This window comes from Nomascus leucogenys, chromosome 21, assembly GCF_006542625.1.
Source record: "Nomascus leucogenys isolate Asia chromosome 21, Asia_NLE_v1, whole genome shotgun sequence".
Classification (NCBI taxonomy): Eukaryota; Metazoa; Chordata; class Mammalia; order Primates; family Hylobatidae; genus Nomascus; species Nomascus leucogenys.
The window spans coordinates 82,253,269-82,311,735 of NC_044401.1; the positions used below are offsets into that span (position 1 = coordinate 82,253,269).

The window sequence follows — 58,467 nt, forward strand, 5'->3', positions numbered from 1 at the left end:
CTCATCCACCTGCGCTCTGCCACCTGCCCGCGCCCCGCGGGTCGTTGTGCCTGCAGGGGCCTGAGGCCCGGAAACCAAGAAAGGACCTTGGGGATGCGCGGCCCGGCCTCTGTGCGCAGAACTGCCACCCTGCCCGGGGGAACCCGCGGCCAGGGGGCGGGTGGGCGCGTGGCTGTGGCCTGGCTGGGCGCAGTAGCCTCGGCGGCCGGGAGGGGGAGCCGAAGCCCGGAGGAGGCCGAGGGCGGAGCGCGCGCTGCGCCGAGCGGACGCGCCTCCCCGCCTAGGTGCTGGCCGAGCGCGGGGCGGGGAGGCGAGCGAGGCGGCGGCGGCGAGCGCGGTGAGTGTCTGCCCGGCGGCTCCCTTCTGCTGCGCTCATCCGAGCGCGGCCGGGCTGCGGGGGCGAGAGGTGCCGCGGCGGCCGAGGGAGGTGACAGCTGCCCGAACAACGTGGCCTGGCGGGCGAGAGGGGTGATCCTGGACCAGCGGATGCTCCGATCCGCGGCTGCCCTGGCGTGAGAGGCCGTGCTCGGCCCCGATGGTGCCGGGCGCGCTCCCCGCACACACGTGTCCCCGAGGGTGGGTGTCTGGGGCCCGAGCCCAAGGAAGAGAGGCCGACCCGTGTGGGATGCACACGTGGGAGTTCACCGGACATCTGTGGACACGTGCGTGGCCGGAGTCGCGGTGGCCAGGCGGAGGACGGAGCGGTCGGCTGAGCCCCAGCAGTAGGGCAGGGACCTGAGCCGGCCTCCGAGCGCAGAGAGCGGCCCCCAACCCGCTTCTCCTTTGTCCTCTGGCCGAGGCATCGCGCAGTGGGAGACCCCTTCCGGGACCCTCCAGCCAGCAGGATAGAAAGCACCGCCCCAAGAGGACGAGAACAGCGGGAGATTGAATGGGGAGCCGCCGGTCAGACTCGGAGCCTCACCCCCATTGCCTTTCTTGGGGGTAGGAGGAGCCTGGCGGCTTCTTGGTGGAGGATTTTACCTCTGCAGATTCGGAAGCAGCGGTATCTTCCTGTGGGGTGGTCTCTGCTCTCCTGCTGTCTCCCTGGCTTTCCTGTGGCCTCAGTTTACCTGACTATGAAGGGGGGACAGTAACGGCTCACAGCCCGGGGCCCGGCTGGGGCTACGGGGTTGCTATAGCAACATCAGTGCAGGGGGAGGGCCCTGGCCAGCTGTCTCATAAGCCAGGGGTGGGAACTGCCGAGTGAGGACAGAGAAAGGCGGGGTTGGCGTTCAGAGGGAACCCCTGCCGGTTCTTCCCCAGGCAGAGCCCCTCACTGTCATCATTCTCCACCCAGAAGCTCCTCTCCGCTGCACTGGGTGACGTGCGGGCCCAGGCCTGCCTCTCTGCCCTGGGATCTCTGGGCCTGCTTCTCTTCCTGGGAGGAATGGCCGCTCCCCACCTTTGTCGGCCTGACTTCCAGGATTGCCCCCATCATGCAGGTGTCCTCATCCCAGACTGGAGATAGGCTCCCAGGAGGAAGGGGGTTGCTCAGTCCCTGGAGGGCCAGGGTACACCCCTGGGAGGGACTAGAGCGGAGATGAAGGGCCCAGGGCAGCGCGGAGAGCTGTGGCCAGTCTGCAACTGAAGAGTGGGGCGAGGGGGCGGGGGCTGGGAGGGATCAGGTCGAAGTTCAGAGGTCAGCTCCCCACCACTGGCTGAGGCAGGGAAAGGCAGGTCTGGCGGTGAAGCCCTGAGTGGGACGGGCAGTGGGGCAGAGGGCTGTGGGCATGCCAGCTCAAATGCCCTCTGGACCTGCCAGGTGAGCAGGGCCTGTGGGTTGCACCAGTGGCCTCTGAGACCCAGCCAGCTCTTCCCTGTGAACAGCAGGCCTTTTTTTGTGGCCCAGCATGAGGCTTCCCTGACATGCATCTGCCCCTAACAGACACAGATCTCACAGACATGAGTGGGTGTTAGCCCATCTCTGCTCCACAGCACCGGATTCCCTGTCTGGGTACATACAGGATCCCCTGGCCCGGAGAAAGCCTCATCCTCAGAGTACCTGCCGTGGACAGATCCACGCCAGGAAATGCTGTAGGATTCAACCCACAGGCAGCAGACAGGAACACATGTGTGCTGGGAATGTGGTGGCCACGCGCTGAGGTCCCTGTGGGTGGGTGGCCTGGCTGTGCCAGGTCAGCCTGAGTCAGACCCACCCCTGCTCATCCCTCCTCTCAAGGCTGCCGGAAGCCTCTGCTAGCCCAAAGTGAAAGAGAAAGTGCCCCCCACAGCCCGCCCCAGCCCGCCCCACCCCGCCCCACGGCCAATCCCTGCGGCCCCCCGCCTCCTCCCCCTGCAGCTTCCCCTTCTGTGTGAGTGCCGGGCTGGAGTGTGGAAGAGCCATCCAGAGTGAGTGCCTGGGGCAGAGTGAGAGCAGGACCAGCAGGCAGGTGGCGGAGCGGGGGTCGGTGGTGGATGGCCCAGCCCTGGAAAGCCGAGGTGAAGGTTATGAGTCCCTGAGGATCTGTGGGTGTGAGCCAGCCGCGTGGCCCTGGGCAACGGCGCTGCCGGTGCCCGAAACAGCTGGCCTCTGGGGGGCCCAGGGAAGGGGAGAAGGCTCCCGAAGCTGGGATTTTATGGCCATGACCCTATGGAGGCCCCTGAAGCTGGCTGTGGCTCCCCAGCCTTGCCGCTTAGTGGGAGAGGCCCATCCTCCCCTCCTCTGTAGTGGATGGGGGTGCCAGCCACAGGGGGCCTCAGAAGGCCAGCCATCCCCCGCCCCCAAGGCTCCAGGGGTCCCATCACTGGCTTCTGTGTGTCCACGAGTGAAACTCCTGGGAGAGGTGGAGGAGAGGAAGGTGGGCAAGGGGCTGGCTGTGGGGGGTGTGGGCATCGTGGGGAGGAGCTCTGCAGGCCCTGGGTGGAGCTGCCATGGGAGGAGAGCTATACCTGGGATAGCTGAGCCCAGGTCGGGGGGTCTTAGGGCGCCCGGGACCCCAGCCCCTAGCTCGAAGGGGGCAGGTGCCGGCTGCTTCTCTCTGTGCTGAAGGATGTGGGGGATGGTCACCACAGCTGTCCAGGTCGAGGTGCTCCAGTAGGCACCCTGGCCCCGGCCCCTGCCACTGCCCCCAGAGGTGCCTGGCCCTTTAAAAGCCGGAGCTGGCCGGGGTGCACGTGAGCCCGAGCGTGAGCGCGCGTGTGAGGCTGGCTGGGAAGACGCTGGCGGTGGGGAGGGGGGGATTGAAAGGAAGCCAGGTGGTCCCAGGGGTGAGCATGGGACTGGGTGGCAGGTGCCTCCCACTGCTGCACCCTCAGGACGCAGTGACGGCTCCAGTCTGGGGTGGTGGATGAGGGGCTGCGTGTGAGAGGGAGGCTGGGGGAGGATTACTCTTCGGGTGGCCCCACCCTCACTCATTCCCATCCCCGCATCCTTCCAGGACTGAAGTGGTGGTTGCTGACACCTGGAAATTCCCCTGAAGGTGGAGCACCACCCAACCCCCCTGGGTCCCACCCTCCCTCAAGGCCTCCTCCACCTCCACCTCCACCCCGCCTGGCCTGGCGTCCACCTCTTCGGCTCCTGCCTGGGTGCGATCGAGTTAAATGGCTGATAAGCAGATCAGGTCAGACTCCAGTCCTGGCTGCATGCCTTGCCCCTACCCTGACCCATGGTCAAGGAAGCCGGTCCTGACACCCCTGTCCACACAGCCTGCCAGCCAAGCTCATCAATGGCGGCATCGCCGGGCTGATCGGGGTCACCTGCGTGTTTCCCATCGACCTGGCCAAGACCAGGCTGCAGAACCAGCAGAACGGCCAGCGCATGTACACGAGCATGTGAGTGTGCCGGGCAGTCGTGGGGAGTGGGCCCAGCATGTGGCAGCACGAGAGGCGGGGGCTCTGCTCCTGTGCCCCCCACCCTGTTTGACAGAAGGGAAACGGGAGGCAAGCGGGCCTAGGGGAGATCCTACGTGGGTCAGGACTGGGGTCGGGGCTGGGCTGACTTGGCCTCTTCCATCAGCCCTAGACAGTCCAGGGACCCCGGCCTCCTGCTGGCCCTGGCTCACCCTGTCCCCTTGGCCACAGGTCCGACTGCCTCATCAAGACCATCCGCTCTGAGGGCTACTTCGGCATGTACCGGGGTGAGGTTTGGCTCGGCTCGAGATGGGCAGGCCTGGGTAGCGCCCGCGAGTCATGGCAGGGAGTGGTGGGGGAGGCAGGGCAGGGCGGCCAGCCTGGGCCTGGTGTGTGAGTGTGGACGTGTCTGTGGGGGCTGTGCCTGTGCAGGGGGGACTGGATCTCTGGTGAGTGGCAGTTCTCAGCCCCTCCCGTGGCAGCTCCCCACCCCCACTTAGTGCCTGGTGCGTGGGATGCCACGGTACATCTGTCTCCTCTCTGGTGGCCGAAGCTGCCTCTGCCTTCTGGGACAGGCTGGACCCCGTCTATGGCTGGGGTTGGGAGGGAGTAGGGGGCATTACGGCAAAGCAGCTTAGGACACAATCCACAATCCAGAGCCTAGATTTGGCAGTAGCTCTGCAGCCCTGAGCCCTCGGCACTGAGATGGGGGCTCACCACAGCCTCCCCCGAGCTCTGGCCCACTCCAGACCACACACTCCTGTGACCTCTGGCCCCAGCCCCCTGCCAGCACAAGCACCATCTGTCCTCCAGGGAGGGAGGGGTATCCTAGGGAGGCCTCAGGGCCTCTGGGGCGATCCTCATGCCCTAAGCGGCAAAATGCTGCCCAGAATCAGAGACAGATGGAGTTGCAGTGGGCATGGGAGAGCCTGAACCTGAGGTGCTGCCCCATCCCTGCCTGGCCCCGCCCCACCTGGCACACACCAGGCCCAAATGTGGGTGAGAGGACAGGAGATGGTGGCTAGGAGTGACTGGGACAGGGCTTTGCCAGCCAGGAGGCAAGTCCTGGCCAAGTGCCTCCCCACTCAGGCCACCGAGCATGTCCCCCCAGCTGACCCCCTGCCCCACAGGAGCTGCTGTGAACTTGACCCTCGTCACCCCCGAGAAGGCCATCAAGCTGGCAGCCAACGACTTCTTCCGACATCAGCTCTCGAAGGACGGGTGAGGGTCATGCCTGGCAGACACTCGAGGGGTCTTTGGCTTCAGATAAAGGATGGGTCCACCCTGCCAGCTGGGTCCCACCTGGGGGCTCTGCCTGTCTTCAGCCCCTTGCTTGGGGCTCCTTTGACCTTGTGGGGCGCCCTCCTTCCTTTCCCCTGACCAGGGGAGCAAAGCAGATGTCAAATCAGTGGGGCTCTGGCTCGGCAGCCCTTGGCCCCCAGCTGCTGCCTGCTGCCCTCAAGCCAGGGCTTGAGGGCACTGACCAGCTCCCCATCACTGGAGGGGGACTGCAAGGGCAGCCCCTTTTTGGGGCACTTGACCCCCAATTTCCCATTTTCTTTTGTCGGAGACAGCCCCACTGCCCTCCCCAGGCCCCTGCCTGTGGGGCCGTCTGTCCATCGGGCTCCTCCCTGCCTGCTGCTGCAGGGCCACAGAGGCTGGGGGCTGTACCCCCACAGGCCTGCATCTGCCTCCATGGCTCCCACCATCCTCTGTGCCCAGGCACGGTGGGCAGCCCCGAGGGTGGCAGGTAGACCTGTCTCTTCCCACTCATTGCGGCCCCACCCCTACCGCAGGCAGAAGCTGACCCTGCTTAAAGAGATGCTGGCGGGCTGTGGGGCTGGCACCTGCCAGGTGATCGTGACCACACCTATGGAGATGCTGAAGATCCAGCTGCAGGATGCAGGGCGCATTGGTGAGGGCGGGGGAAGGGAGGGGAAAGGGCAGAGGTGCGGGAAGGGGTAGGGTGAGGGGAGGGTGGGGACACAGGGAGGGCCAGAGCGTGTCCCCTGCTCAGTTCGCACAGAAGAAGAGACAGCAATTCCTTTGTCCCCAGCCGCCCAGAGGAAGATCCTGACTGCCCAGGGCCAGCTCTCAGCCCAGGGGGGTGCCCAGCCCTCAGTGGAGGCTCCAGCTGCCCCTCGGCCCACGGCCACCCAGCTGACCCGTGACCTGCTTCAGAGCCGCGGCATTGCCGGTCTCTACAAGGGACTTGGGGCCACGCTGCTCAGGTAGGAGGCACAGGGCGGGTGGGGGGAGGGAGGGGGAAGGCCGGCCTGCCCATCCCACCACCTCCTGTCCCCATGGCCACCTCCCTCCCCACAGGGACGTCCCCTTCTCTGTGGTGTACTTCCCGCTCTTTGCCAACCTGAACCAGCTGGGCCGCCCGGCGTCCGAGGAGAAGTCGCCTTTCTACGTGTCCTTCCTGGCCGGCTGTGTGGCTGGGAGTGCCGCCGCTGTGGCCGTCAACCCCTGTGACGGTCAGTGCATGGGATGGTGCCCGGCTGGGGACGGGGCGGGACTGAGCCCTTGGCCAGGCTCACACTGACCTGAGCACCCCTTGCAGTGGTGAAGACGCGGCTCCAGTCACTTCAGCGAGGCGTCAACGAGGACACCTACTCTGGGATCCTGGACTGTGCCAGGTGGGGAGGTCCCACAGCGGGTGGGGCCTGGGGGCCTGCGTACCGGGCTGACCCTCTCGTCCTTCCTCCACAGGAAGATCCTGCGGCACGAGGGCCCCTCGGCCTTCCTGAAGGGCGCCTACTGCCGCGCGCTGGTCATTGCACCCCTTTTCGGCATCGCACAGGTGGTCTACTTTCTGGGCATCGCGGAGTCCCTGCTGGGGCTGCTGCAGGACCCCCAGGCCTGAGCCCAGCGCCCGCTCCACCCCAGCCAGCCGGGCAGGGCCGGTGGGGCTGGAGCCAGGCAGCTAGCCCAGGACGGAGCAAGGGAAGACCCCTCCCCAGCCCTCCCGTCGGCAGGGGCAGCAGGGGGCGGGGTGCAGGGTCCACATAGGTGGTGCACACGCGAGCCCCCCGGGGTGCTGCCTGCACTGTTGGGATCAATGTCTTATTTATGTAGAAAATGCAGAAATCTTTACATTCCTCAAGCTAGCCCCTGCCCCAATCCTGCCCTGGCCTGAACACCCCCAGGGACAGAGCTGGTCTCTGGGCTGGGGGCCCCCGGTCCTGGGCCGGGCAGGCTGGACCATACCCCCAGCCCACCGGCTCCAGTCTCCACAGCCGTCCTGGTCCACACAGGGACCCTGCACAAACCTATTTATTGAATCTGCTGGGCCCAAGCGGCTCTCCAGCCCTTCCGTCCTTCCCCAGCCGCTCTTGTCGCCTTGGCAGGACTTGACTCTGCCTCCCTGGCCAGCCTTGCAAGAGGACTGGGGTCCCCTGCCCTCTCTGTTGAGCCAGGAATCCCAAGTGAGGGGTTGCCCTGGGGTCTGACTCTCAGGGCAAGCCCGCCACCCACTGTGGGACTTTCTGGTGGGCTCCTCAGCTCCCACCCCAGGCTGGGGCCCAGATTGTGAAGTCTGTGTGCGTGTGTGTGTGTGCATGTGTGTGTGTGTTGTGGGGATCTGGCCTGGCCCCTGGGGATGGGGCTGCCGGGGACTGCCCCCCTTCCCGCCATGGCCAGGCGCTCTGTGTGCTGTGTGTGCCCCAGGCTCTGTTGACCCCGTCCAGGAACTTACTTACCCAGCCTGGCCTCTCCTGAGTCCTCCACCCTGGCTTGAGATTGGCCAGGGAGCAGGGCAGGCATTGGGACCAGTGTGGAGCCTGAGGGTGCCTGCCCTGCTCTGGAGGGAGGGCCAGGAGCTGCCACCCCCCAAAAGTCCTCTCAGGGCCCACCCTCCTTTTTCGGCCTCTGCTCTGCATGAGGCCCCCGGATACACTGCAGAAGCCCCGTCCTTCCCATCTCCGGGCATAAGGCCCCTGACCACACTTCAGAAGCCCCATCCCCCCTGCCTCCAGGCCCATCCCTGCTGTGAGTGGAAGCTCTCCCTGCCCCGCCCTGGCCATGTGATCGTGTTGGTGACAGACCCTGATGTGCTGGTGCTGTGTCCCCAAAACCGGGGCCCTCCACAGAGGCCCCTTCCCAGCGACACTACCTGGGGCTCAGGCCTGGACCCCCCCAGTTCACGGTTGCTCCTGGGAGCTGCCCCTCCCATCACATCAGAACCTTGGAAGCTGCTGCTGCTGCTTACAGAATTATATTTTTTTGTTTTGAAGAGTTTTAAGAAGTTGTAACTTTTTGTGTCTTGTCATGTCAGAGGATAAATAAATATTCTAAGTAGATGCCGCTGTCTGGGGGTCTGTTTGGGGGCGAGGGAGGGCAGTTCCTTCTTCCCATAACTGGCTCCCTTCAGACTGCAGGGCCAGGCCTGCGCACCCACCCACCGACCCCTCACCCACCGACCAAGGGGCACCCTGGCCTAGAGGGGATGCTGAGCGGGACCCGCCTCCTGCCTCTGGCAGTCCCAGATGGGACTTGGACCTCGCAGTTGCTCTCCCGGACCCTAAGCTTCTACCCCTGGATCTAGGGCGGAGCTGGGTTTGCGGACCCCACGGTTCCCGGCGGGGCGGGGCCCCGTCGCCCCTCCCCCTCCCCGCCCTCCTGCGCCGGGAGCAGTGCATTGTGGGAAACTCCCGAGCTCTCCTCCGCGTTCGCAGCCGCCGTCGTCCCGCGGAGGAGCGCGCAGCCCGGGGGAGGCCGGAGGACGCGTAAGGCGGGGGGCTCCCGGCGGGCGGGGCGGGCGCGGGGTCCTGCGGGGCAAGGAGGCGGCTCCGGGCCTTGAAGGTCACTGGGGTTGCGCCCGGGCCCCCCAGTTCTCCAGGGCGCAGCTGATACCGGGAGAGGGAGGCGGCGGCCAGGACGTAAGTGCCACAAATAGCGAGGTTGGGGGGGCAGGCCACCTGCTCTTTGCAAACTTGATGCCCAGCAGCTGAGCCCCTCCAGAACTGCAGGGGTGAAGGGGCGGCTGGGCTTCCCTGGGAGGTCGGCAGCAGCTGGGCCTCTCCTGGTGATGCCCTCATCACGCTGTGACCTTCGGGTGACCTTCAGTGTGGTCAGTGCACCTGGCGGGGGGTGGAGAACGCGCCTCTCTTTCTCTGCAGGTCAGGGGGGCATTTCTCATCCTTCCCTGGGAGAGGCAGACAAGCAGCCTCTGAGGCTTTGGGGCAAGACCCACTCAGGTTCAGGGCGGCTGGGCCCCCAGGGCCCTTCCCACCTCTGCCTGGGTCATTGAGAATCTGGGCACCGCCTTTCCCACAGCCCAGAACCCTGTCCTCCCCGCTGACCCGCGGGCCAACTGCAGCATGTGCCCACCCTGTTTAATGCCAGGAACCCTCTGCCCACAGAGACAGCACAGCCTTGGGTTCGGCAAGGACTCCCTGCCCCAGGGCTCGAGGCAGGCACGGCCCATGCTGGGGAGGGGGCCCCAGAGGCTGGGGAGGGGCAGACGGCCCTTGGAAGCACAGCCCCACGCTGCCTTCCTGGAGAGACACCCCAGTTTTCTCAAGTCTGGGTTCTTGTGGGCCCATCCACCCTGATGGCTGCCTGAGATCCCAGCTCCTGCCCCTCCCCGCCCTCCTCCACCGGGACCCTGGCCAGGTCGCAGCCTCTGTGCCTTAGCGTCCATCTCTGCAAAGCAAGAATGCTCTCCTGAGGAGGGGATGCAGTCAGCTCTCCCACTGGGGCTCCCCTCCTTGGAGGGGAGAATGCTCTTCCTTCCACTTCTCTGGGCCTGATCCTTATTTCCCCACCAAGAGCCTCCTGCCCCCGGCTGGTGGGAGGCTGTGGCATTTGCACGGGCCATTTTATGGAGCACGGTGGGGGCCCCTAGCTCCTCCCACCTGTGTGTGGCCCTTGCCTCTGCGGCTGGAGGGGCCCCTGGAGGAGTGGTCATGGGCAGACGGAGTCCAGGCCGTGAAAGAGAAGTGTCAGAGGCCCACGGGAGGCCCCTGAGCTGGGGCTCCAGGGAGTCCAGAGAACTGGGCAGGGGCTGCCTGGGGACCAGGTGGTCGGGGCAGCACGGGGGGACTGGACCCGCACACAGCCTCCCTTGTGTCTCCCTCCAGGCCCATAGAATGCCCAAGGGCGACGAGCTGTCCTGAGCCCCTCTGGTGCAGCCACCTGCCTGTCCCATACGCCCCGCCCACCATGGAGTCCAGAGGGAAGTCAGCCAGCAGCCCCAAGCCCGACATCAAGGTGCCCCAGGCCACCACTGAGGCCAAGGTACCCCCAGCAGCCGATGGGAAAGCCCCCTTGACCAAGCCCTCGAAGAAGGAGGCCCCGGCCGAGAAGCAGCAGCCGCCGGCAGCTCCCACCACGGCACCTGCCAAGAAGACCCCGGCCAAGGCCGACCCTGCCCTTCTCAACAACCACAGCAACCTGAAGCCGACCCCCACGGTCCCCAGCAGTCCCGATGCAACCCCGGAGCCCAAGGGTCCTGGGGACGGGGCGGAGGAGGACGAGGCTGCCAGTGGGAGGCCTGGGGGCCGAGGTCCCTGGTCCTGTGAGAACTTGAACCCCCTGCTGGTGGCTGGGGGTGTGGCTGTGGCAGCCATAGCCCTGATTCTTGGTGTGGCCTTCCTGGCCCGGAAGAAATAATACCTGGGGGCCAGGTGGGGGGCACGGAGCCACTTCCTGTACAGACCTGAGGAAGCCAGTGCATGCAGAGTTCACCCTTACCTATGCGTACACACGCACATTCATTACACACCCACATATGCCCCCAACACACACGCACAGTGGAGAGGACGCCCGATCCCACCCCTGCTGACCCAGGACTTCCCCAACCTCCAGGGCAGAAAGAGCCCAGGCTCCAGGGTCCACAGCACAGGATGTGGGGAGAGGGCACAGCTGGGGAACTTCGAGAAAGGAATGGACCCTGTGTGTGGCCCCTCCACCCCCTGGCGGCTGGGTGATCCTGGGCCCCAAGGGCTGGTCTCTGAGTGCAGGTGGGGGTGCCAGGATGGGTTCGGCCTGGGCCCGGCCCTCATGGGGACATTAAAGGGCGCGGTGGCTCCACTCACCCCATTTCTGCTCTTTGCGTACCCCCGGGGGTCTGCCTGGGCCGATGCAGTGGGACGGACCTGGGGTGGGGAGTCACCTCAGCAGAGCCTCAGTGCCACCTCCGCACACCACCCAAGCCTAGCTGGGTGGGAAGACGGACCCCTGAAGCCTGCGTGTGGCGGGGGGCTGCCCAAGGGTCGCCTTCCCCAGCTTGTGCTCCAGGGGAGCCCCGACGCCGGCGGGGAGGCAGGGATGCCGAGGGCCCCTCACAGCTGTGCCCGCCCTGCCCCACTAGACTGCCCCTCCAGCTTGCACCCGGCACCACCTGAGTCTAACCAGCGTATAATGCAATAACAGGTAGAGTAGAACTGCTTTTGGCGGCGACCGTCACACACTGTCCTCAGCCCACCGCACCTGGGGAGGCCTCTTGTGCAGCCCCTCCTTAGCACATCCAGTCCCAGCGTGGCCCTTGGCGCGCGGCAGCAGGCGAACTCCCAGAAGGTGGTGGCGGGCACTGTGAGAACGTGGCCTGCCCTCACTGGCCAGCAGCCACAGGAACCCCGGGCCTGAGTGGAGGCTGAGTCTGAAATAAACTCTGTCGTCTAAAGGCTGCGCTTGCATCCTCATCTGCATGTGGCTGGGAGACGCAGGGGCGCATGTGTCACGCCCACACCCCAGGCTTTCCAGGGAGGGATGCTGCATCCAGGACCCTCTGTCGGGACCCCCTGTCACTCCTACGCCCTTATCCTGGAGGCCTTGGCCCGGAGCCCCACCCAGGCCCTGCCCCATCCTCCTCCCTGGCCTTCCTGTGGGTCCTGACCCAAGATGGACACCCAGGGGCTACAGGACCAGGGAGCAGCGAGGATGGGGTGTGGAGGGCAGGCCCTGCTTCTCAGGCTGAGCTCTCCAGCCAGGCAGGGGCCCTTCCGCAGCCCCCACTGCAGTGAGCCCCACATCCTGAGTGCAGAAGAGGCTGCCCTCAACACCTCTCGTCCATGGACCCCAGCCCACTCTGACCAGGTGTCCAACCGGTGGGCCTGCTGGTGGGCCTGGCCACAGGTGAGGCTGCAGCATGCGGGCCAACAGGGAGCAAGGCCTGCGGTGCCTGGGAAGGGCTCCTTTGAGCTCTGTCGTCCTGGCCCCCTGGGTCTCACCCGACGGGTGGCTGAGGCCAGCAGACAAGAGCTCCCTGACCACCTCCTCCCCCAGGCCTTCTTCCACCTGGTGTGGGGGGACAGCCGTGTCTTCCTCCTGCCCTTCTGGCACCTGGCACACTCCCTCCCCAGAGCAGCAGTCCTCATCCATGCACCCACACCCAGGCCCAGATATGGAGGGCCCACGGGGTAGAACCAGCTAAAACCGACCTTGTTGCTCCCACCCAGGCCGCCCTGTGACAGCCTCCCTTGACTCCCACTCATGCCGCTGCCTCCTAGAAGTCAATGAGGCAGCCGACCCCTTGAGCCCACTGACCTGAGCCCAGCGTACAGAGAAGGCTCTGTGCAGACGCTGCTCACACCTCCAGCTCCCAGCTCACCTGCCCCATGGGTGCCAGGCTACCTCTCTGATTGGCCAGCAGGGCCCCTCACCACTCTCAGCCTGCCTTCCAGCCGCCCATTCTCTCCATTCTGTGGCTCATGCTTTAAAAGCAAGCAGCCAACCCTTTCTGATATAGTAGGGGACTTGAAAGGGGCTGAGAAGACTGAAGATGGTCTGCCATCTTTAACCACAGGCTTGGCGCTTTGGTGCTGATATTCCACCCACGATGCTGCCTCATTTTACTTAGCGATTCCCTATTAAACGATGCTTAGATTTTCCAAAACTTTTTCAACTTTAGACAAAGCAGAATGAAAATCCTTGTAGGCTGGGCATGGTGGCTCACACTTGTAATCCCAGCACTTTGGGAGGCTGAGGTGGATCGATGGCTTGAGCTCAGGAGTTTGAGACCAGCCTGGCCAACACAGTGAGACCCCCGTCTCTACAATAAAAATATAGCTAGGTGCAGTGGCTCATGCCTGTAATCCCAGCACTTTGGGAGGCCAAGGCGGGCAGATCACAAGGTCAAGAGTTCGAGACCAGCCTGACCAACATGGTGAAACCCTGTCTCTACTAAAAATACAAAAATTAGCTGGGCCTGGTGGCAGGCACCTGTAATCCCAGCTACTCAGGAAGCTGAGGGAGGAGAATCGCTTGAACCCGGGAGGAGGAGGTTGCAGTGAGCCGAGATCACACCACTGCACTCCAGCCTGGGTGACAGACTGAGACTCCATCTTGATAAATAAATAAATAAAAATTAGCCAGGCATGGTGGTGTGCACCTGTGGTCCCAGCTATTCGGGAGGCTGAGGCAGGAGGATTTCCTGAGCCAGGGAGGTTGAGGCTGCAGTGAGCCATGACTGTGCCACTGCCCTCCAGCCTGGACAACACAGCAAGACCCTGTCTCAACAACAAAAACACCAAGAAAATCTCTGCAAAACCTATTCTGGGTTTGTGGTACAGCATGACGTCTTTTCTGGGTTTACTGTATAAACACAAAATCTACTGTCTTTTTTTTTTTTTGAGACGGAGTCTCGCTCTGTCGCCCAGGCTGGAGTGCGGTGGCGCAATCTCGGCTCACTGCAAGCTCCGCCTCCCGGGTTCACGCCATTCTCCTGCCTCAGCCTCTCCGAGTAGCTGGGACTACAGGCGCCCGCCACCACGCCCGGCTAATTTTTTGTATTTTTTAGTAGAGACGGGGTTTCATCATGGTCTCAATCTCCTGACCTCGTGATCCGCCAGCCTCGGCCTCCCAGAGTGCTGGGATTACAAGCGTGAGCCACCGCGCCCGGCCCATTTGTTGGATTTCTTGCAGTGTTTTGCGTTCCCAGCCCTTTGCCGCTTGCAGCATCCAATTACCAATTATCTCCTCCAGTCAGCCGCCACTTGCCTTCCAGTGTTTCTGGAGCACAGACGTTCTAGAAACCCGAGTTTATCACATTGGAACCATGCTCCCATTACCGAGTAAGCTTTTAGACTCGTGGGCAGAAGGATATCCTGCCACGTTCCAGTCTCATGTTCCTGGCATTTACTCACGCGTAGGCGGTTCATCCATCTGGCACTTAGGTCGTGTGTGGAGCGAGCCAGGGGTCTCACGTTTCTTTCCCATGAGATGGGACGGCCCCGACGCCAGGGAGTGCATGGTCCTCCGCCAGCCCGCAAGGCGGCGCCAGCTCCTGCTCCCGCTTCTCAGCACAGCCTGTTCTGAGCCAGGCCCCACTGCCTGCGACTGTGGCTCTTTGCATGAGCTCACCTCCTTACTCCTCTCTTTAATCTCCCGCAGGTGCTCAGCTACTGGCTTCCCTCCCGGGAGGAGGTCGCAGTCTCCGCCTGGGGTTCTGAGGCGTGGCTTTTGCTTCACAGTGCTCCTAAACCTCATAGTGTGGGAACCTTTCTGAAAGGAAAACAAATTCTCAGGGGTGCCCAGAGCTTATCAGTTCACTTTTATGACAGAACACTTTTTTTTTTTTTTTTTTTTTTTTTTTTGAGACGGAGTCTCGCTCTGTCGCCCAGGCTGGAGTGCAGTGGCGCGATCTCGGCTCACTGCAAGCTCCGCCTCCCGGGTTCACGCCATTCTCCTGCCTCAGCCTCTCCGAGTAGCTGGGACTACAGGCGCCCGCCACCACGCCCGGCTAATTGTTTTATTTTTAGTAGAGACGGGGTTTCACCATGTTGGCCAGGATGGTCTCAAACTCCTGACCTCAGGTGATCCGTCCACCTCAGCCACCCAAAGTGCTGGGATCACAGGCATGAGCCACCGCGTCCGGCCTCAGAACACTTCTAAGGTCTAAACAAATACCAGATACAAAATGTGTATAAAAAGTCACGCTGTGAAGTCAAATCGCTTATAAGGAAATCTGAAAAACGTGAAAAAACAGGAAAGCTCCGATACGCAGCATCATCTCTAGGGACAGAGGCGTCCACAGGTCCGGGGTCCAGGGACTGTCTGAGGCAGGCTGTGCCCCCCAGGCTCTGCGGGAACTCCCTGGAGACCTGCAGCTCTGAGCCTCGCTGGGAACCTGCACCAGCATCTCAAGTCCCCCATCCTCGTGTTAGGAGCCAGCGACACACGTGGCTTCCTAGGGCACATGTGGTATTTATCACCCGGTGCAGAACAGGGTGGGCTGGGGGGAGGTTTCTCTTCGCTTTCCTCTCCAGCATCCCCTCCCCACTGCTGAGAGGGTGCAACTCCTCTTCGGGGACTCCCACCCTAGCGCGTTCTTGGTGAGGCTGCTGATCACCTCCGGGCCCTCCCCTAGACACGGGCAGGGGCCCAGGCGGAATCCTCCAGAAGCAGGGCACAGTGAGCAAGGCCCATGGAGGCACTTTCTGCTCTAGACTTCCACCCCGGGCCACTGCAGGTCCCGGCCTGACTCTCGGTTCTTCGGTGTCTCCCTGGTCCCAGGGAGGGCTCCCTGCCTTTCCGTGACCAGTCCCTGAGCACCTGGACACACTCCAATCCGCTGTCTCCAGGACCAGGCTGAGTTTGCACCTACCCTAGAGGCTCGATGGGCAGAGCAGGGCCTATGTTGCCTAACTGCGTGCCCCAGGTGGGAGCCAATCAGGGCAGGAGAGATGTGTGTGGTGCAGCCAGTGCTGAGGCCACCCCCTGGGACTCACCCCGGCACATGGAAAGGAAGGCACAAGGTAGGTTAGGGTCCCCCCAACTGCAGCAGCTCCAGAAGTGTGTTTGGGAGGGAACTGTCCCGCCCCTCCCCGGGGCTGCTGCACCCTGTCCTCCATGTCCTGGGCACTAGGCTAGGTCAGCTTGGGACAGGGCCTGCCTCCTTGTTGCAAGCCCCTCCAGGCCACAGAGGCAGGCATGTGCCACGTGTGACATCTCTGGCCATTTCATGCCAGCCTGGGGGGGCAGACATCAGAGCCAGCAGCTCCTGTCTTCTCAAGTGCTTCTGATGCCCAGGTGAAGGTACCCTCGTGCCCCAGCCCACAGCCCTGGCCCAGGCTCCCTGAGTCTCAGCGGCTGTCACTTACTGTCTGCTTCCTGCCTTCGGGTCTGCGTGACTCACAGGTGCTGGGGTCTAACTATCCGGACTCCACCCAGCCCAGCCTTGGTGAAAGGGGAACCCGGCTGAGCCCCCGCTGGGAAAGGGCCCTGTTTGGGGCATGTCGAGGACTCCCCAACACGCCCCTTCCCAAGAAAGAAGCCCATGTCTCCTGGTCCCAGCCCCCAACCTGGGGTCCACCTGGTAGTCGGGCTGAGCTAACAGAGGGCACCCAGGGCAGCCATCTGTTGGGGATGTTCTCAGGAAGGGGGTAGAGTCGGCCCTCAGGATCTGTGGGTTCCGCATTTGTGGATTCAACCAAGCAAGGATGTTAAATATTTGAAAAAACAAACATGGGTGCTTGTGTTTTTTGTTGTTGTTATTTCCTAAACAACACAATACAGCAACTCTTCGCACAGCAGTTACATTGTATTAGGTATTATAAGTAATCTAGAAATGAGTTAAAGTACACAGGAGGACACGTGTAGGTTATATGCAAACACTACACCATTTTTTCTTTTCTTTTGAGATGGAGTCTTGCTCTGTCGCCCAGGCTAGAGTGCAATGACGTGATCTCTGCTGACTGCAACCTCCGCCTCCTGGGTTCAAGCGATTCTCCTGCCTTAGCCTCCCAAGTAGCTGGGACTACAGGCGCACGACCATGCCTGGCTAATTTTTTGTATTTTTAGTAGAGACAGGGTTTCACCATGTTGGCCAGGCTGGTTTCAAACTCCTGACCTCGTGATCCCCCCGCCTCGGCCTCCCAAACTGTTGGGATTACAGGTGTGAGCCACTGCGCCCGGCCCCCCGCCTTTTTTTTTTTTTTTTTTGAGACCGAGTCTTGCTCTGTCGCCCAGGCTGGAGTACGGTGGTGCAATCTTGGCTTACTGCAACCTCTGCTTCCTGGGTTCAAGTAATTCACCTCCCTCAGCCTACTGAGTAGCTGGGATTACAGGTTCCCACCACCACGCCCAGTTAATTTTTGTATTTTTAGTAGAGATGGGGTTTCACCATGTTGGCCAGGCTGGTCTCAAACTCCTGACCTCAGGTGATCCACCCGCCTTGGCCTCCCAAAGTGCTGGGATTACAGGTGTGAGCCACCATACCTGGCCAAACACTACACTATTTTATAGCAGGGACTTGAGCATCTGTAGGGGTCCTGGAATCAATCCCGCATGGATACTGAGGGACACCTGTACATCTGAGTCTGTGAGTCTCTGAGGCGGTGCTTCTGGTGCCCATGGACTTCGAGGGATGGTTAGGAGTTTGATAAGCGGAGGGAAGAGTACCAAGTGCAAAGGTCGCAGGGGAAAGGCTCAGCATGCCCCGAATTCACCAACCAAGGCAGCAGGGGTGACGGGAGGTCCTGCAGCATGGGCCAGTCCCGGAGGGCAGACATCTCCAGGAACGGCCCCTCTCCCACCCATCCTTGGATTCCAGCACGTGCAAGTTCTGGAGGCAGGAAACGGAACAAAACCTTTTCACTGCCGATGACATGTCCTGTGACCCTCCCACACTGTGAGTCTCTCGGTCTCCAAACAAAGGCAAGACCCTAGGTTCCATGGAATTGCCACCTGCTCTGGCAGAGCCCCTGATGCTCAGCCCCCAAACCTGCCCCGCTGGGGCACTCACTGTGAGATGCATCTGAACTCCACGGTCAAGGGGCAGGCGGTGAGCCCCACGCCAGGACTTCAGACACGAAGCTGGACAATGGCTGAGGGAGGAGGCTCAGTAGGGTGGGATGGTGACGTGGGCGGTCCAATAGGCACAACCCTGGACACCCCACAGTGGGGCCAGGGACCCACATCAGTGACGCCATTACCCCCAAGCCTGGGCCCCTTCCCAGGAGGCAGCACCCGGACTGGGCTACTGACTGCAGACCTCAGGTGCTCTGCCCATGGCTCCCCCATAGCTGCCCAATCATGCCCAGGTGTCCTGTCACCTGGCCCAATGTCAGCCCTAAACAGGGCATGAGGAGCACCCTTTCCCACTGGCCAGGGGTGAGGGGGGAGCAGAGGCTGGCCTCTTGGAAGGGAGGAGATGGCAGCACCCTGGGTGGGCACACAGGGTTGGGGGCTGCTGCAGAGTAGCGGAGCAGCAACAGACCACCTGGGGGCACCCACACTCCAGGGCTCAGCAGTGAGGGCACAAGGGTGATCTTGCCCACAGGAGACTCGGGAAGCCCGGGAACCTCGGGTGTGGTTCCTGCCTCCTGGCTGGCTGCTGCCCTTGGGCTGATGCTATGGCTTGCTGGTGGGGCCCTGGCTGGCCACCCTGGGACTCCAAATGCCATGAGGGATGTGCACTTCCCAGGATTGGCTGTGCCGGGAACCAGCGATGCCCACACAAAAACATGACACCCCGGACTCCGGTGGGGACCCAAGGGTACACTAGGGGACACACCACCTGTGGATACAGGCGCACACACACGCATTAGACTTGCCGCCAGTGTGAGGGCCAAGCCTGGCTTCCGGCTTCCTCCTCCATACTGCTGTTCTAACTTGGGGGGAGGGGAAGAGGAATGCGGAGGGGGCTGCTGCAGACTCGGCCCTGCACCTGTGGCTGGTCCAGCTCAGCTCCATCAGGAACACCCTGGGGCCAGTGCAGGTGGGGCTAGGCGAGCAGGTAGACCTGCTCCAACCTGCCCCTCCTGCTCCCGGGTTTGAGGCCCACGGTGTGTGCCTGTGGGGGATAAGATCCTGTGCAGATCCAGAAAGCTCTCCAAGCGGCTAGGCCCAGCCTGTGGTGTGACCGCAGGCCTGCCAGGCTTCGGACACCTCCACCCACTAACACCCCCACCCACCTAACACTGGACACGCACTCAGCTCCGTCTTTGCTCCCCAACCCAACTCTTGGCCTTGCCTGTGCCAGGAGCTCCCAGCTCCCATTTCCCCTGTAGTGGGAGGGCTCTGCGTCAGGTGGGGCAGGCTGTACTGCCTGTCTGACAGGGGTCAGGGACCTTTCTCCAGCCTGGGCCAGGGGGAAACAGAGGCCAGTGGCTTTTTTTTTTTTTTTTTTTTTTGAGAAGGAGTCTCACTCTGTTGCCCAGGCTGGAGTGCAGTGGTGCGATCTTGGCTCATTGCAACCTCTGCCTCCTCGGGGTTCACGTAATTCTCCTGCCTCGGCCTCCCAAGTAGCTTGGATTACAGGTGCCTGCCACCGCTAATTTTTATATTTTTCTTAGTAGAGACGGGGTTTCACCATCTTCGCCAAGCTAGTCTTGTACTCCTGACCTCGTGATCCACCCGCCTGGGCCTCCCAAAGTGTTGGGATTACAGGCATGAGCCACTGCACCCGGCAGAGACCAATGGTTTTGAGGGGGTGGGACCCACAGAATTCCTCACCTTGGCTGTTCCCAACCATGACGGTTCCCCTGGTTGGAGCAGAGGCTTGGTGGGACCTTCATACTTGCAGCAGGGGGCCAGGGACCTGGGCGGCCCGCTCGCCTGCTGGCTCTGTCTCAAGCGCCCTTTTGGCCTCAAAGGCTGCCTGCTTGTCTGCCAACCACCCCACGTGGTCTCACCCCCTCCAACTACAGTCTAAGGAAAAACTGCTTCAGGCTGGGCGCGGTGGCTCACGCCTGTAGTCCTCGCACTTTGGGAGGCCAAGGCAGGCAGATCGCTTTAGATCAGGAGTTCGAGACCAGCTTGGACAACACAGACCCCGTCTCTACTCAAAACACAAAAAAATTAGCTAGGCGTGATGGAGTGTGCACCTGGGGTCCCGGTTGCTCAAGAGGCTGAGGTGGGAGGATCGCTTGAACACGGTAGGCAGACGCTGTAGGGAGCCGAGATCACGCCACTGCACTCCAGAGGCCCTGTCTCAAAAAAAAAAAAAAAAAAAAAAAGAAAAACTGCTTCAATTCTCCTCACCAAAGCCAGCACGCCCGAGGTGTCCCCATCTCAGGAAGTGACACTCCGTCCTCCCAGGAGCTCAGCCCGACGCCCCACAACCCTGCAGGCCTCCCCGCGACGACCCCGTCCTGGACCGGCGGAGCCCACCCCGCCTCCTGGACCCCGCCGTCACCCTCCCTAGTCTCCGGGGACACCCGGAGCTTCTGATCCCGCAGCCTCCCGGCCTCCCCTGCTCCTGGGGTGTGGCCACCGGAACACCACGGGCACCTTCGCGCCCCGACACCGCCGCCTGGCTCTGCTGATGCCCGCGCCTCCACCCCAGGCCAGGAGCCCTACCCCGCGCGCGCTCAGACTGCGCATCCGGCGGGGAGGACCCTCGCGACCCTACCTATTGCCCCTGCCAGGCTCGGATGCCGAACCCGCCGGGGCCAAAGCAAGAGCGACCAGGAACCGCCCGGAAGCGCGGAGGGGCGGGAAGAGGACCGGGTACAAACGCGCAGGCGCCCAGCCCCGCCCCGCTCCGCCCCCGGCCTCCAGGGCACGTGACCCGCGACCTCCCGGGCGCGCCCAGGCGCCGCGCACGCGCAGACCCAGCGCCGAGCCCGCGCCATGGCGTCCGAGCGGCTTCCTAGCAGGCCCGCCTGTCTGCTCGTGGCCAGCGGCGCCGCCGAAGGTGAGGCCCGGCGGCCGGGGCCGGTGCCCGAAGAGCGCCCGCGAGGGAGCTGCCCGGGGCGGGAGGTTCGGGACACCGTGGGCGCGCGTCACGTGGCGCCGAAAGTGGAGGCCGCTGGGGGCTCCCGGCAGGGGCCGGGGGCGGGCGGAGCGGGGTCGGTGTCGGGATGGAGCTCCGGGCGGGGGCGGGGACGGGGTCGCGGGTTCGGATGGAGCTCGGGGCGGGGTCGGGGGGTCGTGATGGATCCTGGCGCCGCGTCGCTCCTCCGAGTCTCGTCTGCGCGGCGAGGCGGCCCGGGCCCGACGTTTCTAGCGGAGGGAGCCGCGTGCCTGGGCCTGGTCCCCGAGGCCGCTGCGCTGCGAGAGGGGAGTCCGGGTGTGGGGAGGGGCCATTCCGGGAGTTGACCCTGCTCTGAGGTCGGGCGGCCGCGGGGACCCTGACCTTCCGAGGAGACCCGGAGCCCCCTCCTGGGGAAGGCGCCCCTCGGCCCCCGTCCTGGGGCAAGGGTACCAGGGCAATACTGGCCTGGGGCTCACGCGGGTCGGAGCGCAGCGGGGGGCGTCCCCTGGCGCTGAGCCTGCAGGGTCTCAGGGCAGCAGGGGAGGGATGAGCAGCGGAGCCCGAGGGTGCCTGGCCTTGTTCTGAGCCTTTTGGAGAGGGAAGTGACCAGCCCAAGGTCACCGCACCACGGAGAGGTGGGGGCCGGGGTTGCGACCTAGAGGTCTGCCTCTCGAAGTCTGTAGCTCAAGTGTGGACCGGGAGATGGGGCTGTAGGGTTGTGGCGTCACGATGTGCTGAGCTCCAGGGGTCCTGAGTGATGCCCCCAGACTGCGGGTGGGAGGAGCCTCGAGTGGGGTTCAGTCCTGGGGGTGTGGGTTGGGGCTTGTTTCCAGAGCAGGTAGGGGTGAGGAGGTCCGGCATGTTGAGGACATGGGGTCTTAGCGCCAGCAGACCCGGGCAGCACTTCAAGAGGCTGGAAGGGCAGGCAGCTGGGGGAACAGAGCCTGCTGCAGTCTACTGGACGCTTTGTTTTTCGTCAATATGTGGACATTTTACAGTGAATATGTATTAACTTATATAAGAATGAAGAGGCCGGGCGCAGTGGCTCACAACCTGTAATCCCAACACTTTGGGAGGCCGAGGCGGGCGGATCACGAGGTCAAGAGATCGAGACCATTCTGGCTAACACGGTGAAACCCCGTCTCTACTAAAAGCACAAAAATTAGCTGGGCGTTGTGGCACCCTCCTGTAGTCCCAGCTACTCGGAAGGCTGAGGCAGGAGAATTGCTTGAACCCGGGAGGTGGAGGTTGCAGTGAGCCGAGATGGCACCACTGCACTCCAGCCTGGCAACAGTGCAAGACTCCGTCTCAAAAAAAAAAAACAAAACTCAAGATAAAAATGAAGCTGAGGGATTGGGCCCCAGAGTTAAAATAAATGTAGAGAGATACAGCTCACGCTACTTTGGAATAAACTTGTACGTGCCCTTCGGTAGGCAGGGTGGGCTGAGCTGTGTCCTTCCCCTGGTAGGACAGTGGTCCCCAGAGCCTTCTGGATTGTGCGTGGTGTGTTGGGTTTTTTTTTTTTTTTTCTTAATTTTTTTGCACACAAAACAAGAAACATTTTCTAAAAATACATACGAACAAAAAGATGCGTATCAAACATATTAGGAAGGTTGCACATGGGAAGACGGGGAATAGAAATGGGGAGTGGGGATTAAAGAAAATAAATGAGAGAGGGACTTTATATGGATCAATGATAATAACTCAGTCCTCTATTTGACGAAGGAGAAGGAAGAGGAAGAAAAAGAAAGTGGGATAAAGGATCAGAAAGGGAGGAAAATAGAAAAAATTAGAGTATGACTCCAGGGTAGACCTGCTTTGTTGTCACTGGGTTGGTTGGTTGGTTGGTTTGTCTGTTGTATTTTTCATATGTTTCGCCATGTTGGCCAGGCTGGTCTCGAACTCCTAGTCTCAAGTGATCAACCCGCCTCGGCCTCCCAGAGTGCTGGGACTACAGGCATGAGCCACCACGTCCAGCGCCCACATTGCTTCTGGCCTCCGTGGTAGACCTCCCAGACGGGGCGGCCGGGCAGAGGCGCTCCCACATCCCAGACGGGGCGGCCGGGCAGAGGCGCTCCCACATCCCAGACGGGGCGGCCGGGCAGAGGCGCTCCTCACTTCCCAGACGGGGCGGCCGGGCAGAGGCGCTCCTCACTTCCCAGACGATGGGTGGCCGGGCAGAGGCGCTCCTCACTTCCCAGACGATGGGTGGCCGGGCAGAGGCGCTCCTCACTTCCCAGACGATGGGTGGCCGGGCAGAGGCGCTCCTCACTTCCCAGAGGGTGGGTGGCCGGGCAGGGGCTGCAGTCCCAGCACCCTGGGAGGCCAAGGCAGGCAGCTGGGAGGCGGAGGCTGCAGGGAGCCAAGACCACGCCACCGCACTGCAGCCCGGGCAACACCGAGCACCGAGTGAGCGAGACTCCGTCTGCAGTCCCAGCACCTCGGGAGGCCGAGGCGGGCAGAGCACTCGGGGTCAGGAGCTGGAGACCAGCCTGGCCAAGATGGCGAAAGCGCGCCTCCAGCCAAAGGAGAAAAAGCAGGCAGCGGTGGTGGCGCGCGCCGGCAATCCCAGGCAGCCCGCGGGCCGGGGCAGGAGAAGCACGGGAGCCGGACGCAGGGAGTGTGCAGCGTGCTGACTAGATTCCAGCATGGGCCACAGAGGGAAGAAAAGAAAAGAAAAAAAGAAGGAAGAAAGGAAGGCGGGTTTCTTTTTTGAAAGTTTTTTGAGGGGCCGAAGGAGGCTGGGAAAAGCTGAGGGGAAGGGTTAGAATCCCAGAACCCTTGTGAGGAAAGGGTCCCTGAGCGGCTTCCCTGGAAGGGGTGAGGAGGGGTCAGGACACTTGTGCATTCTCCATGGCGCCTGAGGGCCTCAGTCCCTGGTGGTTCAGTGAGAGGATGAGCTGAACTCTGTGACCCTCACACCCGGGTTTGCCTTTCGGAAAGGTCTCTCGTGGTTCTGTTAGCACTAGGATGAGGCTGGGGTGTGGGAGTGGCATGGACAGTTGAAGTGGGCTGCATCCTGTCCCCGCTTCTGGCTGAGGCTGGAAGTAACAGTACCAGGCTGGGGAAAGAGCCTGCCATGGGGGATGCAGGCCCGGGGATGGCCTACCGTTCTGGCAGACCTGGCTGTGCCCCTCTGACTCACGCCTTCCCAGCTTCCTTCTCCTGGATGTGAATGGGTGGCTGGCCCTGCCCCAGGGCTTCAAGTAGTGGTCCCTGGGTGTAGGGGAGAGGGCTGCTCCTCAGCGTGTTCTGGGGTCCGTTGAGGCCATGGGGGTGTCTGGGTGGCCCCCTGAGGTGGGGCAGGCTAGTCCTGTCGAGCCCACACTCACTGGGACCTTCTGCAGGTGTGTCGGCCCAGTCCTTCCTCCACTGTTTCACGATGGCCAGCACCGCCTTCAACCTGCAGGTGGCCACCCCTGGGGTAAGTCCAGCCTCTCCTTCCCCACTGGACACTTGGGGTCTGTCTCCACCTCTCTGGGGGCGACTGCCGCCGCTGCCTGGGAGGAGTGGGGAGCCCCTGCAGTCGGTGGAGGATGAAGAGTCTGTAACCAAACCCTGGTGGCGTCCTCCTGTCCCAGTCCCCATTTCCTGGGCTCTGACCCCACCTGTGATGAGGGAGACCTTTTCTTTTCCTTTTTGAGATGGAGTTTCGCTCTTGTTGCCCAGGCCGGAGTGCAGTGGTGCGATCTCGGCTCTCCCCAACCTCCGCCTCCCTGGTTCAAGCAGTCCTCCTGCCTCAGCCTCCCGAGTAGCCGGGATTACAGGCATGCGCCACCACGCCCGGCTAATTTTGTATTTTTAGTAGAGACAGGTTTTCACTGTGTTGGCCAGGATGGTCTCGAACTCCCAGCCTCAGGTGATCCACCCGCCTCGGCCTCCCAAAGTGCTGGGATTATAGGCGTGAGCCTCCGTGCTCGGCCCAAGGGAGACCTTTTTGCTGTGGGTCTGTGCTTCTGCACGTGTGTGAGCAGGAGACCAAGGCGCAGCCCTGCTGTGAGGGGCACACGTTTCCACTGGGAGGAATTCTCCACCCTCTGATCGTGGGGGACCCAGGAATATCAGATGTAGATAAGTCGAAGTAAGGATGCATTATGTATTTGTCACTGCAGGTTTTTATTGATTATGTATAAAAATCTTTGGTTGGTGGGTTGGCTAGGAAACCACTGAGGCTGCTGCTGGGATAGGCTCCCCCAACCTGAGAGACCCAGTGAAGGAGGCTGGGTGGTCGGGGGCCTTTGTGCCTCAGGGGGATGCTGTTGGGTCCCTTGTCAGCTGTTTCAGGCTCCCTCTGAGCCAACAGGGATATCCCTGGTGCTGACCCTCGGCCCCTGGGCTCTGCTTCTCCAGGGGAAAGCCATGGAATTTGTGGATGTGACCGAGGGCAATGCACGCTGGGTGCAAGACTTCCGCCTCAAGGCTTACGCCAGCCCCGCCAAGCTCGAGTCCATCGATGGTAGGCCCGGGACCCACTCCTTGGGGTGGGGTGCCTGGGACCTTGAAGGGTCAAGGGTTTCAGATAGGTATGGGGTCTTAGTGAGCTCCCTAGGTCTGTCCCTGAAGCCCTGTGACCATCTGGGGCAGCCTCCAGCCCTACATCATGGGCCCCAGAGTTTCTGAGCCCCTTTGGGGAGGAAAGGTGGTGAGTGTGTGGAGACAGGAAAGTCAGGGGGGCCCTTGGGAGCTGTAGCCCATGGAGGAAAAGGGACAGATGACATCACCAGGCTGGCTGTGGAGGGTCTGTCCTGGCCACACACTCAGGCCTGGTCCTGCAGGTAGTCTCACTTTGATTGACATGTGGCTGCTACCTGGTCTGTGTTCTCCCCGCAGGTGCCCGGTACCATGCCCTCCTGATCCCCAGCTGTCCTGGGGCCCTGACCGACCTGGCCAGCAGTGGCTCCCTGGCCCGTATCCTGCAGCACTTCCACTCTGAGAGCAGTAGGTGACCCCTGGGACCCAGGGGAGGGGTTGGATGTGCAGCGTCACAAGAAATGGGTCTCCCACCAGCAGAAGAGAGGTGGGAAGACCCCAGGTAGGCGTTTCTGGGTCTCTGGTCAGTGGCCACTGCAGTGATTGTGGGCAGGAGGCAGGGACCGCCCCCTCCCCCGACACACACAGACTTTGTCCTCTTCTAGTGACCATCTTGCAGGCCTCTGGGCGGGCTCCCGAGGGTGGGTGGCCATGCCCTCCTTAGCAAGGCAGGACACTGACCTGGTTCCTTCTGGGGAAGCCTGGCATCCAGGGCTGGGCTTGGGGCTCAAGGCCAGCGGGGGTGCAGGGAGGAAGGCTGTTTGAGGAGACCTGGCAGCTGCCCCGGCTCAGGGTTGGGCTGTGACGAGTGTGTCCACTGGCCGGAGTGGACAAGCCAGCGCTCTACACAGCACCCTTTGTGTGTGGGAGTGGGGCTGCCATCCCCAACATGGCCTGGACAGGCAGCAATTGTTTGTGGCCGCCTCAGCCATGGGAACACACTCAGCCTTTCGGGTGGAGCCAGGGTGGCCCCACCGCAAGGCACAGGCGCTGCCTCAGGCTCTCCTCCTACCCGCCCAGGGGCGTCCTATCTAGCCGGGGACGGGCCTTTCCCACAGCGCCTGCCAGGCTATGCAGTGGGGTTGCCGGGCAGTGTCCTAGGATTTGGTAAACAGACCTGGAACCTCAGGACCTCCTCTCCGTGTGTGTCTCAGCCGCCAAAACCTGTAAAGCAGAGCCTAGTCCTGAAGCACCAGCTCCCCCGAGCAGATTCCTGATGCCAACTGTGCAGGCTGAGCCAGGACACCTCGGGTGCTGAGCCCAGTCTCCAGGGAAACCTGGGAGGAGGGGCCAGGCAGGCAGCACAGGCCTGGGGGAGCCACAAGCAGGGGCGTCTGGGAGGGGCTTCAGGGTCCAGGGCCTCAACGCCATGTGCCGCTTTCAGAGCCCATCTGCGCCGTCGGCCACGGTGTCGCCGCCCTGTGCTGTGCCACCAACGAGGACAGATCCTGGGTGTTCCACGGCTACAGCCTGACAGGGGTGAGTGCCTGGAGGACAAAGGCACCCTGTGCTCCCTGCTCTGTCCTCCCCTATGACAGCCCTCTGGCCCCTAGTCTCCCGGAAGCCCAGGCCCACTCACCAGGGGACATGGGGAGGGAGGGGCATCAGACCTGCGTGTGCAGTCAGGAGGGGCTGAGAGCCCAGCCAGGGTGTCCTCCGAGACACAGCCTGTGTCGGTCTGAGGCCCAAAGGCTGTGAGGTGGGCTCTGTGGACACTGGGGGCGGCCGTGGGAGCAGCTGATCCACAGGCCCTGAGGCAGGGAGAGGTGGCTTCTGTGCAGAGGCTGGTTTCACTGAAAGTTAAACAGGCCTGGCCCCCAGCTCAGATGTCACTTTCCCTGCTGAGGGGACCCTTCCTCAGTGGGTACTCAGTGGTGCCCTCCCAGGGGTGACACCAACCCAGTCTCAGGTTACAAGTGGGCATGACCCCTCCAGCGTGTGGTCAGATTCACTCCTGCCCAGAGGGTGCCCCGCCCCAGCCCTCTGCTCAAGGGGCTCACCCCACCAAGCCCTTCTCATTCTAGTCATCTGTGTGCGCCGGTGCTGAGGGAGCTGGCCCCTCCTCCCGCTCCCAGGGACACCCCACGGGAAGATGGTTAGACTTTGTCATCTCTCCGGCCTCCAGCCTTAGCAGCTGTCTCTGTTATGAGCAGTGACACCCCCGGTCCCACTTGGTTGGGTGAGGCTCCCTGTCCTGATTTGACCTTCCTGACCCCTGGGGTGGGTCACAGGGCCTGGGCCTGGCTCAGGAGCCCCCACCCTGCTCCTGCAGCCCTCTGTGTGTGAGCTCGTCAGGGCCCCCGGCTTCGCCCGCCTGCCGCTCGTGGTGGAGGACTTTGTGAAAGATTCGGGCGCCTGCTTCAGTGGTGAGCCTTGAGGGTGCCCCCTGCACTTACAGAAGATGGGGTGGGGGGGCTTGCCTGCCGCAGCTTGGGAGAGAAGCCTCCTGGGCCCCGGGTTCTCTAGACCCCCACGGCACTGACTCAGACCCAGACAGGCTGACGTACTGCTGACCCTGGGAGCCCGCCTGGAGCTCGGGGCTCTCAGTGGGTGGGGTGGACATTGCCTGAGGCCGGTGCCCTTGGTCCTCCCCAGCAAGTGAGCCTGACGCTGTGCACGTCGTGCTGGACCGTCACCTGGTCACGGGCCAGAATGCCAGCTCCACTGTGCCGGCCGTGCAGAACCTGGTCTTCCTCTGTGGCAGCCGGTGAGGGCACCAGGGTGGGCACATTCCTGCCACATCAGCAGAGCTGCACCGGGTGCTTTTGCCCAAGCCTTGACCGCACGTCTGTCCTGCAGGAAATGAACCTGCTGGGTAGATGCACCCCCGAGACAGCCCAGGTGTCTCCAGAGGCAGCCCCGTCTCAGGCTTCAGGGACCCCGCCTCTTCCCTCCTGACAAGGGCCCTGGATGGCAGCCCGGTCTGGCCCTGATGGGATTGTTGGAGGCCTCCTGGAATCAGCTCTGAGGGGGTGTCGGCTCTCCTGGAGGGTCCAAACCCCCATCCCCTGCATGTTCTCTGGTAGGAGGCAGAGAAAAGACCCCACGTGCCCGGAGAGCTGTGCTAGCTGCTAGATGGTCCTCGGGAATTCCAGGCTGGGTTTTCCGGGGAGGACTGGTTGCCATGTGTGGCCACTGTTGACTAGACAGAGTCGGCTCAGGGGTCCTCTGTGGGGGTTTGCCCTGTTGTGGCCTGTCTGCCACCCACCATCCCTTTCACTGTTGGTGGGGGCCTTGAGGGGAGGGCCCAGCCGGCGGGAGCTGGCTCAGAACTTTGGCCAAAGGTGAACGGAATGTTTTGGGAGCAGCAGCCTCCTGCCCTGAGGCTGACCGGCACTGGCAGCACTTTCCTGTTGAAGAGATCTTCCTGGCATGTGGTTTCAAAGTGTAAGCACCTTGGCGATGCACCCTGTCCTGTCTAAGCACTAAGAGGCGTGTTTAGTTGTGAATACGAGACCATGAGATTCTCAATGAGAGGAAAGTGCTGTCCCCCACAGCCTTGCAGAGTGGCCTCAGGTACAGCGGCTGTCAAGAGCAGACAGTGGTCCAGCCTGCTGGGCACCTGGCCTGGGCCGTGGCCCTCCAGCGGGCTGCCCACTGGCCCCGGTGTAGGGCCTCTGCTTCTTCACAATTCCCCAGTTTGAGCCATCGAAGGCCTTCCTCCTGCCCACCTGCCCATCTCAGCCACAGCCGTTCCCAAGCACCAGGGTGGCTCCTGGTGCCTGTGACCTGCCAAGAGGCCCCTTGTGATTATAAAACCGTTCAGGTGGGCCAGGCGCGGTGGCTCATCCCTGTAATTCCAGCACTTTGGGAGGGCAAGGCGGGCGGATCACGAGGTCAGGAGATCAAAACCATCTTGGTTAACATGGTGAAACCCCGTCTCTACTAAAAATACAACAAAAAGTTAGCCGGGCGTGGTGGCGGGCGCCTGTAGTCCCAGCTACTTGGGAGGCTGAGGCAGGAGAATGGCGTGAACCCAGGAGGCAGAGCTTGCAGTGAGCTGAGATCGCGCCACTGCACTCCAGCCTGGGCGACAGAGCGAGACTCCGTCTCAAAACAAAACAAAAAAACAGTTGGCTGGGCGTGGTGGCTCACGCCTGTAATCCCAGCACTTTGGGAGGCCAAAGTGGTCGGATCATCTGAGGTCGGGAGTTTGAGACCAGCCTGGCCTACACAGTGAAACTAAAATACAAAAATTAGCTGGGCGTGGTGTCAGGCGGCTGTATTCCCAGCTACTCTGGAGGCTGAGACATGAGAATTGCTTGAACCTGGGAGGCGGAGGTTGCAGTGAGCCAAGATTGCGCCGTTGCACTCCAACCTGGGCAACGAGTGAAACTCTGTCTCAAAAATAAAAAATAATAAAGTAAAGTAAAGCTGTTCAATAAGGAGAATTCAGAAAAAAGTGGAAGAAGGAAGCGCTGCAGCCACATCCCTGCCCTGAAGGCTGCTTCCCTCCAGTGCCTCGCAGATTAATCAGGATGGCCACTTAACACTGACCGCGGGGCCTTGCTCTGTCCCGGGTCCACTCTCACCCCTGTGTGGTGATGGACATCTCTGGACAAGTGCTTTTTGTTTATTTGTTTTTTGAGATGTAGTTTCTCTCTCATCGCCTAGGCTGGAGTGCAGTGGCACAATCTTGGCTCACTGCAACTCCTGCCTCCCGGGTTCAAGTGATTCTCCTGCCTCAGCTACCTGGAGTAGCTGAGATTACAGGTGTGTGCCACCATGCCCAGCTAATTTTTATATTTTTAGTAGAGACCAGGTTTCACCATGTTGGCCAGGCTGGTCTCGAACTCCAGACCTCAAGTGATCCTCCTGTCTTGGCCTCCCAAAGTGTTAGGATTACAGGCGTGAGCCACTGCGCCTGGCCTAATTTTTGTATTTTTAGTAGAGATGGGGTTTCATCATGTTGGCCAGGCTGGTCTTGAACTCCTGACCTCAGGTGATCCACCTCCCTCAGCCTCCCAAAGTGCTGGGATTACAGGAGTGAACCACCATGCCCGGCTAACAAGTACTATTTTATTTTTATTTTATTTTTTGGATGGAGTCTCATTCTGTCGCCAGGCTGGAACACAGTGGCACAATCTTGGCTCACTGCAACCTCCGCCTCCCGGGTTCAAGTGATTCTCCTGCCTCAGCCACCCGAGTAGCTAGGACTACAGGTGCACACCATCACACCCAGCTCATTTTTGTATTTTTCCTTTTCTTTTTTTTTTTTTTTTTTTGAGATGGAGTCTTGCTCTGTTGGCAGGTTGGAGTGCAGTGGCTTGATATCGGCTCACTGCAACCTCTGCCTCTGCCTCCCAGATTCAAGCAATTCTCCTGCCTCAGCCTCCCGAGTAGCTGTGACTACAGGCGCGTGCCACTACGCCCAGCTAATTTTTGTATTTTCAGTAGAGATGGGGTTTCACTATGTTGGCCAGGATGGTCTCGATCTCTAGACCTCGTGATCTGCCCGCTCGGCCTCCCAAAGTGCTGGGATTGCAGGCGAACTCATGTCTTAATGTCCTAGTCCATTTGGGCTCCTATGAGAAAATACCGTAAACTGGCTGGGCGCGGTGGCTCACGCCTGTAATCCCAGCACTTTGGGAGGCTGAGGCAGGTGGATCACCTGAGGTCAGGAGTTCGAGACCAACCTGGCCAAGACAGTGAAACCCCGTCTCTACTAAAAATACAAAAATTAGCCGGGCACGATGGTGGGCACCTGTAATCCCATCTACTTGGGAGGCTGAGGCAGGAGAATCGCTTGAACCCGAGAGGCGGAGGTTGCAGTGAGCTGACATCACGCCACTGCACTCTAGCCTGGGTGACAGAGCAAGACTCCATCTCAAAAAAAGAAGAAAAAATACTGTAAACCTCGTGGCTTATAAACAACAGAAATCAGTTTCAGTTTTGGAGGCTGGAAGCCCAAGATGAAAGCACCAGCAGATGCAGCCTCTTTTTTAAGGGTGATGGTCCCATCATGAGGCTGTGCCCCTTCCCTGTGACTGGATGACCTCCCAAATGCCCCACCTAATACCATCCCCTTGCAGGTGAGGACTTAAGCAGGTGGGTTCTGGGGGGACATGCTCAGGCCACAGCAGGGTGGATGAAGAGCCAGTGAGCCTCACTGAGCCCCTCTGGTCAGCCAGATCTGACATTGAGCCCAGCACTGAAGATCAAAGCAGGTGGGGCTTTGGGATGTGAAGTGGGTTCTGACATGGGGCCCCACAGACTTGTCTCTGAGTGAGCTGCCTGCAGGCCCCCGCGTCATTCCTCAGCTGCGTGCATGGCATCTGGCTTGGAGGGCCTCCCTGCTGTGCCCAGTTCTCTCTCTGCCAGGGCAGGGCTTGGGGCAGCACCAGGCTGGGGCAGAGGAGGAAAGCAAGAGGACAGGACCTCTAGAAGAGCAGCAGAGGGCGGGTGAGGATTTCCCCATATACCAGTGTGTGTTCATCTACCCACGAGGAATAAAACCATGCAGCTGCATACAAACGGTGTCCTGGTGTTCACAGCAGAACTGCTCATGATAATGGATAAGTTGTTTTCATACAAACAATGGGTTGTCAATATGTTTAATAATCATTGGTATCAATAAGAGCAGTGTATTCATGTGGTGGATTATTTGGCTATTAAAACGGAATGAATTTATTTTTAATAGGATCTTGCTATATTGCCCTGGCTGGAGTGCGACTGTTCACAGGCACAGTTACTGCTCGCTGCAGCCGTGAGCTGGCCTCAAGTGATCCTTCCACCTCAGCCTCCCCAGTAGACGAGACTGCAGGGACACACCACCATGCCTGGCTAGGAGTGAAGTTCTTTTACGTTCCGTGATGTGGGCGGACCTGGACAGAATGCTGAGTGAGTGAAAGAAGCCTGTCTCAAAAGGCCTTTGCCCTGTGATTCCATTTTTGTGAAATACCCAGAAAATGTAAGTCAGACAGAAAGTAGATTGTTTGAGGCTGGGAATGGGGACAAATAGGTATGAGATTTCACTTTGGGGTGATGGTTTCACAGTTCTCAGATGACTGAATCATAGGGGCAAGTGGGTGAACTCGATGTTTGCAAACAACACTCACAAACTTAGTCACATCCCCAGAGCCCCATTCTGCTGGGTCTCCTTGGAGATAATGGTGCTGTTAATAATTGGGAGCCACAAGACCTTTGATGTCCTCTTAGGACTTAGCCTGTTGACCGGCTCAGAGGCAGAGGCCTGGCCTACGGTGGGAGGCCTTGAAGGGTGGGAGGGACTCTTCAGCAGTGGGGGGTTGGTGTAGGGAGGGCTCTGCCCACTCAGCTCTCCACCCCAGGAGGAGCCCTACACTGATCTTGATCAAGGGCACTGGCAGCTCAAGCTGCCTCCCTGGCCTGCTGCTCTGCCCCAGGGTTGTCCCCTCTGCACCCTGTATGGGTGAGGCATGCCCAACCCAGGCTGGAACTGAGGAGCGGCGGCCAGATGCCTGGTGTAAGGTAGGGTAGCGTGCTTTAGGTTGAGGGCAAGAAGCTGCAGCTCCATCCTATAGTCCAGTGCTGTCCCTGCCCTTGGAGGAGTGGGGGCAGGTCCAGAAGCTGCTCCAGACCCTAGCAAATGGGGGCTCAAATGACCCTCCTTTTGCAGTGCCTGGCATCCCTGGAGCCAGAAGGACTAACCTGCAACCTGCAAAATGGCATGGGGCACAGGGGCCTAGACCTGACAGAGGCTTCCAGGGAGGGGAGGAGGAAGGGGCTGCCCTAGAGCCATGAGGAGGTCCCCTGCTGATTTCTGGGTGGGGCCCAGGACAGTCCTTGGATCACTGGCAAGGTGGGCCTTTCATGTCCACAACTGGGAGGCTGGGTCCAGGAGCCCCCTTGCCTTGTTCTCCCTGCAGCCTGACCAGGACTCGCTGTGGCACTCGCCCTGTAATGTTTCTAGGAACAGAGGGACCACCACATAGACCACCCATCACTGCCCCCACCAAGCCCTTCGTAGTGCAACCCATTGCATTCAAACTCCAGTTGACGAACTATTTGCAGGGCTGGGGCTGCTGCACTGGGTTTCAGGTTTGGTTTAGGATCCATAAAGGTGGCTGGGTGCAGTGGCTCAGGCCTGTAATCCCTGCACTTTAGGAGGCCGCAGCAGGAGGATCGCATGAGCCTAGGAGTTCGAGACCAGCCTAGGCAGTGTGGTGAGACCCCATCTCTACAAAAAACAGAAAATCAGCCATGCATGGTGGTGCATGCCTGTAGCCTCAAATACAGGCGGGAGGATCACTTGAGCCTGGGAGGTGGAGGCTACAGTGAGCCAAGATTGCACCACTACACTCCAGCCTGGGCAACAGAGTGAGGCCCTGTATTGAAAAACAGGGAGAGGCCGGGCCAGTGGCTCACGCCTGTAATCCCAACACTTTGGGAGGCCAGGGTGGGTGGATCACAAGGTCAGGAGTTCAAGACCAGCTTGGCCAAAATGGTGAAACCCCGTCTCTACTAAATATACAAAAATTAGCTAGGCGTGGTGGCGGGCGCCTGTAATCCCAGCTACTCGGGAGGCTGAGGCGGGAGAATCGCTTGAACCTGGGAGGCGGAGGTTGCGGTGAGCTGATATCGCACCAATGCACTCCAGCCTGGGTGACAGAGTGAGACTCTCTCTCAAAAAAAAAAAAAAAAAAAAAATCAAAAACAGGGTGAGCCAGATGCAGTGGTCCCAGCACTTTGGGAACCCGAAGCAGGCACATCACTTGAGGTCAGGAGTTTGAGACCAGCCTGGCCAACATGGTGAAACCCCGTTTCTCCTAAAAATACAAAAATTAGCTGGGCATGGTGGCAGGCAACTGTAATCCCAGCTACTCAGGAGGCTGAGGCAGGAGAATCTCTTGAACCCAGGAGGCGGAGGTTGCAAGGAACCGAGATCGCACCACTGCCTGGGCGCACTTCAGCCTGGGCGACAGAGTGAGATTCCGTCTCAAACAACAAAAAAAATGGTGGTGACTTCAAGGCCAGTGGCTGGTGCATGTCGTGCTGCCCCCACAAGGTGGCGCCATGACCCCATGCAGGAACGTGGCATGCCATGCAAGGTCTCAGCCACAACAGGACAGGAGCGGGGCAGGGGGCATGGGCAGGGCAGCCTTGACGAACAGGAGGCCCAGGCCCTCAAAAGCAAGAGGGAGGGTCCGGCTGGGACTGCTCCTCTGGGATGCATCCACATCTGCCCATGCTTGGAGGCTTGAGACTGTTTCAGTGTTCATCTGTGACCCACCTGGGACAGCATCTTGGGAGCCCCTGGCATCAGAAGCCTGTCCTTTGCCTAACTCCACCAATGCCCTCCCAGCACCAACCCTGAGCTGGGTTCCCAGGTGGTGGCCCAGGCGGTGGGTTGTGTCTGGGGTACCCTGACCCTGACCCTATCTCTGAGTCCTAACCTAGGTTACAGCCCATCACAGCTGGGGCAGGTAATGCTTAGGGGACAAAGGGGACGGAGACAGTGAATGAAACAGCACAGGAAAAGTGACTGCTTTAATGTATTAGGCAAAATTTTACATAAAATCAGAAATCTATGATCTGTCCATGCTCCAATTTGTAAAAAACGCAAGATTCATCAGAAGCTATGTGCAGTCAGACCCCAGCTGGCCGGCGGTGCAGATCGGGAGTCCAGCCTCAGGGATGCACTACTTTCCATTCTCTGCATTGAACATTCGTTCCTAGAAACAAATACAGCATGAGCTGTGTCTCCCCACCCTGCCTTCTGCACCATGAAGCCTCACAAGGCACCATGTGGAAGGAGGGAGGCCTTTGTGGGGTCTGCACTCTGTGGGGGCCAGGGCCATAGGGTGGCCAACACCACAGTCACCACACAGGCCAGAGAGGAGCCAAGACCCACCAAGCATCCCGGGGGCACCCCTGGGTGCCACGCACCCTCTACCCTGGGATGGCCTCAACAGGCCCCACTTGCTGGACAGCACGTGAATTGAGACCTGGGGTCTCACTGAAGTTTTAACTCTGCCCAGCTTCAACCCTGACGCCCAGGCCCGGGCTCTCATGGGGCTTGGCATTATGTGGCCGCCCACACACGACACTCACTGTCAGCATCCGCTCCAGCTTCACTGCATCAGCGGCAAACTTGCGGATCCCGTCAGAGAGCTTCTCCACAGCCATCTGGTCCTCGTTGTGCAACCAACGGAAAGACTTCTCATCCAGGTGGATTTTTTCCAGGTCACTGGCTTGGGCTGGGGGACAAGAACCAGCCTTCCATGCCTGCTCCATGTCCCTGCCCACCTTGGCCCCTTGGGCTGAGGGCCTGAACTGCTGCACCCAAGCATCTCCCACCAGGGCCAGGCCTCGGCCCCAGCAAGGCTCACGCTCAAGTGGGGTTCAGCCCACAGCCTTGGCTGACGACTTGAGTGAGATGTGTTAGGAAAGCCAAGCCCTCCGTTGAGGTCTACTTCACCCTCATGTCTCCCGAGATGAGCTCGCCCCACAGGTGGGAGGGATCACCCACAGGGCAGCGCGGCAGGGCAGTGCTGGCCTTGCCCGAGCAGCAGCCACAGCTGGGCAGTGGGGCCTCACCCGCCTTGGCTGAGAGCACAGGCACCAGCTTGGTGTTGTCCTGCAGCAGCTCTCCCAGGAGCTTGGGTGAGATGGTGAGGAAGTCACAGCCGGCTAGTGCTTTGATCTCGCCCGTGTTGCGGAAGGAGGCACCCATGACAATGGTTTTGTAGCCAAACTTCTTGTAGTAGTTGTAGATTTTAGTGACACTCTTTACCCCTGGAAAGAGACCAAGCTGTGACCAGCAAGGCTTCAGCAGAGGTACCACCCCACCTGCCCTCCCAGTGCCTGCTGGCTGCACTACCTTGAGCGCCACCCCTGCCCACCCCGTGCCGACCTGCGCACCTCACTGCTTGTTGATGCAGCAGCTCCGTCCTGGGCTCTTCCTGCCTGAGGTGCTGCTGAGGCTGTTCCCCTTACCCCATTACCACAGAGGGACCCTCACCAGGGTCTTCCAGGGGCTCGTAGGATTTCTTGTCGGTGTTTGCCACATGCCAGTCAAGGATGCGCCCAACAAATGGGGAGATGAGGGTCACACCCGCCTCGGCACAGGCCACAGCCTGGGCGAAGGAGAAGAGTAACGTCATGTTGCAGTGGATGCCGTGCTGCTCCTCGAGCTCCCTGCAGGGCGGGGACAGGTGAGGGCGGGGCAGGTGAATGCAGGTCAGGTGCCCACCCAGATCCACAGGCTGCCAACGATGCTCACGGGCCTTAAGCTAAAAAGGCAGGAACAGGCTCATGCCATTGTTAAGAACAAATCTGTAACACTCAAGAGGGTTCTAAGTGGATAGTGGGTTATGGGTGACCAGGATTTTCTCCAACCCACATTACACAATAGACAAAAGGCAAGGGAGGCCCTCTGGGTGCCCATGCTCTTGCGCCAGGCCATCACCTCATCCCAGAACTCACCAGGGCTCAGCTCCCAGGCTAGAACCACTGAGTCGTCTCTGACCACATTCCAGTCCTCACCCTGTTCCACCCTAGCCATTCCTGGGGCCACCCCGCAGCAGGCCCATAGCACCCTGGTTTCTGCTGAGAGGAGCCCCTTGGCCACACTAGGCCCCTTGCCCAAATCCCAGTGCACTTTGGACATCCTGGGGCTGATCCCCAAGGAAAGGGCAGTGCCCAGACTTTGCCATGTGGCTGGGGCATGGGATGAGACAGCCAAGACTCTGCTCAGGCACCTTCAGACACAAGTTCCCTCCCCAGGCGCCTCTGCCACATGGCCACACGGGGGTGTTCGAGGGGGACAGCAGATGGCACAGATGAGTTGGGAAACAGCCTGCAGTTCCTCAAGCAGTCACCCAGAGACTCCACTCCTAGGCATATGCCCACGAGAAACAAAAACACGTGTCCAGGACAAAACTTGTACATCTGTGTTCACAGCTGCAGATGTGTTCATAGCAGCAGTATACCTCACAGCCCGAGAAATGGAAACCGACCAGGTGTCCATCAACAGAGGAATAACTGTGGCCTATCCATAAAATGGAGTATTTTCCAACATATAAAAACAAATGGGCCGGCCAGGTGCAGTGGCTCACACCTGTAATCCCAACACTTCGGGAGGCCGAGGCGGGCGGATCACCTGAGCTTGGGAGTTTGAGACCAGCCTGACTAACATGGAGAAACCCCATCTCTACTAGAAATATAAAATTAGGCGGGAGTGATGGCCCCTGCCTGTAATCCCAGCTACTCCAGAGGCTGAGGCAGGAGAATCTCTTGAACCCCAGAGGTGGAGGTTGCAGTAAGCTGAGATAGCACCATTGCACTCCAGCCTGGATGAGAGCGAAACTCTGTCTCAAAAAAAAAAAAAAAAAACACAAAACACACACACAAATGAGGCCAGGCACAATGGCTCATGCCTGTAATCCCAGCACTTTGGGAGGCCAAGATGGGTAGAGATCTCTTGAGCCCAAGGGTTCGAGGCCAGCCTGGGGAACATGGTGAAATTACCCAGGAGTGGTGTGCGTGCTTGTCGTCCCAGCCACTTGGGGGACTGAGGTGGAAAGATTGCTTGAGCCTGGGGTCAAGGCTGCAGTGAGCCCAGTTCGTGCCACTGCACTCCAGCCATGGTGAAAAAGTGAAATGCTATCTCAGAGCAGGTCAGTGATGGCAGGTGGTAGAACATGCAAACACACAGATGTGGAAACAAAACACCTCCTCCTGATGGGAATTATTTGAGTATAGCATTGGCTGCTTCTGGGTGAGAACATCATAGAGGAGTTTTACTTTGTTTTATACATTTACTGTCTCTTCCACTCTGAACATACATATGTTTGGTTTGGTTTTTCTGAGATAGGGTCTCACTCTGTCACCCAGGCTGGAGTGCAGTGGTGCCATCATAGCTACTGGAACCTCAACTTCCCAGGCTCAAGTGATCCTCCCGCCTCAGCCTCCCAAGTAGCTGGAATCACAGGGGTGGGCTAGTTTTCTTTTCCTTTTTTTTTTTTTTTTTTGAGATGGAGTCTCGTTCTGTTGCCCAGGCTGGAATACAATGGTGCAATCTCAGCTCACTGCAACCTCCACCTCCGTTGAAGTGATTCTCCTGCTTCAGCCTCCCAAGTAGCTAGGATTATAGGCACCTGCCACCATGCCCAGCTAAATTTTTTGTAGTCTTGGTAGAGATGGGGTTCCACTATCTTGGCCAGGCTGGTCTCGAACTCCTGACCTCAGGCGATCTACCCACCTCAGCCTTCCAGAGTGCTGGGATTACAGGTATGAGCCACCACGCCCGGCCTAAAAGTTTTTTTTTTTTTTTTTTTTTTTGAGATGGAGTCTTCCTCTGTCACCCAGACTGGAGTGCAGTGGTGTGATCTCAGCTAACTGCAACCTTCGCCTCCTGGGTTCAAGCAATTCTCCTGCCTCAGCCTCCTAAATGGGACTACGGGTGTGTGCCACCACGCCCGGCTAATTTTTTATATTTTTTAGTAGAGACGGTGTTTCACCATGTTAGCCAGGATGGTCTCGATCTCCTGACCTCGTGCTTCCCCCACCTTGGCCTCCTAAAGTGCTGGGATTACAGGTGTGAGCCACCGTGCCCAGCCTAAAATTTCTTTATATTTTTGTAGAGACAAGGTTTCACTTTGTTGCCCAGGCTGGTCTGGAACTCCTGGGCTCAAATGATCCTCCCATCTCAGCCTCCCAAATTGCTGGGATTACAGGCATGAGCCATCTTGCCCAGGCAGCATATATTTTATATAACAGTAGTTTACTTTTTAAAAATCATGTAAATATAGGCTTGTGTTGATCAGGACAGAAGAATGAAAGAATCTGAATCGCCGGGTGTGGGGGCTCACACCTGTAATCCCAGCACTTTGGGAGGCCGAGGTGGGCGGATCACGAGGTCAGGAGATCGAGACCATCCTGGCTAACACGGTGAAACCCCGTCTCTACTAAAAATACAAAAAATTAGCCGGGCATGGTGGTGGGCGCCTGTAGTCCCAGCTACTCAGGAGGCTGAGGCAGGAGAATGGTGTGAACCTGGGAGGCGGAGCTTGCAGTGAGCTGAGATTGCGCCACTGCACTGCAGCCTGGGCGACAGAGCGAGACTCCGTCTCAAAAAAAAAAAAAAAAGAATCTGAATCTGCAGGTGCTAACTAGTGGCTTTTCTTTTCTGCTGGGTGGTGGATGGTACTTCCTGGGAAATCCCTCATTTCTGATCACCAGCAAGTGAGGGAGCTGGCTCTGGAGCAGAGGGCAGATCTAGGCTGACATCAGCTGGTCAAGTCCAAGCTGTGGGCTGTGCTCCCCAGTCTGGCATTCCCCAGGGCTGAGAGAGTCAAATTTGCCTGATGCCATGTAGACCCTGCCCCAACAACACAGGAAAAATCTCTGAGAGCTCCTTCCTTGTGGGGGACCACTTACTTTCCAGCCTGAATTCCTTCCCAGGTTGATGACAGCTTTATAAGAATTCGGTCCTTGCTGATCCCAGCTTCCTTGTAGAGCTCGATGAGCCGCCTGGCTCTGGCCACCATCGCATCTTTATCAAAGGAGAGCCTGTAGGAGCAAGAAGAACCCATCCCCTCAGATGACACAGGTTGCCCACCATGCACAGCAAGCTGGAGGCCAGGTGTCTGCCCGTCAGTTTTGAGCTGCACCACCGTAAGCACCAACCACTGCCCCCAACCTTCCCCTCGCTTGAGGTTTGCAGAATGGCTCTGACAGCAACTCACACCCAGTCTCACAAACAAAGGTCCTCAGTGGGATCCAAAAGCTGTAATTTGTATTAAAAAAACACTAGGCCGGACGCGGTGGCTCACGCCTGTAATCCCAACACTTTGGGAGGCTGAGGCGGGAAGATCACGAGGTCAAGAGATCGAGACCATCCTGGCCAACATGGTGAAACCCTGTCGCTACTAAAAATACAAAAAAGTTAGCTGAGTATGATGGTGGGCGTCTGTAGTCCCAGCTACTCAGGAGGCTGAGGCAGGAGAATCGCTTGAACCCAGGAGGTGAAGGTTGCGGTGAGCTGAGATCGTGCCACTGCACTCTACGCTGGTGACAGAGCGAGACTCTGTCTCAAAAAACAAACAAATCAAAACAAAAAACACTAGCAGCTGGGTACAGTGGCTCATGCCTATAATCCCAGCACTTTGGGAAGTTGAGGCAGGCGGATCATGAGGTCAGGAGTTCAAGACCAGCCTGGCCAAAACGGTGAAACCCCGTCTCTACTAAAAATACAAAAAATTAGCCGAGCGTGGTGGCAGGTGCCTGTAATCTCAGCTACTTGGGAGGCTGACGCAGAGAAACGCTTCAAGTCGGGAGGCCGAGGTTGCAGTGAGCTGAGATTGCGCCGCTGTACTCCAGCCTGGGTGACAGTGCGAGACTCCATCTCAAAAATAAACAAATAAAAAACATTAGAGATCAGTTGCTAAACAAGGAGCTCTTGGTCATCACTACCAGCTGCGGGAGAGCTCAAAATAAACCTTCTCTTGGGCCCTTGGGATGAAGACCATGGGTGGAGCAGCCCCTTGACCTCACGTTGGCATCCACGTGTGCAGCTGTGGACACCTGACCAGCCCGTTCAGTGCAGGAGCAAGCATCCTTACCTTGCATCTACTTCTGTGGATACTCGGCCCGGAATCTTCTTTAGGATTTCTGCTCCAAACAACACAAAAAGTTTATCAATAGCATTTTTAATCTGGTCCTCTTGTGACCTGAAATTCAAAGGGAAAAAAGCAGGTTAGAAGCTTCTGAGGTTCGCCAGGCGCGGTGGCTCACGCCTATAATCCCAGCACTTTTGGAGGCCGAGGCAGACAGATCATGAGGTCAGGAGATCAAGACCATCCTGGCTAACACGGTGAAACCCTGTCTCTACTAAAAATATTTAAAAATTAGCTGGGCGTGGTGGCGGGTGCCTGTGGTCCCAGTTACTTGGGAGGCTGAGGCAGGAGAATGGTGTGAACCCAGTAGGCAGAGCTTGCAGTGAGCAGAGATCACGCCACTGCACTCCAGCCTGGGCAACAGAGCGACACTCCGTCTCAAGAAAAAGAAAAAAGCTCTGAGGTTCAAGTGCACAAGACTCTACAAAATAAATTCTGTTATTTCTTTGCCAAATTTCCTTCCCTCCATCTTTCTTCTCTTAAAACATTTTTTTTATTGTGGCCAAATAGTACATATAACATAAAATTTCCAAGCTTATCCTTTTTTTCCCCAAGATGGTCTCCAGCTCAGGCTGGAGTGCAGTGGTGTGATTATGGCTCACTGCAGCCTTGGCCTCCTGGGCTCGAGTGATCCTCCTGCCTCCGCCTCCCGAGGAGCTGGGACTACAGCTGCACACCTCTATACCCAGCTAATTGCTTTGTTTTGTTTTGTTTTGTTGAGACAGAGTCTCACTCTGTCGCCCAGGCTGGAGTGCAGTGGCATAATCTCGGCTCACTACCAGCTCTGCCCCCTGCAGTTCACGCCATTCTCCTGCCTCAACCTCCTGAGTAGCTGGGACTACAGGCGCCTGCCACCACGCCCGGCTAATTTTTTTGTATTTTTAGTAGAGACGGGGTTTCACCGTGTTAGCCAGACTGGTCTCGATCTCCTGACCTCGTGATCTGCCTGTCTCGGCCTCTCAAAGTGCTGGGATTACAGGCGTGAGCCACTGCGCCTGGCCCATGCCCAGCTAATTTTTATATTTTTTTGTCGAGACAGAGTTTTGCCCTATTGCCTAGACTGTTCTCGAACTCTCAGGCTGAAGGGATCCTCCCATCTTGGCCTACCACAGTACTGGGGTTACAGGCGTGCACCACTGCCCCCAGCCCGCCATTTTTAAATGTATTCAGCACATTCACAGTTCTGTACAACCATCACCATCCATCTCCAGAGCTCTTTTGATCATCCCAAACTGCATCCCTCTATCTTTTGGCACTTGCAAAATATTGTGTTTTCAATCTCTTCAAAGTCACTGGACAGACACCAGGTGAAGTCCATGATGCTGTTCCAAAATCTGAGCAGCCTTGTTAGCACACTACACACAGGAAGATCTTCAGCTAGACGCTCAGGGGTTAGAATTCTTGGGCCAGACTGGGTGCAGTGGCTCACGCCTGTAATCTCAGCAGTCTGGCAGGCCAAGGTGGGCAGACTGCTCAAGCTCAGGAGTTCGAAACCAGCTAGGGCAACATGGCGAAACCCTGCCTCTAAAAACAAATACAAGTATCAGCCAGGTGTGGTGGCGTGCACCTGTAGTCCCAGCTACTGGGGAGGCTGAGGTGGGAGGCTGGCTTGAGCCCAGGACGTAGAGGCTGCAGTGAGCTGAGATTGCGACACTGCACTCCAGCCTAGGTGACTGACAGAGCCAAACTCTATCTCAAAAAAAAAAAAAAAATTCTTGGGCCACCTGGACATAGGTGCAGGGCTCATCTGTTGATCACCCAGCCCAGCAAAGGCACCAATGTCACCCAATAACAGGGGCACCAAGGCCTCGCCTATGCCACGGGCGCAACACCACGAGAGGAGGAAAAGGGAGCTAAGAAGAGAGAGGAGAGGGTCAGACTCAGTGTCCAGAGCGGCTGTCACAACATGGTCAGGGGAGCCACTCACCAGCCACCTGGACCTAAGCAAAGCCAGTACCAGAGAGGGACCTGCTCCTGTGTGGTGCCCACGTTGCCTGCTCGGCACCATCTTCAAGCTTTGAATTATTACCCTGAAGAGAATCTAAAATGACATCTAAAATATGCAAAGCCACAGGCATGAAGAGGGCTCTACAGTTGCTTGGTTGGGTAAGGGAGTGGGGACCTACTGCAAATAGGTGCCAGAGAACATTCTAGGAGTTATAAAAGCTATTTAAAAATGTAAAAGCCAGGCACGGTAGCTCATGTCTGTAATCCGAGCACTGTGGGAGGCCAAGGGAGGCGGATCACTTGAGGTAAGAAGTTCGAGACCGGCCCAACCAACGTGGTGAAACCCTGTCTCCACCAAAAATACAAAAATTATAGCCGGGTGTGGTGGCGCATGAAGCCCAGCTACTCGGCAGGCTGAGGCAGGAGAATCGCTTGAATCTGGGAGGCAGAGGTTGCGGTGAGCCGAGATTGTGCCAGTGCACTCCAGCCTGGACAACAAAAGCAAAACTCTGTCTCAAAAAAAAAAAAAAAAATACAAAAATTAGCCAGGAGTGGTGGCACACACCTGTAATCCCAGCTAATTGGGAAGCTGAGGCAGGAGAATTGCTTGCACCAGGGAGGCCGAAGTTGTAGTGAGCCAAGATTGCGCCACTATACTCCAGCCTGGGTGACAGAGCGAGACTCCGTCTGAAAAGTAAAAATAAAAATAAAATGACAGCCAGAAGATAAGTGTTACCAGAGCTGGGGAGACTGACTACAGGAGGGGAGGAGGGGACTCTGGGGGTCTGCAAGTGCTTTGCATCTTGACTGGGGTGGTGTTTACAGGGTACACACATTGGCAAGACTCTGAACTGCTCATTTACCGTGGGTGCAGGTTACTTCATGCAGATTACACTTCAATAAACAAAAATAGGCAAAAAGATAGGGTTTTTTTTTTCCCTTGAGCTCATGGTGTTTGAGAACTAAAATTCAGTTAGGGAGGGAAGCAAAGCCAACTAGACTAGCACGAGGGCCTAGCTGGGACCCTCCCGAGTCCAGGAACTCACCCGCCCAGCTTCCGGCCATAGGCGATCGCCTCCTCCACCAGCTCCTGGTAAGCAGGCATCTGTGCTGCGGCCAGGATCAGGGACGGGTTGGTGGTAGCATCCTGGGGCTTGTACTCATCGATGGCTAGGGAAATAGTTTTCAAAAGCCAAAGTAAGTGGAACGCTTGCTTTCAACTAGAAACACGTAAAGGAACCCTGTAATTCCCCAGGACGTTAGGGGAGTCCAGAGCATTTCCCAAAGCCGGGTCCAGCCACACTTCTCACACCTTCTTCCGGGTGACTGAAGGTTCATCAAGAGGCGGCTGTTTGCACAATGATGAAACAACAAACACTAAGTGCCCAGAGACCAAATATGCCCCTGCAAGAGCTGACTTGTAACAGCATGGGAGTGAGAGGTGAGACAGCTGGGAGAACGCTGGCCAAAGGAAAATGTGTGTCCCACTGCCGTACCACCACAAGGAGGTCACGGTCTAGTCAATGACCCACATGTGAACACTGATCCTATGGACTGGGTCATTATCACCACACCCAGCCACAACAGAGTCAAGAAGCCAAGGCGAGCCAGGCGCGGTGGCTCACGCCTATAATCCCAGCACTTTGGGAGGCTGAGGCGGGTGGATCACAAGGTCAGGAAATCGAGACCATCCTGGCTAACATGGTGAAACCCCGTCTCTACTAAAAATACAAAAAAAATAGGTGGGCGTGGTTACGGGCACCTGTAGTCCCAGCTACTCCGGAGGCTGAGGCAGGAGAATGGCATGAACCCAGGAGGCGGAGCTTGCAGTGAGCTGAGATCGCACCACTGCACTCCAGCCTGGGTGGCAGAGTGAGACTCTGTCTCCAAAAAAAAAAAAAAAAAAAAAAAAAGAAGCCAAGGGGAAAATCACTCAGGACACACAGCATTGCTCCAAAAATTATTACCTGCAAGCCTCTGCTGAAGCGGCCTCTAACCTGAAGCCAGTTTATCTAATAGTTGCTGAACCGCACTGCTGCAACTTTAAGACTAATTTTATCCACTTCTATCACTCACCAATCATTCTTTTTAGGTTTCATAAAAAGACTAAATTAGCCAGGTGTGGTAGTGCATGCCTGTAGTCTCAGCTACTCAAGAGGCTCAGGCAGGAGGATTGCTTGAGCCCAGGAGGTTGAGACTGCAGTGAGCCATGATCATGCCACTACACTCCCACCTGGGCCAGAGAGCAAGACCCCATCTCTTAAAAAAATAAATTCAGGCCGAGTGCAGTGGCTCATACCTGTAATCCCAGCATTTTGGGAGGCCAAGGCTGGTGGATCGCCTGGGGTCAGGAGTTTGAGACCAGCCTGGCCAAAATGGTGAAACCCAGTCTGTCTAAAAATACAAAAATGAGCTGGGTGTGGTGGCATATGCTTGTAATCCCAGCTACTCAGGAGGCTGAGGCAAGAGAATCGCTTGAACCCGGGAGGTGGAGGTTCCAATGAGCCGAGATCGCGCCACTGCACTCCAGCCTGGGTGACAGAGTGAGACTGTTTCATAAATAAACAAACAAACAAATAAATAAATAAATATCGCATTCAGTAGCTTCTGCAGGTAACTTGACAAAACGTGACCTAAGAATCCTTTTAGTCGGAGTGGGCAACTTTGACAATGTCCCAAGATTTTGTCCAAATTGTACTGGTGGTCCCTTTTGTAAAGCTGACAATCTCTGCTTTAATCAACCCAGTCATAAAATGCTACTCAGTGGCTGGGCACAGTGGCTCACACCTTGGGAGCACTTTGGGAGGCCAACGGGGGGTGGATCACTTGAGGTCAGGAGTTCGAGACCAGCCTGGCTAACATGGCGAAACCCTGTCCCTACTAAAAATACAAAATTTAGCCAGGCGTGGTGGTGCATGCCTATAATCCCAGCTACTCGGGAGGCTGTGGCAGGAAAATCGCTTGGACCCGGGAGGTGGAGGTTGCAGTGAGCCGCGATTGTGCCCCTGCACTACAGCCTGGGCAATGGAGCAAGACTCTGTTGCAAAAAAAATAAAAAAGTTTTTTTCTTCAGAGTAACCAACTGAACAGTTCAAAAAGTCCAAACTTGTAGCCACTGAGTAGCTTTTTTTTTTTTTTTTTGACACAGAGTCTCACTCTGTCATCCAGGCTGGAGTGCAGTGAAATGATCTCGCCTCACTGCAACCTCCTCCTCCAGGGTTTAAGTGATTCTCCTACCTCAGCGTCCTGAGTAGCTGGGACTACAGGCACACACCATGATGCCCGGCTAATTTTTGTATTTGTATTTTTTTATTTTTTCCCGAGACGGAGTCTTGCACTGTTGCCCAGGCTGGAGTGCAGTGGCACAAGCTCAGCTCACTGCAACCTCCACCTCCCGGGTTCAAGCAAGTCTCCTGCCTCAGCCCCCTGAGTAGCTGGGATTACAGGCACGAGCCACCACGCCAGGCTATGGTTTTGGTTTTTGTTTTTGTTTTTGTATTTTTATTTTTATTTTTTTGAGACGGAGTCTCACTCTTTTGCCCAGGCCGGACTGCAGTGGTGCTATCTCGGCTTACTGCAAGCTCTGCCTCCCGGGTTCACTCCATTCTCCTGCCTTAGTCTCCCGAGTAGCTGGGATTACAGGCGCCCGCCACCGCGCCTGGCTAGTTTTTTGTATTTTTAGTAGAGACGGGATTTCACTGTTAGCCAGGATGGCCTCGATCTCCTGACCTCGTGATCCGCCCGCCTCAGCCTCCCAAAGTGCTGGGATTACAGACGTGAGCCACTGCGCCCAGCCTCTGAAGAAACAACCTGAACCGTGTTCCTCTGCTCTCATACCAGAATAATCAACACAGACGACTTCTGTGACCAACGTGTGGGGGTTTCTCCCCACGCACCAAACAAGCAATTAATTCTTCAGTGGATACCAGCTGGGCGTCCTCCAATTCAATTCCAACCCTGTCTACCTGGAGACAGCCTCAGATCCCACAGGTTGAGGGCTTAGTCCCACCCAACCATTCTCCACTTCCCACCAGTCACAAGTCTGGGCTCCAGAACTTCTGACCCACTGGCTTCAAGTTGGGGTTGCCAACTTGAATTAACTTTTGTGTTCCATTAATTTGCTGGAGCAGATCACAGAAGTAAGGGAAACACTTACTCACATGTACTGGCTTATTATACAAAGGACACAGAGGAAGAGACGCATAGGGCAAGGCATGTGAGAAGGGGCACGGCGCCTCCATGCCCGCCCTGGGTGCACCACCCTTCAGGAGGCTCCATGTGTTCAGGTATTTGGAAGCTCCCTGAACCCTGTCCTCTTGGGCCTTTTATGGAGACTCCACTGGAGAGACATGACTGAAGTATGGACAGCCCTGTTGAAATATTATCATCTAACGAGTGAGGAAACCCAGCAACGCCTCTGTGTTCACCTTCTTACTGTCCTCTGTGCACATCCTTCCTCCAGGGTATGTGGTGGGACCCCTTCTGAAATGAGGGTCTTAGGACCCACAATTAGAAAAGCAAGTATATGGCCGGGCATGGTGGCTCGTGCCTGTAATCCCAGCACTTTGGGAGGCCGAGGAGGGCGGATCACTAGGTCAGGAGATGGAGACCATCCTGGCTAACACGGTGAAACCCCGTCTCTACTAAAAAATAAAAAATAAAATAAATAAAATAAATTAGGTGGGCGTGGTGGCGGGCTCCTGTAGTCCCAGCTACTCCGGAGGCTGAAGCAGAATGGCGTGAACCCGGGAGGTGGAGCTTGCAGTGAGCTGAGATCACGCCACTGACTCCAGCCTGGGCGACAGAGTGAGACTCCGCCTCAAAAAAAAAAAAAAAAAAAAAAAAAAAGAAAAGCAAGTACAGAATTTATTTATGGACAGCTCCAAAACAAAAAGGCAGGAAAGATTCCTCCCTTGAAGAGAGAAAGGAGCAGGTGAAAGGAGAGGAGGAGAAGGTCAGTGATGGAAATTCTGTTTTCTGAGGCCTGCTCCTAAGGCCTAGAGTGCCCCAACATTATAACAGGGCTGTGGGAGTTATGAGACAGGAACTGTGTACACACACATGCATGCATGCACACACATCAAATTACCTTCAAAACGAGGTTGATGGTTTATTATTATTATTATTGTTATTTTGAGATGGAGTCTCGCTCTGTCGCCCAGGCTAGAGTGCAGTGGCGCGATCCCGGCTCACTGCAACTTCCATCTTCCAGGTTCTCGCCTCAGCCTCTCGAGTAGCTGGGATTACAGGCACCTGCCACCATTCCCGGCTAATTTTTTGTGTTTTTAGTAGAGATGGAGTTTCACCATGTTGGCCAGGCTGGTCTCGATCTCTTGACCTCAGGTGATCCACCCGCCTCGGCCTCCCAAAGTGCTGTGATTACAGGCGTAAGTCACCAGCCAAAAATTTTTTGTAGAGATGTGGTCTCACTGTGTTGCCCAGGCTGGTCCCGAACTGCTAGGCCCAAACAATCCTCCTGCCTCAGCCTCCCAAAGTGCTGGGATTACAGGAATGAGCCACCGAGGCTGGTCCCAAGTTTCTCTTGTTCTTTGGACGGATCGAAGACCACCCAGTCTGCTTGAACTGCAATTTTTTCTTCCCAAATAAAACATTAAATTTAGAGGCCGGGCGCGGTGGCTCACGCCTGTAATCCCAGCACTTTGGGAGGCCGAGGTGGGCGGATCACGAGGTCAGGAGATCGAGACCATCCTGGCTAACACAGTGAAACCCCGTCTCTACTAAAAATACAAAAAATTAGCCGGGCGTGGTGGCGGGCGTCTGTAGTCCCAGCTACTAGGAGAGGCTGAGGCAGGAGAATGGCGGGAACCCGGGAGGTGGAGCTTGCAGTGAGCCGAGATCGCGCCACTGCACTCCAGCCTGGGTGAGAGCGCGAGACTCCGTCTCAAAAAAAACAACAACAAAAAAACAAACGTTAAATTTAGAGATTCGTCTCTACATTTTATTTTGACTTCAGCACAGATACCACATGGTTATCTTCAACAAGGACTGTTAGCTGGGAGTGGTGGTGCACATCTGTAGTCCCAACTACTTGGGAGGCTGAGGTGGGGGGATCACCTCAGCCCAGGAGGTCAAGGCTGCAGTTAGCCGTGTTGTACCACGTGACTGCACCACTATACAGCCTGGGTGACAGAGCAAGACCCTGTCTCAGAAAAAACCCCAAAAACAAAAACCCAAGGATTGTTTTCTTTATTCTTAAAACTATTGTTTCTTTTAACACATTAGTTCTTTCTCACATAACCAAGCTAGGAATTCAAAGAAGCCAACAAGGCTTAACCTGGGGTCTTGTTCATCAGGCTGTCCAAATGGAAAGTGGAGGTGAAGAGTTATGGCCATTGACACACATAGAATGGCCCATCGCTCCAGATTAGCCAGTTCAGCAACTATTTTTTTTTTTTTTTTTTGGAGACGGAGTCTCGCTCTGTCGCCCAGGCTGGAGTGCAGTGGCACGATCTCGCTCACTGCAAGCTCCGCCTCCCAGGTTCATGCCATCCTCCTGCCTCAGCCTCCTCAGTAGCTGGGACTACAGGTGCCCGCCACCACACCCACCTAATTTTTTTGTATTTTTAGTAGAGACGAGGTTTCACCGTGTCAGGATGGTCTCCATCTCCTGACCTCGCGATCCACCTGCCTCAGCCTCCCAAAGTGCTGGGATTATAGGCTTGAGCCACCGCACCCGGCTCAAGTTCACAAGTTCAGTAACTTTATTTGGCAAATAAGTATCTTTTTTTTTTTTTTTTTTGAGACAGGGTCTCACTTTGTCTCCTAAGCTGGAGTGCAGTGGCGCAGTCACAGCTAGCTGCTGCCTTAACCTCTTGGGCCTAAGTGATCCTCCCAACTCAGCCTCCTGAGTAGCTGGGACTACGGTGTGCGCCAATACGCCTGGCTTTTTTTTTTTTTTTCCTTTTTGTAGAGATAGGGTTTTACCATGTTGCGCAGGCTGGAATAAGTACTTTCAAAGGGTCCTTTAATGACAAAACTATAGAGGTAGAGAACAGGTTAGAGGTTGCCAGGGAACAGGGAATGAGGGGTCTCTCAGGGACACGGGGATCTCAGTGACAATGGGACAGCTATGTCCTGTCACAGCCGTCACAGGAATTTACACACTTTATGAAACTGTCACATAGCCTCCTTGCCCCAGTGCAGGGGGAAACTGGGGAGCCATGAGCCAGGTCTGCACTCTGTAACAGCATCAGCGTCACAGCAGTGCCCACTTCCTGGTGTGGATGCCATGCCATGGTCACATGAGATGTCACCACGGGGGACAGTGGTTGAAGGGTTCGTGGGACTGTATGGGCTGATTTTGCAACTTCTGTGCATCTATACCCATTTCAACATGACAAGAAAAAGCGGCTGGGATCGGTGGCTCACGCCTATAATCCCAGCACTTTGGGAGGCCGAGGCGGGCGGATCACGAGGTCAGGAGATCGAGACCATCCTGGCTAACACAGTGAAACCGCTTCTCTACTAAAAATGCAAAAAATTAGCCGGGCGTGGTGGCAGGCGCCTGTGGTCCCAGCTACTAGGGAGGCTGAGGCAGGAGAATGGCGTGAACCCGGGAGGCGGAGCCTGCAGTGAGCGGAGATCGCGCCACTGCACTCCAGCCTGGGTGACAGCGAGACTCCGTCTCAAAAAAAAAAAAAAAAAAGAAAAAGCCTGTTGTGCATCTATAACCATTTATTTCAACATGACATTTGGCACAGTGTGGACACAGGTCTGCCAGAATGCACTGAATGAGGCACTGAAAACAGCCCATTTCGTCCTGTAAAATCATCCCTTGATAAAGTCAGCTTTTAGCAAATGGCTTTTACAAAATTAAAACAAAACCAAGGCCCACTGGGGCAAAAATGGGTTTCAGGGTCCAGGGACCCTTAAACTGAATGCAAAATGGGGAGGATCACATTGTGGGAAGAGCATTCACAGCTTTGATTCTATTTCCAGAGGCCTGTGCCTCCCTCCCACAAGGAGTTGAGAACCTTCACTTCACAAAATACAGATCACAAACCCAACAGACTATTTTACAACTACATAACATTTATGAACATATACTATCAATGAATGTATTTTTTTGTTAATATTCATTAAAAAAATATGTCAGGACTTGGGTTTAGAAGATTTGTTTTTTTTTTTTTTTTTTTTTTTGAGACAGAGTCTTGCTCTGTCGCCCAGGCTGGAGTGCAGTGGTGTGATCTCGGCTCACTGCAACCTCCGCCTTCTGGGTTCAGCGATTCTCCTGCCTCAGCCTCCCAAGTAGCTGGGATTACAGGCATGCAACACCACACCCAGCTAATTTTTGTATTTTTAGTAGAGACAGGGTTTCACCATGTTGGTCAGGCTGGTCTCGAACTCCTGACCTCGTGATCCACCTGCCTCGACCTCCCAAAGTGCTGGGATTACAGGCGTGAGCCACCTCGCTGGGCCAGAAGATTTCTTAAAAAACAATACAAAACAAAACCACAAAACCAGGACTCCCCAGGCCTCCTATGGGTGTGGGTTTAGGAAAATCCATCTTTATTGGCCCTGCACTGCCAAGTGTAATGGACCTGACACTCCGCACCAGCTCTGCCCTAACTGGTGAGGGCCAGCAAGGAACAATACAGATGAGCGCTCTGTCCACCAAGCAAACTGCAAATTATTCTCAGTGCTAAGAAGGGAAAAAACTGAGCAGCAGAAAAATGTATAGCCCCTTTTCTGGAGCTTTCTTTCTTATGAAGAGAGAGGTCTGGACTACAACAGGGGGCTATGTGTGTGAGAGATTCACAGCTCTAGCTTTGGATCACCCAAAGAGGGGTCCGGAGCAGACTGTGGCACCCCAAGCCAGTCACTGAATCCCCATCTTTTTATGGTTAAGCAGCCAAACATGCCAATTCACTCTCTAGGCTCTGCTAGATAAACAATGCCCTTACTCAGTTACCGAAGAGGAATTAAAGCCTGTTTCTCAAGTCACCATGAGAAAGCAGAAAAGAGAGGAAGTCACTTCCGTATTAGGTGTTCACAGCATTCATCCATGAGGCGTTTCATGATTTTCTTAAAAAATAGTATTTGTTCTCAACAAAACATAGACACAAGGCTCGTCTACTCTGCGCTGCAGAGGACAGAAGAGCTAAGTATTAATAAAATAACCCTTCTTTGTATTTTCCAAGTTCTCTCCAATGTAAACAACTCAAGCCCAGGAAAATCCAGTATTTAACAGTGGAACAACCCTGTGCTTTCATGGGCACCGGCTTTTACGCACCCGGTGCGCCTGGCGGTGCCTGTCCAGCAGGCCGGGCACCTGCCGCCCACGGGGTTGTCCCACTGGGCACCGCAGGGCTCAAGGGCGGTGGCAGCACCGGCAGCTTCTGGTCAGAGATACCTGATGTCCCCGCTCTGCAGACAACATCAGCCCAACAAAATTGCATCTGGCTGACCACAAACTGGCCACGTGGAAGTCTGCTCGAAGCTCTACCCCGAATCTCTCCTGAACTCAAAGGCTCTGAAAGCTGCCTCGACCCATGAGGGTGCACAGAGGGGCTCCCGCGGGCTGCCCACAGCCTGTCCCGGGTGCGGGGTCTGAGGGCGCAGCCGACCCCACCCTGGGCGGAGGGCGAGGCTGGGGCTCCGGCTTCGTGCCCCACGGCTCGCAAGGACCCGTCAGTACCGCCCGCACCGCTGACCCCAGCCCCGAGCCCCTCACGGCCGACCCGGGCCCCGCTCCCCTCACGGCCGCCCCTGGCCCCAACATCCGGCACCTGCGCTCACTCCCCTCGGAACCGAGCCGCCCGGGGCACCGCCACCCGGTCCGCGTCCCGGAACTGGGGACCCGGGGAAATCGGGGCGCCGGGGCCTCTGGAGGGCGCTTGCGCCGCGCCCGGGCTCCGCGCCGTCCTCACCGTGGAAGTCGCCCGTGTCGGCCACCACGGTGGTGAACTGCTTGAGCTGGTCCAGCGCGGACTCCATCCTCTGACGCTTCACGGGTGAGCTCGACATAGCAAGACCGAGGGGGCTGCGGCGGCGGCGGCGACGGGACGGGCGCGCGGGCGGCCCACAATGCCCCGCGGGCGCCGGCCAATCGGAGAGCGGCGCGGGAGGGCGAGGCCCGCGGGTCCCTGCGCGCCTGGATGAACCCCCGCCCCCGGGGACGAAGCCCGAGCACCACTGCCGGCAGCGCACCGCAGCTGCGGATCCTACAGGCGGTGTGTCCCCGGGTCCTCAGCAGCCGCCGCGGACGGGCCCGGGAAAACACCGGCATGACACGGGGCGGCTGGGCCTCGCCTCCTTCCTGCCCCGCGGGACGCACCGGGAGGGCTGGAGGAGATGGACCCGGCCCGGGCGCCGACCCTGCGGGGCCGAACCCGGCGATGCGGGATCTGTGGTGGGGCCAGGACTAGCGTCGGGGGCCGCTGCAGGAAGCAGGGGACGGAGCGGCGGGGGACGCCCTGCGGGTGCAGGAGGCAGAGCAGGGGGCGGCTGCAGAGCCCGGGCGCCGGACGCGGCGGGGAACCTGCTTCTGGGAATCTATTCCCCCGAGTCCTAAGCCCAGAGGTGTCTGGGGGGCCGAACAGCGAGGCAGGCGTGGGAGGGCCAGCTGCCCCGCTTCTTACCATCGCTGACTTGCAGAGTTCCTTGTATATTCTGATCAAGTTTCTGTCGCTTGTGTCTGTGTGGCAGACACTGTAACCGCCCCATGGGTTCGCCTTGCCCGCTGCCGGGACAGAGTCTATTTTCAAGACAGGGGAATTGTAATAGAGAAAGCATAACTCACACAGAGCCGACTGTTCGAGAGACCAGAGTTTTATTCCTGAAATCCGTCTTCCCAAAACTCGGGGATCCGAGTATTTAAGGATAATTTGGTGGGTAGGAGGCCAGTGAGTCAGGAGTGCTGACTGGTCAGCTAGGGATGAAATCGCAGGCAGTCGAAGCTGTCCGCTTATGCTGAGTCAGTCCCTGAGTAGAGGCCACACAACTGGTTGGCAGGTCCAGGTGGGGCCATCTGGTTGTCAGAAACGCAAAAACCTGAAAAGACTTTTTTTTTTTTTTGAGACGGAATCTCACCCTTGTTGCCCAGGCTGGAGTGCAGTGGTGCGATCTTGGCTAACTTCAAACTCCGCCTCCCGGGTTCAAGCCATTCTCCTGCCTCAGCCTCCCGAGTAGCTGGAATTACAGGTGCGCACCACCACGCCCGGCTAATTTTTGTATTTTTAGTAGAGACGGGGTTTCATCACGTTGGCCAGGATGGTCTCGATCTCCTGACCTCGCGATCCGCCCACCTCGGTCTCCCAAAGTGCTGGGATTCCAGGTGTGAGCCACCGCACCAGGCCGAAAAGACTTCTTAAAAGGCAAATCCTAGGCCGACGCGGTGGCTCACGCCTGTAATCCCAGCACATTGAAGGGCCGAGGCAGGCGATCACCTGAGGTCAGGAGTTGGAGACCAGCGTGGCCAACATGCGAAACCCCGTCTCTACTAAAAATACAAAATTAGCCAGGCGTGGTGCACACGGCTGTAATCCCAGGTACTTGGGAGGCTGAGGAAGGAGAATGGCTTGAACCTGGGAGGTGGAGGTTGCAATGAGCCGAGATTGTCCCTCTGTACACCAACCTGGGCTACAGAACGAGACTCCATTTAAAAAAAAAAAAAAAAAAAAGGCCAACCCTAGGTTCACAGTAGTGTTGATATCTTTACGAGTAATTGGGGAAGTTGCAAATCTTATGACCTCCGGAATAACGGCTGGTAATATTTAGACTTCCAGCCCCTCTCATCCTAGCTTGGTGGCTGGTGGCCTTTCATTCATTTTACAGGAACAGTCTAGTTTTGGGGAAGGGCTGTTATTTAAACTGTCAGGCTCTGAGTCCAAGCTAAGCCATCATATCGCCTGTGACCTGCACGTACACATCCGGATGGCCTGTTCCTGCCTTAACTGATGACATTGTGTTGTGAAATTCCTTCCCCTGCCTCATCCTGGCTCCAAAGCTCCCCTACTGAGCACCTTGTGACCCCCACTCTGCCCGCCAGAGAACCCCCTTTGACTGTAATTTTCCTTTACCTACCCAAATCCTATAAAACGGCCCCACCCCTATCTCCCTTCGCTGACTCTCCTTTTGGACTCAGCCCACCTGCACCCAGGTGAAATAAACAGCCTTGTTGCTCAAGGAAAACCTGTTTGGTGGTCTCTTCACACGGACGCAAGTGAAATAAACTATAAACTAAATTCCTTCCCGAGGCTTGTTTGGCCTATGGCCAGTAATGGACACGGACCATTTGAAGGTTAGAAGCAAGCTGGAATTGGTTAAGTCTGTTATCTTTCACTGTCATAATTTCCTTAGTTATAATTTTGCAAAGGTGGTTTCAATACTTCCTCTCAGCCTGTGTTCCCTTTTCATTTTAATAGTGTCTTTAATGAACATTAGCTTTTTATTTTTATTAAGATCAATTTATCAAGTTTTACTTTTATATTTACTCCTTTTTTTTTTTGGTATCTTCTCTAAGAAGTCTTTGCTTGCTCTAAAGTGACAAAAATTTTTTTTTTTTTTTGGTGGGATGGAGATTTACTTTTGTTGCCCAGGCTGGAGTGCAATGGTGCGATCTCGGCTCACCGCATCCTCTGCCTCCCAGGTTCAAGCGATTCTCCTGCCTCAGCCTCCCGAGTAGCTGGGATTACAGGCATGTGCCACCATGCCCGGCTAATTTTGTATTTTTAGTAGAGATGGGGTTTCACCATGTTGCCCAGGCTGACCTCGAACTCCTGACCTCGTGATCCACCTGCCTCAGCCTCCCAAAGTGCTGAGATTACAGGCGTTAAGCAACTGCGCTTGGCCAGCGCCTAGCTAATTTTCATATTTTTAGTAGAGACAGGGTTTCACCGTGTTAGCCAGGATGGTCTCAATCTCCTGACCTCATGATCCGCCCGCCTCGGCCTCCTAAAGTGCTGGGATTATAGGCGTGAGCCACCACGCCCAGCCGACAAAAATATTTTTTATGATGTCTTCTGAAGACGTTTTGGTTTTCAGCTTTTATGTTAGTCTTTGAGGCCACTCCAGTTGTTTTTTGTTTTCTTGAGACAGGGTCTAGATTGGTCACTCAGACTGGAGTGCAATGGTGTGATCATGGCTCACTGCAGCCTCCACCTCCCGGGCTCATGCAATCATCCCACCTCAGCCTCCTGAGTAGCTGGGACTACAGATGCACACCACTGTGCCTGGCTAATTTTTAAAATTTTCTATAAGGACAGGTAGTCCTTATGTTTCCCAGACTAGTCTCCAACGCCTGGCCTCAAGTGATCCTCCATCCTTGGCCTCCCAAAGTACTGGAATTACAGGTGCTTGCCACCATGACTGGCTAATTTTCATATTATCTGTAGACACGGGGTCTTACCGTATTGCCCAGGCTAGTCTTGAACTCCTGAGCTCAAGCAATCCTCCTACCATGGCCTCCCAAAGTGCTGGGATTACAGGCATGAGCCACCGCACAGGGCTCCCTTGATTTTTGTCTGTGACCTAGAAGTGGAAGGTAGTTTTTCTCTACCGCACCCAGCCCCCTTGATTTTTGTCTCTGTGACCTGGAAGTGGAAGGCAGTTTTTTCCCCACCGCGCCTGGCCCCCTTTATTTTTGTCTCTGTGACCTGGATATGGAAAGCAGTTTTTCTCCACCTGTTCCAGCATCTGTTGAGAGGACTTTCTTCTCTCCATTGAAATGCAAAAATAGGAAATATACATCACAGAAGAAGGTATAGAGCAGGTAGCCATCTTTTGGCTTCCCTTGCCACACTGGAAGAATTGTCTTGGGCCACATGTAAAATATACTAACAATAGCTGATGAGCTTTAAAAAAATTGTAAAAAAAAAAATCTCAGGGCCGGGCGCGGTGGCTCACGCTTGTAATCCCAGCACTTTGGGAGGCCGAGGCGGGCGGATCACGAGGTCAGGAGATCGAGACCACGGTGAAACCCGGTCTCTACCAAAAATGCAAAAAATTAGCCGGGCGTGGTGGCGGGCGCCTGTAGTCCCAGCTACTCGGAGAGGCTGAGGCAGGAGAATGGCGTGAACCCGGGAGGCGGAGCTTGCGGTGAGCCGAGATCGCGCCACTGCACTCCAGCCTGGGCGACAGAGCGAGACTCCGTCTCAAAAAAAAAAAAAAAAAAAGGTTGCAAATTCGTGTTGGGCCACGTGCGGCCTGCAGGCCGAGGGCTGGACAAGCTTGGTGGTATACAGTATTTATTAGGGAAAATGCAAATGAAAACCACCACGAGATCTGTCCACATGGATCATAGTGAGAACAAGACCGGCAACACCAAGTGCTGGTGAGGACGTGGAGCTCCAGGAACACCCACGCGCTGCTGATGGGAATGAAAGTGGAACAAAGGCCGGGTACGGTGGCTCGCACCTGTAATCCCAGCACTTTGGGAGGCTGAGACAGGTGATCACCTGTGGTCAGGAGTTCGAGACCAGCCTGGCCAACATGGAGAAACCCCATCTTTACTAAAAATACAAAAATTAGGCCGGGCGCAGTGGCTCACGCCTGTAATCCCAGCACTTTGGGAGGCCGGGGCGGGCGGATCACGAGGTCAGGAGATCGAGACCATCCTGGTTAACACAGTGAAACCCCGTCTCTACTAAAAATACAAAAAATTAGCCGGGCGTGGTGGCGGGCGCCTGTAGTCCCAGCTACTCGGGAGGCTGAGGCAGGAGAATGGCATGAACCCGGGAGGCGGAGCTTGCAGTGAGCCGAGATCGTGCCACTGCACTCCAGCCTGGGCGACAGAGCGAGACTCCGTCTCAAAAAAAAAAAAAAAAAAAATATTAGCCAGGCATAGTGGCATGTGCCTGTAATCCCAGCTACTAGGGCAGCTGAGGCAGGAGGATTGCTTGAACCTGGGGGGCGGATGTTGCGGTGAGCCAAGACTGTGCTACTGCACTCCAGCCTGGGCAACAGAGCGAGACTCCACCTCAAAAAAAAAAAAAAAAAAAAAAAAGGAAGAAAGAAAGAAGTGGAACAAAATGAACTGCGGAAAATTGTCCTATGGTTTCTCATAAACTTAAGCATGTGCTTGCCATGGGAACTGGCAGTTCCACTCCTCAATAAAAAGTTCTCCACAAGAAGACTGGCACACAGATCTTCATAGTGGCTTTATTGACAAAAGGTCCAAACTGGAAACAACCCAAATGTCCATCAGCAGGAGAATGGGCCAAACTGCAGCCCCTCCAAAAAGTGGAGCACTACCCACCATACAAAGGGAGAACTGCCCACCATAGAAAGGGAACACTACCTACCATACAAAGGGAGCAGCCCCTCCACAAAGGGAGCACTGCCCACTATACAAAGGGATCACTGCCCACCATACAAAGTGGAGCCCTGCCCACCATACAAAGGGATTCAGCCTCTCCACAAAGGGGAACATTGCCCACTATACAAAAGGATGGCCCCCAAGGGATGTGGTGAAAGAAGGCCCTCATACACACAGAGTGTGGCAGCTCACACGTGCATTCCCAGTGCTTTGGAGGCCAAGGTGTAAGAGGCGTTTGAACCAGAGCAAATCCATCTTGAATAGAGGTGGGGTAAAATGTGTCTGAGACATGCTGTGCTGCATTCCCGGGAGGTCAGGCATTCTTAGTCATTGGATGAGATAGGAAGTCAGCACAAGATACAGGTCACAAAGACCTTGCAGATAAAACAGGTCATGATAAAGAAGTCTAACCCTTCCAAAACCAAGATGGTGATGAAAGTGACCCTGGTTGGCTGGGCGCAGTGGCTCACGCCTGTAATCCCAGCTCTTTGGGAGGCCAAGGCAGGCGGATCACGAGGTCAGGAGATCAAGACCATTCTGGCTAATACGGTGAAACCCCATCTCTACTAAAAATATGAAAAATTAGCCGGGCAAGGTGGCGGGCGCCTGTAGTCCCAGCTACTGGGGAGGCTGAGGCAGGAGAATGGCGTGAACCCGGGAGGCGGTGCTTGCAGTGAGCC

At 57.3% G+C, this 58,467-nt stretch overlaps 6 protein-coding genes across 18 annotated transcripts; 3 read left to right on the forward strand and 3 right to left on the reverse strand.

The window, feature by feature from the left end:
• The first annotated feature begins 240 nt into the window (after positions 1–240).
• Positions 241–8,093, forward strand: SLC25A22 (solute carrier family 25 member 22). Of its 5 annotated transcripts, none has more exons than XM_003281307.4 (10): positions 241–337; positions 3,378–3,560; positions 3,646–3,771; positions 4,021–4,076; positions 4,920–5,010; positions 5,586–5,704; positions 5,846–6,020; positions 6,115–6,269; positions 6,356–6,431; positions 6,505–8,093. In XM_003281307.4, the coding sequence occupies exons 2-10, from the start codon at positions 3,541–3,543 to the stop codon at positions 6,656–6,658; spliced, it is 972 nt and encodes a 323-aa protein (XP_003281355.1). In that variant the 5' UTR covers positions 241–337; positions 3,378–3,540; the 3' UTR covers positions 6,659–8,093. The 5 variants fall into 5 exon arrangements, with proteins under 5 accessions (XP_003281355.1, XP_030657770.1, XP_030657771.1 ...); XM_030801910.1 differs by lacking the exon at positions 241–337 and adding an exon at positions 2,303–2,349; XM_030801911.1 differs by lacking the exon at positions 241–337 and adding an exon at positions 3,099–3,138.
• On the reverse strand, positions 281–998 carry PANO1 (proapoptotic nucleolar protein 1). The gene is given in 1 exon segment (XM_012503805.2): positions 281–998. A coding segment is annotated over 1 exon segment (648 nt). The 5' UTR covers positions 929–998.
• Positions 8,094–8,422: 329 nt separating the features above from the next.
• On the forward strand, positions 8,423–11,422 carry CEND1 (cell cycle exit and neuronal differentiation 1). 2 transcript variants are annotated; one of them, XM_012503807.2, is made up of 2 exons: positions 8,423–8,519; positions 9,876–11,422. In XM_012503807.2, exon 2 carries the CDS (start codon positions 9,958–9,960, stop codon positions 10,405–10,407), a length of 450 nt encoding a protein of 149 aa, XP_012359261.2. In that variant the 5' UTR covers positions 8,423–8,519; positions 9,876–9,957; the 3' UTR covers positions 10,408–11,422. The 2 variants fall into 2 exon arrangements, with proteins under 2 accessions (XP_012359261.2, XP_030657772.1); XM_030801912.1 differs by lacking the exon at positions 8,423–8,519 and adding an exon at positions 8,530–8,672.
• Positions 11,423–16,913: 5,491 nt separating this feature from the next.
• LOC100598553 lies at positions 16,914–18,859 on the reverse strand. Its single transcript, XM_012503806.2, is given in 4 exon segments — positions 16,914–17,191; positions 17,194–17,539; positions 17,542–17,706; positions 17,708–18,859. Coding segments are annotated over 4 exon segments (636 nt in total). The 5' UTR covers positions 17,747–18,859; the 3' UTR covers positions 16,914–17,105.
• A 1,417-nt stretch (positions 18,860–20,276) lies between these two features.
• GATD1 (glutamine amidotransferase like class 1 domain containing 1) lies at positions 20,277–33,061 on the forward strand. 8 transcript variants are annotated; one of them, XM_012503802.2, is made up of 8 exons: positions 20,277–20,374; positions 23,782–23,858; positions 24,785–24,890; positions 25,265–25,372; positions 26,349–26,443; positions 27,237–27,330; positions 27,560–27,671; positions 27,764–31,434. In XM_012503802.2, the coding sequence occupies exons 1-8, from the start codon at positions 20,311–20,313 to the stop codon at positions 27,768–27,770; spliced, it is 663 nt and encodes a 220-aa protein (XP_012359256.1). In that variant the 5' UTR covers positions 20,277–20,310; the 3' UTR covers positions 27,771–31,434. The 8 variants fall into 8 exon arrangements, with proteins under 8 accessions (XP_012359256.1, XP_030657774.1, XP_030657777.1 ...); XM_030801914.1 differs by lacking the exons at positions 27,560–27,671; positions 27,764–31,434 and adding an exon at positions 31,605–33,061; XM_030801917.1 differs by lacking the exons at positions 27,560–27,671; positions 27,764–31,434 and adding an exon at positions 31,605–31,691 and having other exon boundaries at positions 20,279–20,374; positions 27,196–27,330.
• A 1,344-nt stretch (positions 33,062–34,405) lies between these two features.
• Positions 34,406–52,579, reverse strand: TALDO1 (transaldolase 1). The gene is made up of 8 exons (XM_030801913.1): positions 52,401–52,579; positions 43,557–43,680; positions 40,510–40,617; positions 39,326–39,457; positions 35,907–36,082; positions 35,483–35,680; positions 34,997–35,142; positions 34,406–34,617 (listed from the first exon to the last, which is right to left on the reverse strand). Exons 1-8 carry the CDS (start codon positions 52,495–52,497, stop codon positions 34,585–34,587), a joined length of 1,014 nt encoding a protein of 337 aa, XP_030657773.1. The 5' UTR covers positions 52,498–52,579; the 3' UTR covers positions 34,406–34,584.
• Between the last annotated feature and the right edge of the window lie 5,888 nt (positions 52,580–58,467).

Bases quoted from the DNA above. Each gene is read 5' to 3' on its own strand.
- SLC25A22 (XM_003281307.4), top strand. From the start codon at position 3,541: ATGGCTGATAAGCAGATCAG. The intron at 6,021-6,114 runs GTAGGAGGCACA...CCCTCCCCACAG, and splicing joins CTTGGGGCCACGCTGCTCAG to GGACGTCCCCTTCTCTGTGG. The intron at 6,270-6,355 runs GTCAGTGCATGG...CACCCCTTGCAG, and splicing joins GGCCGTCAACCCCTGTGACG to TGGTGAAGACGCGGCTCCAG.
- CEND1 (XM_012503807.2), top strand. From the start codon at position 9,958: ATGGAGTCCAGAGGGAAGTCAGCCAGCAGCCCCAAGCCCGACATCAAG.
- GATD1 (XM_030801914.1), top strand. From the start codon at position 20,311: ATGGCGTCCGAGCGGCTTCCTAGCAGGCCCGCCTGTCTGCTCGTGGCC. The intron at 23,859-24,784 runs GTAAGTCCAGCC...CTGCTTCTCCAG, and splicing joins TGCAGGTGGCCACCCCTGGG to GGGAAAGCCATGGAATTTGT. The intron at 25,373-26,348 runs GTAGGTGACCCC...TGCCGCTTTCAG, and splicing joins GCACTTCCACTCTGAGAGCA to AGCCCATCTGCGCCGTCGGC.
- TALDO1 (XM_030801913.1), bottom strand. From the start codon at position 52,497: ATGTCGAGCTCACCCGTGAAGCGTCAGAGGATGGAGTCCGCGCTGGAC. The intron at 36,083-39,325 runs GTAAGTGGTCCC...CCCGCCCTGCAG, and splicing joins GAAGGAATTCAGGCTGGAAA to GGAGCTCGAGGAGCAGCACG. The intron at 35,143-35,482 runs GTGAGGCCCCAC...CTTGTCCCCCAG, and splicing joins TGTGCTCTCAGCCAAGGCGG to CCCAAGCCAGTGACCTGGAA.